Raw genomic sequence first — 72,089 nt, forward strand, 5'->3', positions numbered from 1 at the left:
ATGTTACCAGCCCTTTATAAACAAGCACAAACCGTTTCCACCACTTATCCATGGCACTTTTTGTTCAGTAAAAGATTCCATTTCATGTACGAAAGGCGTTATATAAATAAAGCTTTACTTACTTACTTACTTATAAGTTATATATATATATATATATATATATATATATATATATATATATATATATATATATATATATATACACTATATATTTTAAATGTAACAATACAAACTAATCTATTCAAATCTGTAATCTCTTACCTTTCATTTGCTATTTTCATTTCGTCTGCACTCTTATCCTGTGGCCTGTAAATGGTATTTGGAAATCATGGCATATTCAGCCTACACCTCGTTCCAAATTATTATGCAAATTATATTTTTCTCAGATTTTCCTAAATAGTCGATGCAAATGACAATCAGTATAATTTTCAAGTCATCAACCGTTAGAGTATAATTCAAATTTTATTGAACAAACCTCCCAATGATAACAGTATTATTTTTTTTAATAAAAAACTCAAAATGCACTGTTCCAAATTATTATGCACAACAGAGTTTCAAAACATTTTATAGGTTGTAAAGAACTAAAAATGGTAATTTGATGAATTTAGGGTTAGGAGGTCATATTAGGAGGTCATATTTACTGAAATCAAAAGCTATTTCAAACAAAAACATCTTAACAGGTCAAGTTACATGTTAACATAGGACCCCTTCTTTGATATCACCTTCACAATTCTTGCATCCATTGAACTTGTGAGTTTTTGGACAGTTTCTGCTTGAATTTCTTTGCAGGATGCCAGAATAGCCTCCCAGAGCTGCTGTTTTGATGTGAACTGCCTCCCACCCTCATATATATTTTGCTTGAGGATGCTCCAAAGGTTCTCAATAGGGTTGAGGTCAGGGGAAGATGCGGGCCACACTAGGGCTGCAACTAACGATTATTTTGATAATCGATTAATCTGACGATTATCTTATCGATTAATCGATAAATCGGATACACAAAAAGCGGGGGGAAAAGATTTTTAAAAAAACGTTTTCTTTTTTTTTAATATTTATTTTGCTAATTGTATTTTATGTTTTCTAAATCAGCCAGGCCTATACATATACATGTGCAAAATGAATAAGTATTAATAAAAAATAAAAAATAATATAAATAAAAAAGGCTTTGCTACATCAAATAGGTTTAACAACAGGCCATGGACTATGGCGGTAGATTGTTTCAATAAAGTAGTTGAACTCTAGCTCAATACATGCATTGTTTTAGGTAATAACTTTGCTTAATGTAAAGGTCAGTAACCCAAAGTGCAATATAGGCTACAGACAAGACACTAATGTTTTTATATAACAGATATGCTCCAAAACAATGCAATGTGTCCTCTCACTCCATACAATAGGCTAGGCGACAGTCAGTGCCTCACTCTGCATTTGCATGGAGAGCAGGAGACCATGGAAGGGCTGAGCCCAGCAGGACTTATATAATAAAACAATAGGAAGTTAGCTGTAACCCTCCTCTATAGAAACATAGTTAGTGTAACCCTCCTCTATAGAAACATAGTTAGTGCTCTGGTTCTCAGCACAGCTACGCAGACTACAGCTGGACGAGCAGCGTAGTGACAGTCAGCTAGCGGCAGCAGCGAGCTAACCCTGCTAGCTAACTCACTAGCATGTCCTGACAGCAGACAGTCATAGGACAGTCATAGGTTCTACCCTTTCCGGCCATAGGTAGCGCTATGATTCGCTATGATTCGCGATGCCTACACCGGCCGCAAGACAGCGTGGCGTGCGTCAACAGGAAGTAGGTTTGTTATGGAAACAAAACCCGAAAAAAAAAAGAAAAAAACGGCGAATCGATAATGGCATTCGTCGCCAACGAATTTCGTTATCGGTTTAATCGATTCGTTGTTGCAGCCCTAGGCCACACCATGAGTTTCTCTCCTTTTATGCCACAGAGGTATTCTTTGCAGCATGACAGTGGGCTCAGAAATACATGAAGACTAATTTCCACACAGTCTTGTTTACTGATGAGTGCCGTGCAACCCTGGATGGTCCAGATTAGGGTTGGGCATCAATGATCGACGATCGATAATTGATCGATAAGGATTTTGGTCGATCACAAACTATTTTGCTCGATAATCGATAATATATATATATATTTTCCCATTTTTTTTAAGGACACTAACGTTTTCAGTCATCCTCCTATTTGTGATTAACTGTTTTTTTACTGCTCCTATGGTGAGTTACTTATTTTCTATATTTTTATTTATAACGTAAAATGTGTTTTAAAGTTAAACAATTTAGGCTACTCACTGCCTTGTTTAAGAGGATTGTTATCTGACTGTAGTGTCTAGTTTGAATGTGAATGAATGTGTGCAATAGCAACACAAATGAAGTTTTCCCCAAGGAAAACATGCTTGTTATTTCTGCCCTATTTTATTTTTTGCTTTTTTTTAAATTATTTTTTTTTAATGAAAAAAAAGCTAATCGATAATTGATCGTTAATTCTTGCGATTATCGAAAAAGAAATGTTGATCGTTTGCCCAGCCCTACCCGCTACGCCACCTAAGCGCCCCAAGTAGTAGTTCCCTGACCGGGAACCGAACCCGGGCCGCGGCGGTGAGGCAAATGCCACACTTGGAATTAACTCAGATCTTTTACCTGATTAATTGATAAAGAAATAATGAAGGAATAGCCCACACTGGCCCATGAAACAGCTTTTGAGTCAATTGTCCAACTACTTTTGGTCCCTTGAAAAAGAGGGAGCTACATATTAAAGAGCTGTAATTCCTAAACCCTTCCTTCAATTTGGATGTGCATACCCTTACCCTAAAGCTGAGAGTCTGAACTTTAAGCTGATACTCATTATATAACTGTAACTTGAAGATGTTTTGGTAAACAGCTCAAATAACAAAAGTTCTGTCCAAATATATATGGACCTAACTCTACATGTATGATGGTACTCGCTAGTAAAGGCCTTATCCTCCTTTCACAATACATAGAAATACAGTTTCGCCTGTCTCTTGTCCGCCAGACCAGGAGGGCTTGTATTGATTGATTGATTGATTGGCGGTGGTTAACAGTCGTCAGCAGCGGTTGGTTGGCTGTCGTAGGCCACGGTGAGGAGCGTGTGGTCTGTGTGTTGTGGCCTGCCACGGTTCTCCTCCTAATCAGCTGTGTGGAATGGGATTGTTCACGGAGAGATCATCCCCTTTAGCTATGCTGCACAGAGGGGAAGAATGGAGCCTCTCTATGCGCAGATTTTTTACAACTCAGTATATATCATAGCACTGTCAGTGTACGTTCTCGGATTGTCTCATTGGCATTATTTGTTGGTGAGAACTTGTTGGTCTAGTGAGGGGGGTCTGTGGTGGTTGGCGGGATCAGATGCATACAGGTCGGCTCACGCCTTGAGGCGGCTGTGGCGCAGGAGGTAGAGCCGGCGTCTAATGATCGCAAGGACGGCAGATCGGCGATTCGAACCCCGACTGGTCACATTTCGAGGTGTCCTTGGGCAAGACACTGAACCCCTAATTGCTCCCAATGAGCGGGCCGGCGCCTTGCATGGTAGCTTGCCGCCATTGGTGGGTGAATGTGTGTGAGAATGAGAGGCCATTGTAAAGCGCTTGGGAATAAGCTGCTATATGTCAGTCCATTTACCAGTCTCTGTGGTATAGGTGTATGTCTCTGTGGTATAGGTGTATGTCTCTGTGGTATAGGTATGTCTCTGTGGTATAGGTGTATGTCTCTGTGGTATAGGTGTATGTCTCTGTGGTATAGGTGTATCCGCTTGTTAAGTCGTGACGTGTTTCCGGGTCCCAACGTTGGCTGAGGCGCTGTCTTCGAAATGGAGAAATAATAATAATAATTAATTATATTTATATAGTGTTTTTCCAAGGCTCAAATACCCTGACAATATGGAGAAAACGGGAAAGTGCTGTGTCCCTTGTTGAATGAATAGATCCGAGTCTAAAAAACGATTAAACTGTCATTCTACCGCTGTAGTTCAGAGGTACTCTGGTGCGGAGAATTTCTGATTTAGACCCGGAAATAGTTAAACGTCACTTTTGACGTCAGACTTAACAAGCGGATAGGTTTATGTCTCTGTGGTATAGGTGTATAGGTTTATGTCTCTGTGGTATAGGTGTATGTCTCTGTGGTATAGGTGTATGTCTCTGTGGTATATGTGTATAGGTGTATGTCTCTGTGGTATAGGTTAGGGCTGCACGATTTGGGGGAAAAAAATCGAATTGCGATTATTTGGACAGATATCGCGATTGCGATTAATTTGCGATTTTTTTTTTTTTAAATACCAAAAAAAAAAAAAAAAAAAAAAACGTTTTTGTAAAGTGTGGCCATATCTCCGGCTAGGAAGGTCGTATCAACGTGCAGTTTGTTTGTACGTCTTCAGGGGACTTAGAGGCTCCCTCCTCTAGCACCCCCACAGCCCGAGCTACGAGTGAAAGAACTAAACTTACATTGGGTTGCTTTAAAGTTGGGTTGCTTTAAAATCAAGCTTCAGATTAAAACATGTGATGGAGCATTACTAACCTGACTCAGGTGGTTTGTTTCACACAACCATCTAGGAAAGCTTAATTGGAAGCTGTTTGGAAAAGGGCAGGTACTTTCAAAAAATACTTGGCAGGTGATTGGATGAATCTGTCTATCACCTTCTATCATGGGCTAATTTCAGAGAGCATTACCACATGATGCCATCAAACTGTTAACTGCTCTTATGCCATCAAACTGTTCTAATGCAAGGATGAGAACTTAAAAGATATGAATTGGAACAACATATTTATGTATGTTTTTTTTAAACAGCTGCCATTTTGTTTCTCTCAAGTGTCCATTTCTTTTGAACAATTCCAATATGAAAATAAAATAGGACCTTTCTACAAACAAGGTTACCGTATTTAATTATGGCTCAGGAGCAGCATCTAAATATTGCACATACTGCAATCAAGTTAAATAAAGTGCTAATAAAAATGTCCAGTAAAAAAGAATAGGTCCTTTCTGTAAACATTGAAATAGATAAAGCTCTTCAACTCGTCGTAATGTAGGCCTATGTAAGTGCACGGCTCGACCGCAGATCGGTTGTTGTTGCATAGTACTCCACATGTTTCAGCTCCGTACGTGCGGGATGGAATCACATTATCTTTTATCCAGCGTTTGGATTAGTTTTTTAAACTCTTCGTTGCTCACAGTGTTAATAGACACCATGTCTTTAGCGAGGTAATGCGTGATGGAATTGGTTATTTCACGGTGCCTTCGTGAGCCCTTTTCATACGGGGTAACAGCCGCAAACGACTCTAAAACTCTAGTTTGCTTGTGATCGGAAGGTTGTGAGTTCAAATCCCGCCTGAAACCACACCACTACTAGTGTGCCCTTGAGTAAGGCACTTAGCCCTCAGTTACTCCAGGGGCAATGTCCCTGTAATTCGTAATTGTAAATCGCTTTGGATTAAAAGCGTCTGCTAAATGGCAAAGCAAAAAAAAAAAAAAAAAAAAAAAATCGCAGGCAAATCGCAGGCTTTGCGATTAGCTAATCGCATCATTTCAAATCGCGATTTCGATTTAAAATCGATTAATCGTGCAGCCCTAGTATAGGTGTATAGGTGTATGTCTCTGTGGTATAGGTGTATAGGTGTATGTCTCTGTTGTATAGGTGTATGTCTCTGTGGTATAGGTGTATGTCTCTGTGGTATATGTGTATAGGTGTATGTCTCTGTGGTATAGGTGTATAGGTGTATGTCTCTGTTGTATAGGTGTATGTCTCTGTGGTATAGGTGTATGTCTCTGTGGTATAGGTGTATAGGTGTATGTCTCTGTGGTATAGGTGTATAGGTGTATGTCTCTGTGGTATAGGTGTATAGGTGTATGTCTCTGTGGTATAGGTTTATGTCTCTGTGGTATATGTGTATAGGTGTATGTCTCTGTGGTATAGGTTTATGTCTCTGTGGTATATGTGTATAGGTGTATGTCTCTGTGGTATAGGTGTATAGGTGTATGTCTCTGTGGTATAGGTGTATAGGTGTATGTCTCTGTGGTATAGGTGTATAGGTGTATGTCTCTGTGGTATAGGTGTATGTCTCTGTGGTATAGGTGTATAGGTGTATGTCTCTGTTGTATAGGTGTATGTCTCTGTTGTATAGGTGTATGTCTCTGTGGTATAGGTGTATAGGTGTATGTCTCTGTTGTATAGGTGTATGTCTCTGTGGTATAGGTGTATAGGTGTATGTCTCTGTGGTATAGGTGTATAGGTGCATGTTGTCTGTTGTCTGTTTCTGAATGTGTGGGAAAGTAGGATTACTTGTGGCCGGTGTGTAGTTTCCCCTGGCACTGATGGAGACCATCATGTGCATTAGATTTCCACGGTAACCTGGTTATGGTCATTTGCCGCTGTGTCGCGTCAGCAATGGCATTTACATGACTTCCTAGCTGTCCTATTGAGCCTGTGGAACACACACACACACACACACACACACACACACACACACACACACACACACACACACACTCTCTTTCTCTTTCACACACACACGGACCATCTCATAGCAGGTGTGACCCACACTTTTGTTGTTTCTGCTTCTGCAGACTCTCTGAGGGCAGTATTTTGGATTAGTTAGCATTTGGCTGGTGTGTGAACCTCCTCTGTGTGTGTGTGTGTGTGTGTTTCTGAGAGTGTGTCTGCCTCAGGACTCATGTGACTTGAGTGCTGTGAGTCTGGGGAGGGTGCGAGCCCACTCCGGATGACTGACGGCAGGATTGTCCAGTCCTAGGTGTCGGACGGGGCAGAGTGCTGTGCCGAGGGGAGCGGTAAGGAACTCTGTCACTTCCCGCCACAGATACAATGGGAATCGTTCATCGGTCTGGAGCTCTAAAACTTAGCCGGTTCATCGATTAATATCTGGTGTTGTGGTGTGGAGGAGGCTGGGAGAGTCACAGTATGACATAGAGCTGACCAGCTGACCAGGAGCCAAGATGAACCAGGAGTTGGATTATATGTTTGTCGAAGTAAGTTCGTCTTCATCTTAGGTTTTGCCGTTCATAACTCCCCGCCCCTTGTTTTCGAGTTGATGAAAGTATAGGCTAGGCTAGGCTAACGGTTGGAGGAGGGAAGGTTGGACCTGTGTGGCTCCTTTGTGAATCCAGGGCTGGGTGCTGGATGAACAGGGCTGGGTGCTGGATGAAGCAGGGCTGGGTGCTGGATGAAGCAGGGCTGGGTGCTGGGTTCCCTCCCTTTCCACCAACGGAAACCTAGTTCTGGGCTGGTGCTAGTGCCGGTTCATAGTTAACCAAAAACCTGTTTGCTTTTCCACGGGCTTGAGAGCCACGTCTGTCTTAGACTGTATACGTCTGTCTGTCTCAGACTGTATACGTCTGTCTTAGACTGTATACGCCTGTCTTAGACTGTATACTAGGGGTGGGCATCGATGATCGATTAATTGATCGATAAGGTCTTGGTCGATCACTTTTTTATTTTATTTTATTTTTTTCGGGAAAAAAAAATAGGGCAGAAATAACAAGCATGTTTTCCTTGGGGAAAAAACTTTATTTGTGTTGCTATTGCACACATTCATTCATTCACATCCAAACTAGACACTACAGTCAGATAACAAGCCACAAGGCAGTGAGTAGCCTAAATTGTTTAACTTAAAAACACATTTTACGTTATAAATAAAAATATAGAAAATAAGTACCTCACCATAGGAGCAGTAAAAAAACAGTTACTCACAAATAGGAGGATGACTGAAAACGTTAGTGTCCTTAAGAGCGTCCAGCTTAACTTAAATTTAAACTCCAGCGAGAGACTGTAGGCGGCAGGCCTACTGGTTCTTGTTCAGAAAGATGATCATGTTAACATGTTCAGGGGTGAGAGACGAACGCAATCTGGTGACACGTGGACAAACTAATTTCCATTATTATTATTAAAAAAAAAAAAGAAAAAAAAAAGTGATCGACCAAGACCTTATCGATCAATTAATCGATCATCGATGCCCACCCCTACTGTATACGTCTGTCTTAGACTGTATACGTCTGTCTTAGACTGTGTACGTCTGTCTTAGACTGTATATGTCTGTCTTAGACTGTATACGTCTGTCTTAGATAGGGATGCTCCGATCTGGATTTTTGGGGCCGATACCGATCACCGATGTTTTTCCTCAAGATCAACCGATACCGATACCGATTTTTTTTTAAATACATAACTAGGCCTACTGACTGGATAGCCTACATATTTTTTGCTTTTTAGACAAAAGTTTTGATCCATTAGGCACCAAGCAAACGCAGACCCATTTTTATGGCATAGTAAAGGTCTGGCCTATCACCCAGTTAGGGCCTGAAGCCCAAGTCAGTCGATATGGCTGTATAAAAGACATCATAAACGTGGCCTTCATGGTTTACATACTGTTACGTCCTCCTATGTTTTCTGTTCAGTTATCTGTCTTCCCCAGGAAAAGAAAAAAAAAAAAAAAAGATCGGTTTCTGCGATCGGCCATTTTTGCCGATCACCGATCGAGTCATTTGGAGTGAAATCGGCCGATTTAAATCGGTGGCCGATAATCGGAGCATCCCTAGTCTTAGACTGTGTACGTCTGTCTTAGACCGTGTACGTCTGTCTGAGAAGGTTTGCAAGGTTTGAACCAACTGCGAACTGGCACTAGCACGAGCCCAGAACTAGAACTAGGTTTGTGTTGGTGGAAAGGGACTAGGTGCTGGGTTCTAGGTGAGCAAGGCCGTGGGAGAGAGCTGAGTTCCAGCAGTAGTGGTGGAAGTTAGACGACTTCTCTCTCCTTTCTCTGTCTGAGGGAGCGGGGAGCCACGGCCCTGACACACACGTCAGCCTCACAGAGAGATGGAACAAGCTGAGCGGAGGAGACTCAATAGCATTATCAATTACTCAATTGTTGGACCAAAGGCGGTTATTGTCTTTTAGGAGACTCATTGGCATTATTTGTTGGTGAGAGCTGTTGGTCTAGTGAGGGGGGGGGGGGGTCTGTGGTTGTTGGCGAGATCAGAAGCGTTCAAGTCGGCTCACGCCTTGGAGAGCTGTGTGGTTGAGAGGCAGGTTAGACTGAGCTTAAGTCTAGAGGGACTTGGCTGAAAATGAACTGCTGTTTGAACTCTTACTGTGCTGCGCTTTGTTGCTTGTTGCCGACTAATGTGATTAGTGCCAGTTTAGAGCTGACCTGTCGGAATTAGTAAGAGTCTCTGATCTGCTTTGGCACACTATAAGGGGGCAGGGCTCGACAGTGCGACTGTTTTGGTCGCATTTGCGAGTGAATATATTTCTGTGCGACTTGGAAATACATTCAATAGCACCAGTGCGACTAAAAGACTGCTGAACTACTGTCATGCGCAGTCAAACGTATGTGTATAAGCGATGAGGGAATGAAAACAGTGAACAGAAACGCGTGTCGCAGAAATGCTTCACGCGCGTCCTATATGCGCTTAAAATGCGCATTATGGGTATATGGGATACAGCTCTCATAGTTCGTAGCGCTGTGTTTTGTTAGCCGCTAGCTGCTAGCTGCTAGCAGCGTTTGCTTCCGGTTTCATTACAAAGAGGTTAACCCTATATGTGCCTGACGTCTAACAACATTCAAATGACTAACTTCATATTTTTTCGGATTTCAATGTATGACACATCATTTGAAAGCTTATGATCCGTAGTGCCAATCCACAACACGTCACATTTGAAAGTGTTTATGTAATTTTTTTACATTTGAAAGTGTTTTTTGTTTATATATATTTATATTATACAATATACCAGTCATATTCTGGAATGTGTCTAAATGATAAAGTTCCATAAGTATAAGCAAAATAAAGTAACAGTTAGTACTTTATAGTAGTAGCATAAAAATAAAAAAAAACACGAACCGTAAACCGTGACCTAAAAACCGAGGTTCATACCGAACCGTGGGCCAACTGAAATTAATATTCTTACTTCCCCTTTACATTGTGTGAGTCTCCATTTTTATTACGGCCAAGAGCCGGTTATGGTAATTTTGATATGTTATGATTATGATAATTTGTTGTCGTTGACGAAAATTGCGCAATTTTCATTGTGCTACTGAAATTCTTGGTGTGCTACTAAATGTTTCAACATGGTAGCACAGTGCTACCTGGGGAAAAGGTAAGCGTCAAGCCCTGGGGGGGCTGTTCATCAGGTAGTTAGCGAAGGGACTTCCCTCTCAACGATGCCCACTGGCATCTGCCAACCCAACCCTAGTAATACCCCTCTCATCTTTCTCCAAGACCCGGGTGGTGGGGAGGGGGAAGGAAGAGAGGGGGGGGGGGAAGAGGGAGAGAGATAGAGAGAATTCTCACATGAGCCCTGGTCATGTGATGACCTCTGTCATGTGACGGGTGGTCTGGCCTTAAAGGGAGAGCTACAGCACCAGGAGGCAGGCACACACACACACACACACACACACACACAAACACATACGGACAGATAGAGTTGCATTTATAGGAGAGGCCTGACTCTTGGAATGAAAGCTCAGAGCTCAGTCTTAGAAGGTTAAGTCTCTCTAATCTTCTGTGAGCAGATTTATAAACACTTCCGATGACTGGCTGTCATTTCCCTGCTGTGCACCTGTACAGCTGCTGCCACGAACGCACACACTCACACACACACACACACACACACACACACACACACACACACACACACACACACACACACTGGGACCCAATCATTCACTGAGCTAGCTAACTTCAATGAAATTCTGTATAAACTCTCAATATTCTGCTCCAGAGAGGAACAGTAGCAATGAATCCTGCACCTCCTAACCTGCTTCCTTGCAGGCAAACTAAATGATATCCTAAATAAATAAAATTAAAGTCTTGGTTGGTTCTGACATAATACCCTCATCTTGTTTTCTCTGTCTTCAGCTCTCACTCTCATCAGCTGTACTAGGTCAAGTTAGGCAGGCAGAGGTCACAAGAGTGTGTGTGAGTGTGTGTGTGTGTGTGTGTGTGTGTGTGTGTGTATATCAGGGCTTAAAGTACTCCGGCACAGTGCCGGATTTCCGGCGCGGGAGAATAAAAAAATAAAATAAAACACTGCAATTGCGGCATTGCGCCGACGTGGTGGCGGGGGCGCTGTTTCACAAATAACTTAGCTTTCGTGTTTGCTAGCGAAACAGCTGATAGTTGATGTTGACTGCTCAAGGAGAATACATATTTGAAAGTACAGAATGCCTGAGAGCCTTATATTGCATTATATTACATTATATTTTGAATGGCCATCTGGTGCCTGAATATTGTTTTTTCCTTTACATATATAATATACATAAATTGATGGCGAAAGGGCACAAATTGGTGCATATCAATTCACCAGAATGCAAGAAATTAAGTGTTTGATGCTCATTTAAGGACCCCCAGACAGCCCTGCTTCATGGGTCCCCCCCGATGTCAAACACCACTGGTACCACCTCCGCCTCATTGTGAGCCAGGAAAAACCCTGAGTAGTGACGGGAAGCCTTATGGGACGTGGTGCCAAGAAAAGTATTAAACAGTATTATGAATGAATGAATGAATGGTCTTTATTGTCATTACAGTTTTTCCCAATTGCTGAAACACAAAAGCCAATTCTCTAAACCAAATGACCAGTTCTCTAAACACATTTAATAAAACTAGCTCCCATTTGCCAAAACCATAAACACATTTCACATGAAGACACAATTCACAAAACACAATCCTCCTTTTCTCATAAATCTAAACACATTTTGTCTTGCTAAAACACAAGTTGCAAAAAACTCTGCTCAAAATGTCAAATTCTCAAATTAAAGCTCATGTGATGCAAAATGCTTGCCACAGTCAGCAACATTTTAACACAATGAACACACCTGGCTTCATTCATTAAACATAACGACTCAAAATTTAAGACACTTGTTGCAAATGATTGTGGTGTGTGTGTGTGTGTGTGTGTGTGTGTGTGGTATAGTTCCATAAATAAATAAAAAAACATCACACCCTGAACATTGTTTTCAGTGAGTATTGTTGTGTGTAATGGATCCTCTGTAGTGTTTGCATTGAGTTGTGATACAGTACAGTATTGTACATGTTACGGTGCATGTGGGAATACGGTAACATTTTTCAAACCTTTATTTACGTAAAACTCGATAGGACAACAGTGCAACAACTTCGCGGCTGAACTTTAGTAACATTTCGGACATCATATGCCATTTAAAGGGGGGAAATAGATATCTAAAAATGCATGACTATCATGCAAAATCAGCCTTACTGTAATGTAAAATATGTAATGTTAGATATAAGGTTAGACAGGGAGCGCAGATTTATTTTTATGCATGACTATCATACATGTGGGAAAACTAGGGTTAGGGTTAGGTGCTAGGGTTACAGTAAGGTTAGGGTTAGGATTAGGGGTAGGGTTTGAGTTTGAGTTTTGAAGAGAGAAGGTGTGGTTTTGCTTATGTAGCTTTAGAAAAGTGTGTTGTGTTTAGAGTTTTGGGAAAATGGAGGAAAGTTTTGTGAAATGTGTTTTAGCAATTGAGAAAAACTGTAATACAGTACAGGTACCATACAACGAAATTTAGGAGGGGGGGCTCCCCTGGTGCTTGGAAAAAGACTAAAAACACGAGGGCCAAGGGTAAAATAAAAAAGGGAAAAGAGCTGGTTTACATAAATAAAGGCTATGTACACTATCTACTATACTACTAGACTATACAATAAAACACTGTGCTGTACTCTATGCTATGCTATAAATATCCTAACTTTTCCTATATCTGAACCTTATGTACACAAGGGTTGTCATATTGCACATAGTATTGTTTCACATTCATTTAAAGTATTAATGCATTTTAACATTGAGACATATATTTTGTATTGACTATAAAATAGTATTAATGCATTTAAACATTGAGACAAGAAGCTGTCTTCTGTACCCGCTCTCCCAATATCTCAAACTGTGACCCCCCTCCCCAAGAAAAAGTTTCAGGCACAGGATTTTTTCCCACTTTAAGCCCTGGGATATGTTTGTGTGTGTTGAGAGCGGACTGTGGAGGCCTCTGAGTCATGAGTTCTGATGTCACAAGGGGGATAATCTCTCTCTTCTCCCCATCCTCAGTCTCCCCCTAACATGGACAAGTCAGCCATGTGGCAGACTGGGCGCGTCCCTCTGACTCATCACATTCTCTCTGTGTATTCTACTGCTTGAGGTGTGTGCGTGCGTGTGTGTGTGTGGTTGAGTTTTACCCTTCATCTCTCCTCTACTCTCTGACCCTGGGGATTCTGTGGTCTATAAATATGACTGCAATTCCACTGCAGCTCTGCCGTATATCTCACTCTCTGTCTCCATTGTCTCTTTCTGGTGTTTTCGCTCCTAATCCCACTCCGTCCTGCTTCAGTCGTTAGAGAGAAGGACGTGATGAGAAGTTGATTACCCTCATAGTTTTACACTCCAGCTCCTGTTAATTCAGTCAACAAAGGTTCTACCTCTCCACTCGAGGAGATTTACACGCCGGTGTGTGTGTGTGTGTGTGTGTGTGTGTGTGTGTGTGTGTGTGTGTGTGTGTGAGTGAAGGTAGGATCAGGAAGTGTGCTCAGCAGTGTGCGGCTGTGCCTCGCTGGGTGTGATGCTGCTCGGTGCACGCTGTGCTATTTTTACCTCCACCCTCCTCCTTTTTCTCTCGCTCTCCCTCCCTCTCTCGGTTGCTAGGAGCCTGGGTTCTGGGCCGCTATCTTCTCCTCTCCTCTCCTCTCCTCCGGGGAGGAACAGGTGAAACGCTTTCGAGAGAGAGGGAGGGAGAGGTGGAGGGCTGTAGAATCAGAATCAGAATTATTTTTATTGCAGTATAAGTATTAGTGATGCTCCGATCTGATCGGCGCCGATCGGTATCGGCCGATATGGCCTTGATCGGTTTTGATCGGAGTTCTCAAAACGGCCGATCAAACATGACCGATCAGTTTACAAAAGGGCGTCGCCAGTCTGGAAATATTACACAGTGTCGGAAAGAGACAACAAATATGCCGTTTGTAATGTCTGCTCAAAAGAAATACCTTGCGGAGGAACGCACGCAAGGTCTTTCAATACCACGAATATCATACGGCATTTGCTGCGTTCGTCGATTCGCTCAGAGAGCGCCGAAGCGCACACTGGGCTCGACGTCATAAAGGGACCGAGTGCTTTGATTGGACGAGAGGCGTTCCACGAGTGCTGGTCAGAGTTCCAGCGCGACTTCACGAGCGTAGTGTAGGTAGTGTTCACCGACGTCATGTGACCCCGCGAGCAGGAAGTCACTTGGCCCATAGCAACAACAACTATTAGCGCGTGAGTTTTAGGTCTTCCTCTGTGCACCTTGCACAAGTGTAGATAGCGAGCGACTTTTCAGCAGCAGGACATATTTTAGATGATAAGAGGAACAGGCTGAGTGCCAAAAACGCTGAGATGCTTGTATTTCTCAAGGCTAATCTGCCAGTGATGCTGCTTAATCAGAAGTAAGGGTTGAGTCTGAAATCTCCTTAGGTGCAATGTTTTGTTTTTTTGTTTTATTGATTATTGCTGACTTGCTGTCTTATCTCCTCCTAAATATGACTTGAAACTGACTGACTTGAAACAGTATTTTATATTTGGCTATAGCCTGTTTATGTTGCAGTTTAGTTTGGGTATGTTTATTGTTCCTCAGGAAAGCTACAGTTACAGTATAAGCTCCAAGTTCTCTAAGAGCCCCTAGTTCCTCTCATTCGAGTGGAATGTTGCACATTTGATGTGACAGTGTACATTTTATTTATTATGATTTTTATTTTCACATTTTATTTGTTTTTCCTGAAGTAAGCTACAGGTGGTTGTGAATTCAATAAAACAGATGGTCGTCAATTCATGATACTTTCTCATCTCCTAATTTCATTTAAATACTTAATATACAATGTCAATGGTGTTAAGAATAATTTAAAACATAAATAATGCTACACAATAAATAGAATGCTTCAATTGCCATTTTCGACGCTGTGATCGGTGATCGGTGATATCGGATCGGCAGATCACTGATTCCAGTGATCGGTGATCGGCACCAAAAACCCTGATCGGAGCATCTCTAATAAGTATATTTGGGTTAACCCTGTTATGATGTGTTTTCAAGTGTGCATAGATAAATTGTAGACACTACGCATGAAATCATTAGTAGGGATGCACGATATGCATTTTTTCCAACCGATACCGATATTTACCCGCTTCTCGTGGCCGATAACCGATATGAGAACCGATATGAGAACAGATATAATTTCACAGTTGATAACCTGTAGTTCATGCACACCTGAAGGTAAGAAAGGCTATGTAGTGAGCAAAGATTGATGATTTAATATTCCATAGTGATCTCACTAAATCTAACTTACATCACTTACAACAAAGAGAACACTTCTGACTCTTCAAATGTTCATTTATTATTTCCTCTAACAAACAGAATCTGTTATAGACAGTGCACAATGCTTTTTTTAGCCAAGATCTGGCCTCCTTTTATGAAAACAAAAAAGGCTCACCTAAAAGTAATTAGATCAAAAAAATGATCAAAAATATCAAAAAATAAATAAATAAAGTGCATCAGTCAATACAAAAATAAAGACTTTTAAAGAACCAAAAGTTTTATAGAACTTTTACAGAAACTAGTGCCAAATGGCTGCTTAGTCTGCAGATAAACAGAATGACACAAGGCACATAGTAGGCTACACTAGTATGCTTAATAAAGCAACTGAAAAGGGCTGGGCTACTTTTAGTGCATGAGGATGAGGTAGGTTGTGATAAAGCCCATCAAACGTTTTGCATAAGAATTCAAAATATATTGCACTGACATGGAAAAACAAAAAGTGCATGTTTTCCTTGTAAACAACTTGTCTTGTATAGCCTACATTGACATTCTCACCTAAATAATAGACACGTTTTCCATTGGTGTTCCCTAATATACAAACTGAATACAATTCAAATGCGTGTTCAATAGGCACAGCAGGCTAGGCTACCTTCTGCTTGATATTCCTTCCATACAGCGTGCTGCTTGCAATGGAGAATCTTAAGGTGACTTATGAGATTCGTTGTGTTGTAACTCGTGGACCTCTGCCCTCCTCTCCGAACTTTTGTCGAACATGTGTTGCAAATTGCAAACGCACTATTATATATATATCTGCCTCAGAAACTCTGAAGAATGTCTATTATATATCTGCCTCAGAAACTCTGCAGAATGTCCACACCGGGGAAGACATGTTTCGCTGTCGTCTGTACACTGCGTGCCTGTACGCAGGCGCAGCAGCATGAGCGCGGAAACCGGAAGCAGAAATATTTCCGGCTTCATATTATGAATGAATGAATGAATGGACTTTATTGTCATTGCTACAGTACAGGTACCAAACAACGAAATGTAGGAGGGGTGGCTCCCCTGGTGTTAGGAAAGAAAAAAAAAATCGGCTCAATGTCGGCTAAAATTTAATGAAACCGATAAAAACCGATAAACATTAATTTCCCATTATCGGGCCGATAAATATCGGTGCCGATAATATCGTGCATCCCTAATCATTAGTAAACATAATTAAGCTATAATGTTGTGAAACTGCCAGCCAGTCTGTCCCTGTGCGTCATGGACCTTGTTGACTTGGGCCAGCGAGGAGACTGGGTCAGGGGGTCAGTATATTTAGGGACTGACAGGAATCGGGTGGCTGGGTAGCCATGACGACCAACCCGTTATGGGATAAAGGGGAGGCAAACGGAACTCTCAGGTTATTAAGTTGACAGCTGAATAATGATTGACACTGTACAGCTGATGGCTAGATCAGCAATAATTTGTGCTATAAGAATTATGTACTGGAGGGAGAACTCACTCACACTTGGAGCATGAACAATGTGAGCCCTGATCAGCTGAAATAAATGATATCTTCAAACTGTCCATCTGAGCCGACCTTGGTGATTTCAATTGATTCATTCTGGGGAGAAACCATCATCATATCAAACCCTAACCCACATACATGAAATTTACTTGGTGAGGTTGGTGCATAGGGCATAAACAACAACAATATAAGCACACATAATTTAAAAATACAATGGCAAAAAGACCAATATAACAATAATTATGTAGGCTGTAAATTAGAATAAATAGATAAAGAGAGTGGCAGAGCGGAGGGATAGAGGATGGAGCAACATAGAGAGGGACACAAAGGGAGGGAGGATGGAGAGATGGAGAAGGAGGGATACAGACACACAGAGAGAGAGATGAAGGGACAGGGCAGACAATTGCTGTGTTGTGTGCTGCTGTCCTGAGGTGAGCAAATGTTTTCTCCTGACCTCTGACCTGCAGATGGACACAGTCAGATGGTCCTTCTGAGTATGAACCACCTTCACTGACTTGTGAAAACAGCTCTCTTTCTCTCTATCTCCACCCCCCCCCCCCCCTTCCTGTAGTGAGTGAGTGAGAGAGATCAGCGCATTCAGACCTGCTTTAAGACCAGTCCTCTGGCTCCACATGCATGAGTCAGAGCCTGGCCAGTTGACTGCTGTCTGCTCTGTTCTCTCAGCGTTAGTCTCTAACCTCCAGACAACGTTACACAGAACCAACCCAGCTCCTCCTCTAGCCTTCTCCGTAGTCTCTTTCTACAGCAGCTATGACTTATTTAGCTGGTACGTGACACACACACACACACACACACACACACTTCTTCAGCTCGTTGGAAGAACATTTTCAGGATTCTTCGTTCAGCAGCCATGACATCATGATTCGGATGACCCACGTTGATCATGACAATGTTGTCTAACCTCTGCTCCAGCGTACTGTTCACAATGAGGCTTCTCTGTGAGGCAGCATGACCTCAGTGGTGCAGTGTTTCCTCCAGGAATTTTTACATTAGTGGCGGAGAGCCCTATGCGATTTTTTTTCCGCGTGCATGCGCATGAAACGCGCACGTGCGCTCAAAACAACGACCTAATTTCAACCAAAACTAGAGGTAGGATGGCAAAAAAAAAAAAAAAAAAACTGAATATAAACTTGTGATACCGGTTTCCATCCATCAGCTCTGAAGGTTTACGTTACTCACGGATCCAATGTCCTTCCAAACGAGCAGTCTTGGCTCCGTCTCAAACACAACAGGAAAAGTATGTCCAACTTGGCGAAAGTTTCCCAGTGTTTCCAACTTGCGCGAGTTCTTCAATTTGCGACAGTTTTTCAGCAGGGATGGTTGAGTCTGCACGGTTCTCATGCCGGTTCACATTTAGACCAATCAGGAGTAGCCCTTGTGTCACGTCGTCAACTGAATGTTTAATGTCATTAATCTGATTTTGGATCAGCGGTTAGAGAGAGATGGGCGTGGATTTAGGTGCACTTATAGTCAACATCCATTATAGCGCTGATCAGATCTATTTTCAGCCAAAATGTTCAGAGGTGGATTTTTTTGTGTTTTGTTTTGTTTTGTGGACTGAATCAATTTGTGGCGGAGGAAATTCATTCGTGGCGGCCCGCCACCAATAAATGCATATAGAGGAAACACTGGTGGTGGTTTGTGTTCCACCGGGAGTGTAGCTGAATGTTCCTGGAAGGTGAACAGAATGTTTCTCTCACAGGCCTGTCTCTCATTCGTGTTTGCGCCATGTTGCACCTGCACCTGATAGCTAACTCGGATGTCAAGTCCCTAGCAAGATATGACCATGTGATCACTCAAATTAAAACTAACAAACACATTTTTACATTTATTACAAAAAACACATTTATTTTTATTCCCAAAAGCAACAATATTTATTATATTGTTTTAAATTATTGTTTGAATAATATATTTATTTATATTTAAATTCAGGCAGGAGGAGCTCCTTCTGCCTGCCGCTAGGGGGTGCTGCAGCACCCTCAGCACCCCCCTTCCCGCGTCCCTGCCTGCCGCCTACAGTCTCTTGCTGGAGTTTAAATTTAAGTTAAGCTGGACGCTCTTAAGGACACTAACGTTTTCAGTCATCCTCCTATTTGTGAGTAACTGTTTTTTTACTGCTCCGATGGTGAGTTACTTATTTTCTATATTTTTATTTATAACGTAAAATGTGTTTTTAAGTTAAACAATTTAAGCTACTCACTGCCTTGTTTAAGAGGATTGTTATCTGACTGTAGTGTCTAGTTTGAATGTGTGCAATAGCAACACAAATAACGTTTTTTCCCCAAGGAAAACATGCTTGTTATTTCTGCCCTAGTTTTTTTTTTTTTTTTGGAAAAAAAAGCTTATCGATTAATCGATAATTGATCGTTAATTCTTGCGATTATCGAAAAAGAAATTTTGATCGTTTGCCCAGCCCTAGTCCAGATGGATGGAGTAGTGCAGGGGTAGGCAACCTTTTTGATATGAAGTGCCATTTTTAAATGTTCTTGTTAGTCAGTGTGCCAACCACAATATCAACATTAATTATGACTCGACATTAAACCAAACCAAACAGACCAACAGATCTGCAAAAAAAAAATCCCCCCCTCGGTGGATTTTTTTTTCAAAACAGTTGTGCAATAGTCAATTTTGATGAGTTGTTTCTATACAATTGACTTATGTGACATTAAGGTAATGAACAAATGAGACAACTACAGTATGCAGGTAGTAGCCTACATCTTTCCTAGCAGGCAGACTGGTTCAATCTCCTTAGAAACCAAACATTACAGATTTAGCTATTCTCAACTCTAAATTAACTGCACTGTTAAAACGCTAGATTAGACCTCACCTGTGTCCCTGTCACCTGTTTAGACCTCACCTGTGTCCCTGTCACCTGTTTAGACCTCACCTGTGTCCCTGTACTTGTCTCTGCTGCCCTTTGACCAAAAGAGGTCTTTATGTCCATTTTCCTTTTTTCCCCTGGTATATTTGTTTTACCAGCTCAACTAGTAAAAGTGAGACGATTGATAATATCAAAAACATGCTTGCACACACATATAACTTACTCACACACAAGTCAGTGTTACTGGCCCCAATTTGGTACAATTATTACTGAAATTATTGAGAATAGAGACATTGTTGACATACGTAAACTAGCTCTTGTAATCTTTAATGTTCGCTAACTAGCGAACTCACTAAAATAACATTAGAACATGTTTGTACTGACAAAACATGACATGAACTTGTTCATTACTATGTTACATTTGAACCAACAGTATGTAAATGGCATTTATACAGTTTGTTTAACCCACCTGAATGAACGAGAATCGTGGACAAGGTTTTAACATGAACGTTACTCATGGCTTGTTTATTGAGGAACCGATGTCCCGCTCCAGTGTTGCCAGATAGGCCTACTTTTGGTCACACTGGACGGGTGAATTTGGCAGCTTTTAGACTGGTTGGGCTGGAAATTGTCAAATCCCGTCTGGCAACCCTGCGCTACACTACAGCGCTTGGCTGGTGGGGTGAGATGGAGCCGGGAGGTTTTGAGTTACCGTTGTGTGGAGTGGATAAAATCACCAACATGACTAAACGTGTTTCAGATTTTAAAAAATGTTAAGCCAGGTATGGCGAGTGCCATGAATTGCCATACCAAAACGACTTCTATTGAGACACAGAGAGCGAGCCACGCACTTTTAATGAATGGATTAAAGAGCCGCACAGAGACAGGCAAAGAGCCGGGTTGGCCACCCCTGGACTGGGGCTGCATTCGTAAATTCGCCCTGAGAGCGCCGGAGCGTCCCTGAGACTGCCTCTAGTCCAATCAAATGACTTGGTCCCATTGTGATGTTGAACCCAGTGTGCGCGAATTTACGAACGCGGCCAACATAAAAATAAAAATAAAACATTCTCCCATTCTCGCACTTATTGCTTGCGTGCCACTGTTTAAGCTGTCGCGTGCCACTGCTGGCACGCGTGCCATAGGTTGCCGACCCCTGGAGTAGTGGATGGTTGGTGGATGGCCACCATGTCCCAACAAGGCTGCGACGTCAGCAAGGAGGTGGCGGAGTCATGTTTTGGGCCGGAATCATGGGGAGAGAGCTGGTAGGCCCTTTTAAGGTCCCTGAAGGTGTGAAAATGACCTCGGCAAAGTATGTAGAGTTTCTGACTGACTACTTTCTTCCGTGGTACTAGGGGTGTAACGGATCACCTAACTCACGGATCGGATCGTGTCACGGTTTTTGAGTCACGGATCGGATAATTTTTCGGATCAACACAAAACATTTTTGTTTTTATAAAAACTGCTTTTTCCTTGAATTCTGTAAAAACACCACTTTTACTATGTGACAAAAACCAACAACATTCAAGATGTCAAAACTGGTAATATATATATATATATATATATATAATCAGGGCTCTATGCTAACCTTTTTCACTAGGAGCACATGTGCTCCTAAATGAAAAATGTTAGGGGCACACAAAGAAATTTAGGAGCACAGTGAAAAATGTAATTATAACACATTTTTATTAGTGATTTTGCAATTTTTGCACCAAAATCACACATTGGCCCATGCCTACAGCCCTACTAGACGCAGAGTTGATGGCATTGTATTATGGTAACTAGCTGTGTCAAGTTCTCCTGGTTAGCAGCATGTTCATTCATTCATCCATGTCATGCCTGTCAGCTAGCAGCTAGCAGCCCAGCCAGGCTTTAGGGCTAGGTCTGTCAGCTAGCAGCCCAGCCAGGCCATGCAGAGGTCTGTCTCCATGCTGCCCACCTCCCTGCTGCTGGGTCAGGCTACATCAGTCACACACGGTGGCCAGACAACTCCACATCTAGGGGTATTAAACTACCCCACATCCAGATGACCAGTCCCCAGCCCCATGCTGCCCGGGGTGGTGACATGTGGAGGTGGCCAGCCCAGCACGGTGCCTCTGCGGCGGCTAGCTGTTAGCACACCACCATCCCCGGGGGTCCCACCTCTCTGCCACACTCAAGTACAACATGTTGCATTTTCATGCCATTAGGCAACTTGCTTCCTAGGGATTAGATTAGGATTAGATTAGATTAGATTAGGATTAGGATTAGAGATGCATTTGGACTTCTGGAGTACCTCCACTACTTTCAATGGGTTCTGAAGGTCTGAGAGCTTTCTACTTTCTACCCTGGGTAGTTAACCCTGGTTGTAACCTTGGGTTCAAATCTGGAGTGTGTGGGACCAAATCTGTAGATGTGGTGAGCTAATGAAGCTAATGAAGCTTGAGATGAGAAAAGGGCGCTTGTCTCTTTAAGGCCCAGGAGGGAGTTAGCGATTAGCGATGTTAGCTTAGCGCCAGTTTAACAGAAGTAACTTCACTTTTAACATGACTTCCCGTGGTCGTAGCGGGCTGGCTGACGGCTTAAAATGTGGCCACACGGTTCGCACAGATTTATTTTTAGAAAAAATAAAAAATAAAAAAACTACTCGCACATGTGCTCGTGAATTTATTTCTCTAGTCGCACAGATGTATTTTTAGTCGCAAATGCGAGTGAAATGGTCGCACTGTAGAGCCCTGATAATATATATAACATATTCTACACTCACAGTGGTGCAAACTTGTCACCTTTAGGTGAAATTCGCCGTTTTTACCTCGAAATAGGTGACCTACGTGAATCATGCAGATCTGCAAAAAAATATTTGGGGAGGGGGGGGGGGTCTACATCTCATCTCATCCAAGTCACATGATGCCCAAGCTAACATCTTCCTGTCTGCTAAACTCTGCTGCAGTTGAAATAAAACGTCTTAAAAAGTTCTTTAGATGGAAGTAGAAACATAAGAAGTAATCAAATAAAATAACATCGAAGTTATTTCTATGTTGCGATAACTTCTCAACAGGAATTTACAGGGTTCGTAATTCTTGAACTATATGTGCAATCGAAAAAAATCCAACAGTTTCTGAAAGCACAGAAGTTGCACTCTCTAGCCATTTAGGGTTATTACGGTAGTTCACCAAAAAAACAAATGCACTGACCTCAAAGTGTCATGGAGTGATTTGAAGAGAAGCAGTATTTTAGCGGTGTTTTATACTTTAGTGAGTTTCTGTACATATATGTTTGTGATTGTGAAATGTCACAAAGACCATCTAGGCTAGGGTAACCAATCCACCTAAAAGTTTCATCGAGGACGACGATGTAAGTGACGAAGGACTGATTTCTTCTTCTGAACCAGGGTATGGAGGTTAGTTCTAGCGAATTTACCTGATAGAACATCGACATTCTAGAAACACATAACTACACATAATTAGATGATCATTATAAGTATTTAGTGATTGTTGAACTGTTGTTAGACCACTGTTAATCATTGTTAGACCACTGTTAATGATAGAGCTAACCGTCTACGGGCAAAAAAAAAGTGTCACCTTTTTGGACCATCGCCAGTTTGCACCCCTGACTCAAACATTACATAATTATACTGAAATACACTCAATTTAAATGATAGGAGAGAGGGAGGAGGCGCCTGGTTGCAGCAGTGAATCACTGGGCTCTTTAAAGCAGATGAATAAACATGTTTTAACTAAATAATAAAGTGAACCCTTATTTTGAACATGGTATGAAAAAAATGCCTACATTATCAGAAGTTGTCGAGCTACCTTTTTCGTGCCTCCCGTCATAGTTGACAGAGAAGCCAAAGTGCTCCCATACATCATTTAAATGACGAGGGAGGCATTTTGAGTTCTTCTCCGCCGAACAACGTAACATGATACACTTGGGCCGCGTTCGTAAATTCGCTTTGAGAGCGCCGGAGCGCACACTGGGTCCGACGTCATAAAGGGACCAAGTAATTTGATTGGACAAGAGGCGTTCCTTGAACGCTGATCAGATTCCAGAGCGGATTTACGAACGCAGCCTTGTTGTTGTGGATTCCCAGCTTCACGTGTAGTGAGCAAACAACGGATTATTTTTCTTTCGCATTATCAACCTATCATTGCGCTTTAGAGTAAAACAAAGCCCGCAACTGCCGCGTCTATCTTTTCATGGCAACTCTACATTGTGATTTACAAGAGATATTAAGTAATATTATTACTTGTTAACATTTTGCAATTGATCCGCGGTACACATGCGTTCCGAACCGTGGAGGGCGATCCGAACGGATCACGGAATTTCCGTGATCCGTTACACCCCTACGTGGTACAAAAAGAAGAACCGTGCCTTCCGTAGCAAAATCATCTTCATGCATGACAATGCACCATGTCATGCTGCAAAGAATACCTCTGTGTCATTGGCTGCTATAGGCATAAAAGGAGAGAAACTCATGGTGTGGCCCCCATCTTCCCCTGACCTCAACCCTATTGAGAACCTTTGGAGCATCCTCAAGCAAAATATATATGAGGGTGGGAGGCAGTTCACATCAAAACAGCAGCTCTGGGAGGCTATTCTGGCATCCTGCAAAGAAATTCAAGCAGAAACTGTCCAAAAACTCACAAGTTCAATGGATGCAAGAATTGTGAAGGTGATATCAAAGAAGGGGTCCTATGTTAACATGTAACTTGACCTGTTAAGATGTTTTTGTTTGAAATAGCTTTTGATTTCAGTAAATATGACCTCCTAATATGACCTCCTAACCCTAAATTCATCAAATTACCATTTATAGTTCTTTACAACCTATAAAATGTTTTGAAACTCTGTTGTGCATAATCATTTGGAACAGTGCATTTTGAGTTTTTTATTTTTAAAAAATATACTGTTATCATTGGGAGGTTTGTTCAATAAGAATAGAATTATACTCTAACGGTTGATGACTTGAAAATTATACTGATTGTCATTTGCATCGACTATTTAGGAAAATCTGAGAAAAATATAATTTGCTTAATAATTTAGAACGAGGTGTATTTGCTGTGTTGTCAACACAGAAAAATCTAAACTTTTGGTTTTCCCTTGAAAAAGAGGGGGCCACATATTAAAGAGCTGTAATTCCTAGACCCTTCCTCCAATCTGGATCTGGATACCCTCAAATTAAAGAGGGTATTTAGTCTGCACTTTAAGGCCATATTCATTCTATAACTGTAACTTGAATATGTTTTGGTAAACAGCTAAAATAACAACAATTCTGTCAGTGTCCAAAATGCATATATATATATATATATATATATGGACCTACATATAGCTTGGCTACTGTTTTCCACTTCTGGTAAAAAAAAATATGTTTTGATTAAATGTCTTCACTCTTGTTTTAATATTTTGATCATCTTTATTCGTAGGATTCCCTGCACTGTGAACTCCCCATCTGGGCAATGATGGATGCTTCTGCTTGTTCTGGTCATGACGACATGCGCCAGTGCTACGTCCAGTGTGGGAAGAAACTAAACATGGAGGATATTGTGAAAATACGGCAGCGAATTAGAAAAGGAGGACAACATCATTGTGGTACAACTGATCAGTAAGTCATACACATGCTGTGAATCCTGTCCACAAGTAGCCTATTGTGTTCACAGGGTTCCACAGTAACGCTTGTCCGGAGCAAGTAAAACATTCGCCGGGTTTGTTTGCGCGAGCCCGATGACGCTGCTGGATCCTGGATACTTTTAACTGTGTGCAGGAAGAACAGACGGAATAATAATAATATTATTATAATAATAATATCTAGGGATGCACGATATGCATTTTTTCCTACCGATACCGATATTTACCCGCTTCTCGTGGCCGATAACCGATATGATAACCGCTTTTTTTTTTTTTTTTTTTTTCTTTCCTAGCACCAGGGGAGCCCCCCCCCTCCCAAATTTCGTTGTTTGGTACCTGTACTATATCAATGACAATAAAGACCATTCAGATATAATTTCACAGTTGATAACCTGTAGTTCATGCACATCTGAAGGTAAGAAAGGCTATGTAGTGAGCAAAGATTGATGATTTAATATTCCATAGTGATCTCACTATTGTTAACACAACAAAGAGAACACTTCTGACTCTTCAAATGTTCATTTATTATTTCCTCTAACAAACAGAATCTGTTATAGACAGTGCACAATGCTTTTTTTAGCCAAGATCTGGCCTCCTTTTATGAAAACAAAAAAGGCTCACCTAAGAGTAATTTATTACCGCGGATGGCTGTCGCAGTATGCGAACCGGAGAACTCCTGCGCATGCAGTCCTCATCCAGCCACTGGACCGTCAAACTAAGCATACTGACTGGACTAACGTCAGAAGTCCATATGTCTGTGGTAAAACTTATCTGGCTTACGCTAGTATCGATCAGACTATGGATGTGTGTGGCGACTGTATCATACAGAGCCGGCAGGCACAAGTCTGCAAAATAGCGGCGACTTGGGAGTGTATACCGGGGCTCTAAATGTGAAATTAGCTGGCGAAATCCTTTATCTTCTACTACAGAGAAAGGCTGGTCGTCGAGGGCCATCAACTCCATAATTTTTTCATTGATTGCTTGAGCCTTTGAGCTGTCTCGAGTGAACTTCCTGCAGTTTTCAAATGCGTGTTCAATAGGCACAGCAGCTTTTTTTTTTCGCGGCTAGGCTACTAGGCTACTAGTGTTGATATTCCTTCCATACAGCGTGCTTGCAATGGTGAATCTTAAGGTGACTTATGAGATTCGTTGTGTTGTAACTCGTAGACCTTTGCCCTCCTCTCCGAACTTTTGTCGAACATGTGTTGCAAATTGCAAACGCACTATCTGCCTCAGAAACTCTGCAGAATGTCAGACACACCGGGGAAGCTCATGTTTCGCTGTCGTCTATACACTGCGTGCCTGTACGCATGCGCAGCAGCATGAGCTCATGCATGCTCATGCATGCTGCGCATGCGTACAGGCACGCAGTGTATAGACGACAGCGAAACATGAGAGCTTCCCCGGTGTGTCTGACATTCTGCAGAGTTCATATTATCGGCTCTATATCGGCTACAATTTTATAAAACCGATAAACATTAATTTCCCATTATCGGGCCGATAAATATCGGTGCCGATAATATCGTGCATCCCTAATAATATCTTCACTCCACGATCATCTAGTCTGGTCTGGCGCCTGCGCCGTCTGTTGTTCTTCCTGCACACAGGTAAAAATAATTAGGGATGCTCCGATCTGGATTTTTGGGGCCGATACCGATCACCGATTTTTTTCCTCAAGATCTACCGATACCGATCTTTTTAAAAATACATAACTGTAGGCCTACTGACTGGATAATAGCCTACATATATTTTGCTTTTTAGACAAAAGTCTTGATCCATTAGGCACCAAGCAAACACAGACCCAAGTCAGTCGATATGGCTGTATAAAAGACATCATAAACGTGGCCTTCATGGTTTACATACGCAGGGGTGCAAACTGGCGATGGACCAAAAAGGTGACACTTTTTTTTGTCCATAGATGGTTAGCTCTATCATTAACAGTGGTCTAACAATGATGCGTGTGTAAGTAGCGATGGCCCTGACCGTAACACCCGCATAATTAATGTAAGCAACCTGTTCCTAAATTAATTATGCGGGTTCCTGCAGGTTTCAACAAGTTACATTTAAGACCTTTATAAGAACACTTTTAATAGATTTTAAGACCTATTGAGCAAATATTGGTATTAGACTCACATTCATTGATTCTTTTCATTAGCAATGCTGGGTGATCTGTTCTGTTGCATATAGAACAATGATAATGTAAGTTAGCCTACTTTATCAATTCTTGATTCATTTCCATTGTTCTCAACACAATACTAGATATAATAGCATAAATAACAGAATAAACTCACACACTTACTTACACTGCATAGCCTACATACTGAGATATGGCACACACACACACCTCTCACAGGAGGGCCACACACACACACACGTACAGCTACACACACACGCTATATTTACTAAAACACACACACCGTTGCTACCACTGCAAGTTTGAAGAAATTCTAACTTCACATGCCTACAGTCGAATCGCCTCCTATGGCGATTATCATATCGTGGCCTCTTGTCTTATCATTTCACATGGCAACATATCAGGGTTTTGGGCGCAGCTTAACGTTGTAAATTTATTTTTATTAGAATGCTCGTCCATTAACCAATGTCACACAAGCAATAAGTGCAAGTTTTGATGTTGTCTCTCATCCGCACGCGTCGTATTCCCACGCAGTGGGTCTGGCGACAATAATACATTTTCCGGTCTGACTTTTTAAATAAAAATAAAATCGATTCTACGCAAGTCTAAAGCACACAGAAGCCATTAAAAAAGTTTATTTTTGAAAGTCTCGCCCTGTGTCTGATCCTGATGTTATAGAAGCAGCGTAGCAGCATGGTAGAAGCGAGGTAAAGGGGTACGCGAGACAGTCTAGGGCTGCGTTCGTAATATCGCTCTGAGAGCGCCGGAGGGCACACTGGGCTCAACGTCATAAAGGGACCAAGTAATTTGATTGGACGAGGCATTCCATGACTGCTGGTCAGATTTCCAGAGCGAATTTACGAACGCAGCCTAGAACTACACCACTCACCGACTCGTTGTTTTTTTGTTGTAAAATACCCACTCAATATAATAAACAACAGTTTAACGATCACTAAATACTTTATGGATTGGATTCACCATTCTCGTTTGCCATAGACTACTGTTTGGTAAGGCTTTTGTAAATACTTTTGTTTTGGGACGTGTTTGTGTTTGGGGCTGTATGATAAAAAAATACCGCTTCTCTTGAAATCACTCTCCAGCTCCTATGACGCTTTGAGGTCAATGCATTATTTTTGGGGGGTGAACTACCGTAATAACCCTAAATGGTTAGAGAGTGCAACGAATCTGCTTTCAGAAACTGTTGGATTTTTTTCGATTGCACATATAGTTCAAGAATTACGATAGTTTGAACGAACCCTGCAAAATCCTGTTGAGAAGTTATCGCAACATAGAAATAAAGATTTCCCACAATAAAATAACTTAAAAGATCGGCTTTTGCGACCGGCCATTTTTGCCGATCACCGATCGAGTCATATGGAGTGAAATCGGCCGATTTAAATCGGTGGCCGATAAATCGGAGCATCCCTAAAAAATATCCAGGATCCAGCAGCGTTGTCGGGCTCGCGCAAACAAATCCGTTGAATTTTTTACTTGCTCCGGGCAAGCGTTACTGTCGAACCTTGGTTCAATAATTCACCATAGGGTGCCAGGTGTACAGTATGCTAATGGTGGTCATTGAATTGATATGATGAATTATACTGCCAGGTGCATAACTATAATCTTAGCCAAGTCATTGTATTAGCTCAGTACATTTCAGCAGCAGCTAAACAGTTGGTAATTAAAGGGCAGAACTATAAGCACATCTAATAGATGAATGTCATGTATGATAACTCAGCAAGCTTGCTTGAAAGGGAGCTGCCAGTCAAGCATGCAAAGTCCACGCTAGGGCTGCAACAACGAATCGATGAAATCGATACAAATCGATAATGAAATTTGTTGGCGACGAATTCCATTATCGATTCGTCGGGTCTTGTTCCATAACAAACCTACTTCCTGTTGACGCACGTCTTGCGGAGCCGGTGTAGGCATCGCGAATCATAGCGAATCATAGCGCTACCTATGGCCGGAAAGGGCAGAACCTATGACCGGAACCGGAAAAGTGTGAAAATCTGGTAGGGTGGGAAAATCCGGTACCTACACCGGTGCGCGGCTACATTTAAATCACTTGTGAGTTCTGGCGAAGCGTCAGCTAAATGGCTGTAATGTAATGCGATAGCCAGTGAGTGTTTGCTCGCATTCATGAATTCAATATTGCATGACAAGTGTATTTAGCTAGCTGGCTAACGTCAGTGGTAGAGCAGAGGTGATAAGCTAAAGGCTAGCTAGTGGTAGCCTACGAAGCTACCCGTGAGTTAGAGTGAGACACTGACTGTAGCCTAGCCTATTGTATGGAGTGAGAGGACACATTGCATTGTTTTGGAGCATATCTGTTATATAAAAACATTAGTGTCTTGTCTGTAGCCTATATTGCACTTTGGGTTACTGACCTTTACATTAAGCATAGTTACTTATTAGTCACGTGAGTGGTTGACGAGAATGGCGGCGTGAGGAAGAGCTGCGCCTATCCCTGCTCAAAATTAGTTGTAAAACTCGACAAAGAGCCCACTTTTTTACGTTGTTATTTTGTTAAACATCCAGTGCAATAATGCACAAACTAAGAAGTGGCATGGTTGCGCCTAAAGATGACTCCGGCCGAGACGAAGCGAACGAGAGTACTAGTCAAACTCACGACCCAGCTAGTACAGCCACACGTGAAGCCACTGTCCCTGGGGATGTACTCAGAGAGCTGGCCAAAATCACCGCACTAATCATGACCCACGATAAGAAGCTGGAGGCTATTCGGGTAACAACAAGTGCCACTGATAATAAATTGACTGAAATCGTCAACCGCATTTCTCAAGTTGAGAGCCGTCTATCCTTCCTGGAGGAGGCTAACGACCGCCAGCAGGCTAACCCCCCAGCGACAGCCACAGAAGTGGAGACCCTTCGGCAAAAAGTGGATGACATCGAGAACAGGGAGCGGAGGAATAACTTAGGGATGCTCCGATCTGGATTTTTGGGGCCGATACCGATCACCGATATTTTTCCTCAAGATCAACCGATACCGATACCTATACCGATTTTTAAAAAAATACATAACTGTAGGCCTACTGACTGGATAGCCTACATATTTTTTGCTTTTTAGACAAAAGTTTTGATCCATTAGGCACCAAGCAAACGCAGACCCATTTTTATGGCATAGTAAAAGTCTGGCCTATCACCCAGTTAGGGCCTGAAGCCCAAGTCAGTGATATGGCTGTATAAAAGACATCATAAACGTGGCCTTCATGGTTTACATACTGTTACATCCTCCTATGTTTTCTGTTCAGTTATCTGTCTTCCCCAGGGGAAAAAAAAAAAAAAAGATCGGTTTTTGCGATCGGCCATTTTTGCCGATCACCGATCGAGTCATTTGGAGTGAAATCGGCCGATTTAAATCGGTGGCCGATAAATCGGAGCATCCCTAGAATAACTTACGTTTCATCGGGTTCCCGGAGGGCTGCGAGGACGGGGACACCCTCTCCTTCCTTGTTAAGTGCCTACCGGAGATTCTGAACATCAACTTCCCCGGGGGACTGGAGGTCGACAGAGCACACAGGCTTGGGGTACTGCGCAAGAGTCCGGATAACCGACAGCTACCAGCGCGACCCATCATCGCCAAACTCCTGAGATTCCAGGATCGGAACCGCATCGCCGAGGCTGCACGCAAGATGGGGAGAGTCACCTGGAGGGACCATCGCGTTATGGTCTTTGCCGACTACTCCAAGCTGCTGATCGAGAAGCGCATGAAGTTCAACCAATGCAAGAAGATGCTTCATGATAAACGCATCAAATTCTCTCCGGATTATCCAGCAATCCTCACTGTGAGGTCGGAGCAAGGAAAGCGCCGATTTGACGACCATAAAGGGGCAATGGACTACATTCAATCCCTGAGATGACTGTCGCAGCGATTGTGCTCCTTTTCCCCTGGGTTTACGAGTAACAACCTACCTCAGAGAAATCACGGGGGTGAGGTTAGTAAACTCTTTATATGAGGCGATGTTTAGCTGATATCGTTACGGATTTACACTGTTAAATGTTAAAGGTTAAATTCTGGATGTGAAACTTATCAACGTGTTTTATTTTACTTTATTTTTCATTTTTTCTTCTCTTTCTTTTTATATACTATACATATAGGCCCAATGCATAGAGTTATATAGCCCATACTTTGCATACACAACAGGGTTGTGTGGGTTACCGTCTATGGATGTTAAACTTTGGATGTGAAGTTTGTTTATGTATAGCGTTATAGCCAGGGGTGCACATAACTGGTGCGCCAGTGCGCATGCGTCGCCAAAATGCATGCTGCGCGGCAGATCAGCCGCATGAACGCGCTCTTGCGCACCAACAGCTGGAAGTTTGTTTTTTTTTTCTTTCCTAGCACCAGGGGAGCCACCCCTCCCAAATTTCGTTGTTTGGTACCTGTACTATAGCAATGACAATAAAGACCATTCATTCATTCATTCATTCATTCATTCATGATGATTAAGCTTGTAGCATAAATAAATGCTTAGGCTGTAACTTTTTGTTGAAAAGTTGATTTCAGTGTTTACAGAACAGAGCAGTGCTTAAAGAGATGTCTGTTTATTTCAGTGTGTTTAAAGAACAGACATTCAGTTAGTGCTTAAAGAGATGTCAGTTGATTTCATTGTGTTTAAAGGAGTCTCAGTGTTTCCTCCAGGAATGTTTACAATGGTGGCGGGTAGCGTTGACCGCGCACGCGCAGCGCGCGCCCGCGATTTTTTTCGCGTGCACGCGCATGAAACGCGCACGCGCGCTCAAAACAACGACGTAATTTCAGCCAAAACTCGAGGATGGCCAAAAAAAATAAAATGTTTTCCCGCACTTCTCCCGTGTGTCTCTTATTGTCTGTGTCTGCATGTTTTTCCAGCATGTAATTCCGTTGTCAATAAAAAATTCGTCTCCCCTTCTTTTCATTATCATTATGGAGGCTTTATGGTTGTTGTAACTATTATGGGAAGCGGTTGACACAGTAGCCGCTTTTCGTGTACGCTGCAGTGGATCCCTTCACAACGCAGAAGAAAGAGGAGAGAGAAAACATTGTCAATGTGCAGGGAAGAATCATGTATCAGCAGGGTTCAACAGTAACGCTTGCCTGGGGCAAGTAAAAAAATTCGCCCGGTTTGTTTGCGCGAGCCCGAAGACGCTGCTGGATCCTGGATCTGTTTACCTGTGTGCAGGAAGAAAAACAGACGGAGCAGGCGCCAGACCAGACTAGATGATTGTGGAGTGAAGAGATTATTAAAGCGTACGTGATGCGACGGGTGATCGACAAGCACGTACACTTTCATAATATCTTCACTCCACGATCATCTAGTCTGGTCTGGCGCCTGCTCCGTGTTCTTCCTGCACACCGATGCACAGATCCAGGATCCAGCACCGTCGTCGCGCATATTGTAACATTTGAAGTAGTTTGTAGACTACACGCAGCCTAGATGTATTCGACCAATCACAAAACAGTTTTGCAAGCGCGTCGCTTCGCGCTTGTGGGTGTGTCTAGCGATGTGAAGGTCTGAAAAGCGGCCTAAATTTTTTTTTTTTTTTTTTTTTGAGAAATCTGAATGGTGGCGGAGGAAATTCCATCGTGGCGGCCCGCCACGATGAAATGCATGTAGAGGAAACACTGGAGTCTGATAGACTTTCATGCTTAAAGAGCAGTCATTTGATTTTGCATTTGTTTATTTTGTTTTGCACACAATCATTTGATCGTTCATCTTTATTTATGAATAAATGTCGTTTTGCTAATATAAGTTATCCATGTATCCCTTTTTTATCCATCCTGTGGGACGGGTCGTGACTCGCGAGCTCGGGGAGCACCAAACAGCATCCCTAGGTGCTCCTCTGAGCACTGGCCCCAAAAAGTTATGTGCACCCCTGGTTATAGCCTATAACGGCGGCTCGCCCATCATGCTGACTCCTGAGCATGGGTGTTTTAGTTGCAGCAATTAGTTTTCTTCACATACCAGACCGTGTCAATGTTTAAAACCACCGCTAGACAGTTTAAGAGGTGTGTACTTTGTTATTATTGTGATGTGTGATTGGGTTAGACAGGTAGAGAGGAGATAGGCTCGGCCACGAGCTTTGAAGCGGGGAGGGGCGGGGCATTCTGCGCAGCTGTTAGTTAGAGTCACGGACCAAAATGAGGGTGGGTTATGTGTCTGTCTATAGACACATATTTGCAGTGTTAATTGTATGTATGTGTAGTTGTATTCTGTTTGTTGTCTCTTATAATTTGGTGATGTCAGGAATAGAGAGGACATTAAAAAATATATATTATGGAAATTACAGCAGGACTTGTGTAACATGAACTTTTCATCATATCAGTTAGTAGGAAAAACGGTTTGAAGTTCATGAGCTGGAATGTCAGAGGCCTTCATAATGCAGTCAAGAAAAAGAAAGTATTAACTTTTATTAAAGCAAAGAAATGTGACATAGTATTTATGCAGGAGACCCACCTACTAGTACAAGAATCTCTGAGACTTTGTTGTGACTGGGTGGGCTATGTGGGGGCGGCTTGTGGCAGTAGTAACAGCAGAGGGGTGGCAATATTAATTAATAAGCAACTACAATTCAAATGTCTAAGAGAGAGTACGGATGAGGCAGGGAGAATTCTACTGATGCTATGTGAGATTCAGGGTAACTATATTATACTAGCAAATGTGTACGGCCCAAATATAGATGACCCTGCATTTTTTGGACTACTTGAAAAGAAATTGAATGACATGGGAGACTATCCCATTATTATGGGTGCCGATTTTAATGAAGTAATGGACCCGGTGTTGGATCGTAGCTCTTCATTAACCCGCACTTCTAGAGCGCATATGGTGCTCAAAGATTTGTCCAGGGCGTCTGGTCTGGTGGACGTCTGGCGGCTACAAAACCTGTCTTCAAGGGATTATACATTCTTCTCTTCCCCCCACAGTTCTTTCTCTAGGATAGACTTCTTTCTGGTTTCTCAGTCATTGTTGTCCGCTGTAGCATCGAGTGACATCGGCAATATAATCTTGTCGGATCATAGTCCAATATTTCTCCATATACTGTCCGTTAATAGGCAGAATAGGTCGACTAGATGGAGACTAAATTCTAGTCTTTTACTGGATGAGACTTTTAAGGAATCACTTAGATCACAAATCGAGCTCTATATAGAAACAAATTTACCAACAGCCCCATCTGCAGGGATAGCCTGGGAAGCCTTGAAAGCTGTTTCGAGAGGTCATATAATTCAACATTCTTCGTTTAAAAAGAAGGAACACTATGCTAAACTACAGGAACGAGAGAAACAGATCAAAGTCGCAGAGTCAGAGTTTTAAAAAAATACATCATCTGTCAATCTTACCAGGTTGACTAAACTAAAATTTGAATTTAATTCAATTATGACCAAAAAGGCTGAATTCTGTCTCTTTCGGGCTAGACACAAATATTTTGAGGAGGGAGATAAGGCCGGTAGACTACTCGCCAGATATATTAAACAAAGAGAAGCACGGAGCACTATTCCAGCCATTAGGGGGGGCGATGGGCATCTTCTTTATGACCCCAAAGAAATAAATGGTGCATTCCGAGACTTCTATGTAAACCTATACACCTCTGAGTCAAAGGTGAACAAAACAGACATCACTTCTTTTTTATCAACTCTCAATCTTCCGTCGTTATCTGAGGACCAGCTCGAGAGTCTTGACTCACATATTACCATTGAGGAGATAGTTGACGTTATTAAGCACCTACCTTCAAGTAAAGCGCCAGGTGTAGATGGCTTCACGGCCGAGTTCTACAAGGCCTACTCCAAAGAACTTGCTCCATTACTACTAAACACCTATAATGAAGCCCTGGAAAAGGGAAAACTTCCTCCTACTCTATCGGAGGCCATTATTACCCTTATTTTGAAGGAAGGGAAGGACCCTTTAGATTGTAAGAATTTCAGACCTATCAGTTTAACCTCCTGCGATAGTAAGATATTATCAACAATTCTGGCTAACCGCCTTGACAAGGTGATAAACTCTCTGATTCACCCCGACCAGGTCGGTTTTATACGCTCCCGTTCCTCTGCAGACAATGTTAGGAGATTTGTTGATATTATGTGGGCCACTCGGGACAATGCCTCTCCCATGGCCGCCATCTCGTTGGACGCTGAGAAGGCGTTCGACAGGGTGGAGTGGCAATACTTGCTCTCCGCCCTGGAATGCTTTGGTTTCAGCAAGAAGTTTATAGAGTGGATTAGTCTTATATATACTAACCCTACGGCATCAGTGCTTACCAATGGCATTATGTAGGGATGCACGATATGCATTTTTTCCAACCGATACCGATATTTACCCGCTTCTCGTGGCCGATATGATATTATTATTATTATTTTATTTTTTTCTTTCCTAGCACCAGGGGAGCCCCCCCCTCCCAAATTTCGTTGTTTGGTACCTGTACTATATCAATGACAATAAAGACCATTCAGATATAATTTCACAGTTGATAACCTGTAGTTCATGCACACCTGAAGGTAAGAAAGGCTATGTAGTGAGCAAAGATTGATGATTTAATATTCCATAGTGATCTCACCAAATCTAACTTACATCACTATTGTTAACACAACAAAGAGAACACTTCTGACTCTTCAAATGTTCATTTATTATTTCCTCTAACAAACAGAATCTGTTATAGACAGTGCACAATGCTTTTTTTAGCCAAGATCTGGCCTCCTTTTATGAAAACAAAAAAGGCTCACCTAAGAGTAATTATCTTATTACCTCAGCACAACGTGCACCCGCTCCTTAGTTATCTTCCACTGTCCAAACATGGTTTCAAAAACCCTGCATGGTCCAGCTTCAGAACGTTATTACGGTGTCACGCATGGTCCAGCTTCAGAACGTTATTACGGTGTCACGCATGGTCCAGCTTCAGAACGTTATTACGGTGTCACGCATGGTCCAGCTTCAGAACGTTATTACGGTGTCACGCATGGTCCAGCTTCAGAACGTTATTACGGTGTCACGCATGGTCCAGCTTCAGAACGTTGTTACGGTGTCACACATGGTCCAGCTTCAGAACGTTATTACGGTGTCACGCATGGTCCAGCTTCAGAACGTTATTACGGTGTCACGCATGGTCCAGCTTCAGAACGTTTGTTATTACGGTGTCACGCATGGTCCTGCTTCAGAACGTTATTACGGTGTCACGCATGGTCCAGCTTCAGAACGGGTTATTACGGTGTCACGCATGGTCCAGCTTCCGAACGTTATTACGGTGTCACGCATGGTCCAGCTTCAGAACGTTATTACGGTGTCACGCAGCACTATCTGCCTCAGAAACTGTGAAGAATGTCAGACACACCGGGGAAGGCATGTTTCGCTCTCGTCTCGTCTATACACTGCGTGCCGAGCGCGGAAACCGGAAGCAGAAATATTTCCGGCTTCATATTATCTGCAAAATATCGGCTAAAATTTTATAAAACCGATAAATACCGATAAACATTAATTTCCCATTATCGGGTATGCCGATAATATTGTGCATCCCTAGCATTATGTCATCTCCCTTTGAGCTGGGTAGGGGTACGAGACAGGGAGACCCCCTCTCCCCCCTGCTCTTCGCTGTTGCTCTCGAACCGTTAGCAATGGCTATCCGGAGAGAACCCACGTTTCCAGGTATTCAAATCGGTGATAGATGTCATAAACTGATGCTATATGCGGATGACATTCTTTTATTTGTCTCAGATCCAGAACGCTCTCTTTCCTCCCTATTTAGAATCATTGACAAGTTATCATCTATTTCAGGTTATAAAGTGAACTGGACAAAGTCGGAGGCTCTTCCTCTTTCGCCATATTGTCCCAAATCCCTCTTTCAAGCAGGCACCTTTTCTTGGCCTAAGAAAGGCATTAGATATCTTGGCCTAACATTCCCCCCCTTACTGGCTGATTTAGTTCAAATAAACTTTGTTCCCCTATTGGATAAACTGCGGGCAGATGTAGAGCGGTGGTCTCCACTATTTCTCTCCATGTGGGGCAAAGTAAATATAATAAAGATGACCTGTGTTCCTAAATTTAACTACCTGTTACAAGCTCTCCCAGTCCGAATCCCACTACACTATTTTAAACAATTTGATCAAATTTGTAATAAATTCTTATGGAACAACAAACGTCCTAGAATGAGCCTGCGGAAACTGCAGAGGCCTGTAGACCGAGGAGGTCTTGGTGTTCCTAACCTGTTATATTACCATTATGCTTTCACTCTCAGGCACATGGCACACTGGACTCTGCCTCCAGAGAGAGCCCCCCCGTGGTTCCATATTGAAAGTGCCATCTGCACCCCTCTGGCACTCAGGTGCTGTATTACGGCCAGACTAGCCCAAGAGAATCGATCGCACCCTATTTTGTCCCATATACAATGGGTTTGGAAGAGAGTTGCTTACATCTTTAAATTTGACCCCTATCTTCACCAGTCTGCTGGGATCTGGCTGAACCCCAAGCTGTGTATAGATAAATCACCTTTCTTTTGGAAGCCCTGGTTGGATCAGGATGGAACGCTAAAATCTTTTGAGGCTCTTAGAAGGGAATTTGATTTACCATACAATCTATTTTGGAAGTATTTACAGCTAAGACACTTAATGGTGCAAACATTTGGCTCCCCCACAATTGCCCCACCTAGTGGTGATACACTTGAATGTTTTTTGAAAAATGTTGGACTAGGTCATGAAGCCTCTGCTTACTACTCGAGGATCCTAGTGGCCTCAGACCCAAACATATGGTCCCTTAAACTAGCATGGGAAACAGATTTAAATGTATCATTTACAGAGGCAGAATGGGGAAGAATTCTCAAGAATGGGAAAAAAATGTCAAGGGAACTCCGAACGAGATTGATCCAATTCAAGATTATTAATAGAATCTACTGGACACCATCCAGGCTACATAGAGTGGGTCTGGTTGACAGTTCGGAGTGCTGGAGGTGTAGTGACAGGAATGGTACTCTAGTGCATATGCTTTGGGGATGTCCAAAAACCCAGGAGTTTTGGCTAGCCATACATGGTTTTCTGGAAAAAATTGTTGGCCTTGACGTTCCGTTCACCCCCAGTCTTTTTATTTTGGGTGACCCCAAAGCATTAAGTGAGGTGACTCCACCACTCGCCAATTGGATCCAGACTGCGTTAATGCTAGGACGGAAACTATTGGTTAAAGAGTGGAAGGCCTCATCAGCACCAGCACCGTCTCTGTGGCACATTTCTCTTGGGCAGCTGGCAGCTCTAGAACAATTATCATATAGGCTGCTAGATAAGGTGGAGGATTACCGCTTGAAATGGGGGCAGTATCACTCATATATTGAGAAATAATGGCAACTCCAGCTCATGTAAATAGCAATATTTTTATTTTTTATTTACTTTTATTTATTTATAAATAGCAATATCCCAAATGTAAAACGTAAAAGTAAACTGCTATAAGTATGATTGTTAGACAATGCTGTAGATTTACATTGCTGTACATCACCTTTATGTTTTGTTGTGTCTATTTTTTGTCTTTTTAGTTTATTGTCCAACGTCAACTGTTACTTATGTATGTCTGTTCATTGTCTGTGTATTGAAAATAATAAAAACTATAAATCATAAAAAAAAGCAAAGTTATTACCTAAAACAATGCATGTATTGAGCTAGAGTTCAACTACTTTATTGAAACAATCTACCGCCATAGTCCATGGCCTGTTGTTAAACCTATTTGATGTAGCAAAGCCTTTTTTATTTATATTATTTATTATTTTTTATTAATACTTATTCATTTTGCACATGTATACGTATAGGCCTGGCTGATTTAGAAAACATAAAATAAAATGTGCAAAATGTAAAAAAAAAAAATGTATCCGATTAATCGAAAAAAGAATCGGCAGATTAATCGATTATCAAAATAATCGTTAGTTGCAGCCCTAGTCCACACCCATACAGCCCTCTGTCTGACCAGGACGTTGAGCCTAACTAGAAGATTATTGTCATTTTTTCTTGGACACAAAATACAATCGGAACCGTTTAATGTCTACTTTCCAGACCCTTTAATTACAAAGAAATGCAATCAGTAATCCATAGATTATTGCACTTGCAGGACATGTCCTGTCAGTCTAAATGGGCTTTCAGTGAACTGGTTGGCTGTCATTTATAATTGACTCTGCACTGTTTGTGCCTCCATTGTTTCTAGCTGCAGGTCCTCTTCAGCTCACGTAACCATGTATGAACCAGAGTCCACAGAGTCCCCCGGATGTGACTGTGGTTTTCCAGCCCTGAAAATCAAATGGTGGGGTCCAGAGATGGTGGCAGTGAAGTTGGAGGAAGAAGATGTAGAGGAGAATGGTGTGATGGTGAAAGAAGAAGTGGAGGAGAAGAGAGTGATGGTGAAAGAAGAAGTGGAGGAGAAGAGAGTGATGGTGAAAGAAGAAGATGGAGGTGCAGCTGTAATGCAAAAAGGTTTGATGGTGAAAGAAGAAGATGGAGGAGAAGAAATGAGGGAGGAGGGAGGGATGGTGAAAGAAGAGGACAGAGGAGAAGTGGAGATGGAAGACAGTGAGATAGTTGGTAAGTCTTTGTTGTATAGTGGTGAGGGTCATTGCTCTTTTGTAAAATCAATGCTGCCAGTGGCAAGGCAAGTTTATTTGTATGGCACATTTCATACAACAGGGGCAATTCAAAGTGCTTTACATACATTATTTAAAAATACAGCAAGAGGAGCATAGCAAGAAAATAAAAACGACTGAATAAAAGCAAATATAAGAGGTAAATTGATAAAACATTTAACAAGACAGTAGTTCATGGATAAAAGACATTGATAGAAGTGTTTAATCATAACTGCTGCAAAACATGAAGGTTTTCAGCCTAGATTTAAATATGTTGAGGGTTTGCGCCTGTTGATTTCTTCAGGGAGTTTGTTCCAGGAGCATGCAGCAGCGTGACTGAAAGCTGCTGCACCGTGTTTTGTTTTTACTCTTGGAATTATTAGCTGATTAGTCTCAGCTGACCTTAGGGGCCTTGCGGGAATATAGGGTGGGAGGAGATCTGATATGTATTTTGGTCCAAGACCATTTTCTGTGAGAGACTGGTAGCCAGTGTAGGGATCTCAGGATTTGTGTAATGTGTTCAAACGTATTCATTTTTGTTAGGACCCTAGCAGTTGCGTTTTGGATGAGCTGCAGCTTACGAACAGCCCCTTTAGATAGGCCTGTTAGTAGACCATTACAATAATCAAGTCTACTCGAAACAAATGCATGGATGAGTTTTTTTTCAAGGTCTTATTTGGACATGAAACCTCTCATTCTTGTTATGTTTTTCAGGTGATAGTAGGCTGATTTAGTTATCGAGTTCATGTGGCTGTTGAAGTTTAGAGTCTAGAATTACACTAAGATTTCTGACCTGTTTTTTAGTTTAGAGAGAGAATCAAGTTTAGCACTGACTTTCGATCTTTTGTCAGGTGCACCGAATACAATTATCTCTGTTTTGTCCTTGTTTAATGAAGAATGGACAGACTCTCACATGTTCATTCTTCCCACGGGCAGTTCAGTTGAAACCCCGTATGTCTGATATGTGTGGAGACCATGGCGATTATTAAAAGCGGTAATGTAAAGCGTTACGAGACTAAACCCATCTTTTGAGCAGAAACATACACACTCAAATCTGAACAGAGGACAGAGAAAATACACAATACAGAGTCCAATATGATCGATCCACCAGAATTCAAACACATTCATTCACTCCCCAACAACGTGCTAATGAATGTTCCCTTAAAGTTGCTTGCGTTTTGCGTCGGCATAAAACACATTTACTGACGGTCAAGGAGTGCATGAGTGGTAGCTGAAACCTTCCTTGAGGGGTTTCGTGAAAAGATCAAGCAGATACCGATGTACCTATTTATTTATTTATTTTATTACATTTTTAAATGTAGGCTAACCTTTATTTATACAGGTAAAAAACACATTTAGCCCCAAGGGCTCATTTTCAAGTGTGACCTGTTCACAGGCATACAACATCCACCACAAACAAATACAATACAAAACCTGGCCTACATAGTCTAAAACTAAACTAAAACTACATAGTCTAAAACTTAAACTAGTAAAACAGTCTAAGATAATCTAAACTTTCCGTCAATATAGTCTAAAACTAAACTAAAACTACATCGTCTAAAACTAAAACTAGTCTAAAACAGTCTAAGATAATCTAAACTTTCCGTCAATATAGTCTAAAACTAAACTAAAACTACAAAGTCTAAAACTTAAACTAGTCTAAAACAGCTAAAAAGCTAGGTACTGGGAGGGGTCAGTAATGGGCAAAAGGGAGGGTAAACTTAATTGCAAGAACAAATTTATTTTGTTTTTTTAATTTATTTTTCAAAAATTAAGCACTTTATTTTTAAGACGCACATTTTTCAAAAGCTCTGTTATGTATCTTTATATTTAAATGCAGCCCTTATTTTACATGAGAAAATAACATTTATTAGTACTTATAATCTCTCCACTTCAAAGTGAAAATCTACAATATTGTTGAAATATTATTGAATTGTACTTTAATATGTATATGTACAGTATATCTCAAAAGTGAGTACACCCTTTCAATTTTTGCAAATATTTTGTTATATCCTTTCAGGGGATAACATTATCCTTCTGAAACTTTGATATAACTTAAAGTAGTCAGTGTGCTGCTTGAATAACAGTATAGATTTATTGTCCTTTGAAAATTACTCAGTACACAGCTGTTAATGTCTAAACAGCTGGCAACAAAAGTGAGTACACCCCATAGTGAACATGTCCTAATTGTGCCCAATGATGTTGTTTTCCCGCCCTGGTGTCATGTGATACGTTAGTGTTACAAGGATTCAGGTGTAAGTGATAAGCAGGGCTGTTAAATGTGGTGTTTTGGGCACAATTCTCTGAGCGGCTGAAAAAAATGATTTTTGCGCTTCACAAAGATGGCCTTGGCTATAAGAAGATTGCCAACACCCTGAAAATGAGTTGCAGCACAGTGGCTAAGATCATACAGCGGTTTTCCAGGACAGGTTCCACTCGGAACAGGCCTCGCCAGGGTCGACCAAATAATGGCGCTTTTCCACTACGATGCAGACCTGGTACTGACCTGGTACTGACCTAGGTCTGCCCGCTTCGGTTCCCTTTTCCATTCGTCGGTCCGGGTCGCTTCAGTCCTAGGTCCCAGGTACCACATCCGAGCTGGGACCTGGGACGCACGCAGTGACGTGTGACGCTGCACACCGTTGATTGGTCAATGGACAATCGTCATCCGATGTCTCCGATGATCTCTAACCGCCATTTTTTAAAAACTCAGCCGGGAGCCGAACATACAACAGCGTACTAGATACTAGTTCTTTACTGTTAATTTGACTGTTTCTACTATTCTTTTTAGAATGTGTTCGAGTTGGGCACCAAACGAGGTCCAGGCCCTCATCTGTATTTGGTCTGAAGACCAAATCCAGCGAGATCTGTACTCTACCGTTCGTAATACGAAGATCTTCCAGGCAATTTCTAGCCGTTTGTTGGACATTGGCGTTCACAAGACACCCAAGCAGTGCAGAGAAAAACTGAAGAAACTCAAAGCGGATTACAAGAAAATCAAGGACCACAACGGCCTCAGCGGAGTTGAACCACGAACCTCGCATTGGTACGACGCAATAGATGCCGTGATAGGATTCCGACCGAATCACGCGAGCACAGAACAGACGGGGTCGATGGTCCCGGCAGTGTCGTTGCTGGAGGCCACCATGGACGATACTATCCAGGAGGAGCAAGGTATGATATGATACAATGGCGTATGATACCAATCTACTACTAACTAGCTACTATCTTAACTGTATTTGTTGTATTGTTTGGCAACGTGGCAACGTGCTATCTGCTAGCGAGCTAGCAACAGCATCCATTGGTAGTCAAGTCTTTGTTTGGCTAGCAGCTCGTCTTAACTCTATTGTCGTTGCTGGAGGCCACCATGATATGATACAATAGACGTATGATACCAATCTACTACTAGCTACTATCTTAACTGTATTTGTTGTATTGTTTGGCAACGTGCTATTTGCTAGCGAGCTAACAACAGCATCCATTGTTTGGCAAGTCTTTGTTTGGCTAGCAGCTCGTCTTAACTCTATTTTTCCTGCTTAACGGGATGTTTTATTAATTAGTGTTGATATAATGTGCTTTTCAGAGGACCCACATGTGGAGACGGACGACGAGTGCATCCCGAATACTCCGGGTACCTCTACCTCCACCCCCAGTCCCAGGCCCAGCCCCAGCCCCAGCACCCCCTGTCCTGTGACCCATAATCGCTCAGGTATGAATGGTCTTTATTGTCATTGATATAGTACAGATACCAAACAACGACATTTGGGAGGGGGGGCTCCCCTGGTGCTAGGAAAAAATAGTAATAAACTAAGGGAAAGGAGCTGGTGTACATAAATAAAGGCTATGTACACTATCCACTATACTATGCTACTATACTGTACAAATAAAACACTGTGCTGTACTTCATGTATTACGTGTGACCTTGCATGTACTTCTTATTTTAGCCAAAAGGAAAAGGAGCTGGCAATTTGAACACCTGGCCTTCATGAAGGAGTCGGAGCAGTGCAACAGGCAGCATCTCACTATGATGATGGAGAGGGAGGATGCCAAGGAGCAGGCCGCCCAGCAGCATCTCACTGCGCTGATGGAGAGGGAGGATGCCAAGGAGCAGGCCGCCCAGCAGAGGGAGGATGCCTGGCAGCAGGCCGCCATGGAGAGGGAGGATGCCAGGGATAAATCGGCTGCAGCCTTCCAGAGCGGTTTTTTGGGCGTCTTTGGAGACTTTGTCAATGTCATGGCAGGACGCCCAAGGAAGTAGAAAGACTGACTTTTGACTTATGTCTGACAAATATTAGTAAATAGTTTGTGAGTGACTTTGCACGTTTGCTGTGTTTTAATTGTATTTCACTACACTTTGCACCTTAATAAATACCGTGATCTAATCTCTGTGTGTTGCTACAGTTCATAAAGCAGACAAGTGAAGGCAGTGGTTTTAAGGGTTCAAAAACATGACTTTATTATGTGTAGAACAACATCTGTGCAGAACAATGTCCACTAGCAATGATTCAAACAGGCAGACAATCACAATGATGCTACAGGGAGGTAAAGTAGCGCATCAGCCCCTGACGCACACCCAGTCCCTCAGTCTCAGCACTTTGTGGCTGCGCCCGCGCCACAAAGGATGGTTCTGGTGTGTCATGAACACTCCATTCCTGTCTGTAGTCCTCACCATGGGCTTCACAAAGGTTGTGTAGAGCGCAGCATGTAATCACCATTGATCTCACCAGGGCCAGATCACAGTCATTCCGCTTCATAAGGCAACGCCACCTGCCCTTGAGTCTACCAAAGGCATTCTCAACAGCAACCCTTGCTCTGCTTGTTTTCATGTTGTACTGTAGTTGTTCTTCAGTCAGTCGTCCGTTATCAGAAAATGGCTTCAAAAGCCAGCTTTGCAGGGGATATGCAGCATCCCCTAGAAGGTAGTAACCAATGTCACATCCACCAATGTTCCTTGTGCGACCTGAGAAAAGGTTTCTAGTGCTGGCTTGCTCCCACAGCCTGGACCGACGGAGAACACGGGCATCATGCATACTCCCTGTAAACCCTGTGCAGACATCCCAGAACAATCCCTTTCCATCTACAACGGCTTGCAGGATGATTGAGTGCCAGCCCTTACGGTTGAAATAGTCACAGTGGTATTCTCTTGGTGCCAAAATGGGGATGTGAGATCCGTCAATAGCACCAACACATTGTGGAACCCCCCATCTATGCTCGAAGTAGTCAGCCATTTCCTCAAACTTTGCCTGGGTTGGAACATGAATGAGTTCTGGTACTAGTATCGCTTGTACAGCAGCGCAGAAGTCTCTCACACACCGCCACACAGTTGTGATACTGACACCAAACAGATGTGATACACTTCTGTACTCGGAGTTGGTCGCCAATTTCCACAGTGCCATCGCTACTCTTTTGTTGAGGGGGACACACAAACGGAAGGCTGTGTCTCGTCTCTCCATGGCTGGTCGAAGTTTATGGCACAGATACAGGAATGTTCCCTCCGACATTCTGAAGTTCTGTACCCACAGAGCATCGGTGAAAGAAGGGACCACGAAATCCCACCACTGGTTAGCTCTGTTGATGGCCCACGCTGACGGGGCGCTGCGAAGATTTCGCCAAACATTAAGCATCTGGAATAGATCAGAGATAATGTGTTATATCATTTGGAAGCCATAACGCATTCATGCATGCATTTTTAAATGCAAATTTAAGGTTTTTAAGGAGCACTTAAAGTGCACTTAAAGTGCTATACAAATAAAAGTTATTATTATTATTATTATTATTATATTACCATAAGTTTTTATGTAATGTATTTTATAGTAATTTATTCATGCAAGTCAGAGACCCTATAAAAACCGATATTAATTCCAAAATTACAACTATTATCCTTGCATGAGGACTTGTTGAGGACATTAATTTTTAGCATGTGTATGTGTCCACACCTCTGACCTGAAATTTGTCTTAATAATAATAATAATTCATTACATTTATATAGCGCTTTTCCGAGGCTCAAAGACGCTGACAATATGGGAGAAACGGAAAGTTTAGAATGAAGATAGTAGTATTTTGTAAAGAATTGTGTGTTGGTAACAGTGGGCAATCATTTTAAATGTACTGTCTTCTATTTTTATTACAGCTTTGATGCCCAGATGGGATGGGAAGGAACTACACAAGTCCCACTAGATGCATTATGGACTATAATGATAAATGCACACACACCGACACAACATTATTATTATTTCCGCCATTTTCTCCATTGCCATTTTGTTTTCTCTCGCTGCTGCAGTGTCGACTGAAACTGAAGCCATACGAATGTTACTCTCTTGTACTTGTATAACCGGATGTATTCCGGTTATGTGTTTTGTCAATTCGGAATAAACCCAAACCAGTCATATACTAGAAATAGCCGTGAAGGATAACAAAACCCACCTGTGTTTGTTGTTTACGCCGACGATCAAAGCTCCTTACGACAGCCCACATCAGTTTCTTTCTCTTTTCAGCATTCCTCTTTAGAGCATCCTTCATTCGGTCTTCTCTCTTCTGTCTTCTGTAAAGTCTCTTCTGTCTTCTGGATTCCCTCTTCCGTCTTATCTCTTCTGTGTTCTGGATTCTCTCATCCAAAATACAATGTTTAATGATATACCACAGGCATAGGATAACTGCAACTTCCTCCATGCTGCTATTGTTGGCGCTGTGGTGTGTTGTGAAACTGTCTCGTGGAAATATACGTCACCACCATGGCGCGCTGTTATGACGCGTAACTCCGCCTACTATCGACGACTCCTCCTACTAGTCCTAGGTTCGGTTTGTGTAATGGAAACAGAACAGATCAAAAGTGACCCGACCTGACCCGACCCGACCCGACCTGACCCGACCCGGTCAATGGAAAAGCGGCTTAAGTTGAGTCCACGTGCTCACGTCATATCCAGAGGTTGGTTTCCAAAAATAGACGTGCGAGTACTTCCAGCATTGCTGCAGAGGTTGCAGAAGTGGGATGTCAGTGCCCAGACCATACGCCACACACTGCATCAAATCGGTTTGTATGGCCGTCGCCCCAGACAGAAGCCTCTTCTGAAACCGATGCATAAGAAAGCCCGCAAACAGTTTGCTGAAGACAATGAATCCAAGAACATGAGTTACTGGAACCATGTCCTGTGGTCTGATGAGACCAAAATAAACCTGTTTGGGTCAGATGGTGTCCGTCGTGTGTGGCGGCACCCTGGTGAGGAGTACCAAGACAAATGAATGAATGAATGAATGGTCTTTATTGTCATTGCTATAGTACAGGTACCAAACAACGAAATTTAGGAGGGGTGGCTCCCCTGGTGCTAGGAAAGAAAAAAAACTAATGCAGGGCTTAAAGTTCTGGCGCGGGGGAATTTTGAGCACAAAAAAAAAAAAAATCTGTCATTTCTAACTGCAATTGCGGCATTGCGCCGACGTGGTGGCGGGGGCGCTGTTTCGCAAATAAGTTAGCTTTCGTGTTTGCTAGAGAAACAGCTGATAGTTGATGTTGACTGCTCAAGGAGAATACATATTTGAAAGTACAGAATGCCTGAGAGCCTTATATTGCATTATATTACATTATATTTTGAATGGTCATCTGGTGCCTGAATATAGTTTTTTCCTTTACATATACACATTTCCACCATAAATTGATGGAGAAAGGGCACAAATTGGTGCATATCAGTTCACTAGAATGCAAGAAATTAAGTGTTTGTGTTTGATGCTCGTTTAAGGACCCCCAGACAGCCCTGCTTCATGGGTCCCCCCCAATGTCAAACACCACTGGTACCACCTCCGCCTCATTTTGAGCCAGGAAAAACCCTGAGTAGTGACGGGAAGCCTTATGGGACGTGGTGCCAAGAAGGAGAATATAAGTGATAGTGGCTTAATAAGTAATCAGTTTGTTCTTTTAAAGACATGTATATATTCTATTCTGTATTGTTATAGTGATAGTGGCTTAATAAGTGATGCAATCAGTTTGGCCTTTTAAAGACATCTAAATATATTATTTTATTTTGTATTGAGTATAAAACAGTATTATGAATGAATGGTCTTTATTGTCATTAATACAGTACAGGTACCATACAACGAAATTTAGGAGGGGGGGCTCCCCTGGTGCTTGGAAAAAGACTAAAAACACGAGGGCCAAGGGTAAAATAAAAAAGGGAAAAGAGCTGGTTTACATAAATAAAAGCTATGTACACTATCTACTATACTACTATACTATGCAATAAAACACTGTGCTGTACTCTATGCTATAAATATCCTAACTTTTCCTATATCTGAACCTTATGTACACAAGGGTTGTCATATTGCACATAGTATTGTTGCACATTCATTTAAAGTATTAATGCATTTTAACATTGAGACATGTATTTTGTATTGACTATAAAATAGTATTAATGCATTTAAACATTGAGACAAGAAGCGGTCTTCTGTACCCGCTCTCCCAATATCTCAAACTGTGACCCCCTCCCCAAGAAAAAGTTTCAGGCACAGGATTTTTTCCCACTTTAAGCCCTGCAAATGTGTTTTGCCTACAGTCAAGCATGGTGGTGGCAGCATCATGGTCTGGGGCTGCATGAGTGCTGCCGGCACTGGGGAGCTGCATTTAATTGAGGGACACATGAATTCCAATATATACTGTGACATCCTGCAGCAGAGCATGATCCCTTCTCTTCGGAAACTGGGCCGTAGGGCAGTTTTCCAACATGATAATGACCCTAAACACACCTCCAAGATGACAACGGCCTTGCTGAAGAAGCTGAAGGTTAAGGTGATGGACTGGCCAAGTATGTCTCCAGACCTAAACCCAATTGAGCACATGTGGGGCATCCTCAAGAGGCAGGTGGAGGAGTGCAAGGTGTCCAACATCCGTGCGCTCCGTGATGTCGTCATGGAGGAGTGGAAGAAGATTCCAGAAGCAACCTGTGCAGCTCTGGTGAATTCCATGCCCAGGAGGGTTAAAGCAGTGCTAGATAACAATGGTGGTCACACAAACTATTGACACTTTGGGCACAATTTAGACATGTTCACTATGGGGTGTACTCACTTTTGTTGCCAGCTGTTTAGACAGTAACAGCTGTGTACTGAGTAATTTTCAATGGACAATAAATCTATACTGTTATGACTACTTTAAGTTATATCAAAGTTTCATTAAGATAGTGTTATCCCCTGAAAGGATATGACAGAATATTTGCAAAAATCTAAAGGGTGTACTCACTTTTGAGATATACTGTATATATGTTACGGTATATGTTACGGTACATGTGGGAATACGGTACATGTGGGAAAACTAGGGTTAGGGTTAGGTGCTACATCGACTTGGTACATGCTGGCATGTCTAACCCTACCCCTTATCCTAACCCTAATCCTAACCGTAGCACCCTAGCACCTAACCCTAGTTTTCCCACATGTACCGTATTCCCACATGTACCGTAACATATATAAACCCCTCAAAAAAAGTTCGGAAACGTTATTTTGGTTGATTAATCCTCCCCTTTAATAATACCAATTGTATTGTATTTTATATCGTTGGAAAGCCTGATTAGTCACCTGTACAACGAGGTACACCTTTTAGGGATCATGCATTCAATGGAATGAACAACACAGCTAAACACACACCTGTGACTGACATACACCTGCCAGCACTTGAAGCTCAAAACGAGTGAATACCAACAGAAGAATATTGCAGGGGATTTTGCCACACGTTTAGCTGTGTTACTCATTCCACGAACGCATGATCCTTACAAGTTGTACCTCATTGTAAAGGTGACTAATAAGGCTTTCCAACGATATAAAATACAATACCCATTGGTATTATTAAAGGGGAGGAAGAATCGACTGAAATAACGTTTCCAAACTTTTATTGAGGAGTTAATATATATGGCACTGAATCATAACGCAATCTAGACATTATAATGTTCCAGACCTTTGCTTGAGGACATTTTCTCTAACTGGACCTTGTTTAATTTTTGCTGAATACCCCTGCTATAGTCGTTCGGTGAGAGGGCTATGTATGTCATCTGCATATTTGTGGTAGGCAATTTTGTTCTTTTTTATGATGTGTCCCAATGGAAGCATATAGAGATTGAATAGGAGGGGGGATTGACCCTTGGGGAACCCCATTTGTCATTTTAATGTGGTCGCACACAAAGTTGCCAATGGAGACATAATAGCTTCTGTCCTGTAGGTAGGATCTAAACCAGTCTAGTAGTACTAAAACTGAGATTTTTCTGGAGTCAGTGTTCACACGAATGTCATTAAGGACCTTCATTTGGGGTTGAGTGGTTTGGGGAGTTGGGGGCAGGGAGTGAGGGTGGGGGGAGAGAACAGGGGGCTGCACCATCGCTTTAGTGGCTCAAAAAGTTGGCTAACGATCTGTCTTGCCCTGGCAACTGAAGGACGCAGTTCAGCCAGCTGTGATGAGTTTGGAGGGCCCTTTACTGTAGGCTGTCGAGGCTGACGAGACGCGGTTGAAACGCCTCCTAGGATTACGGTGCTAGTTGTCCGTCTTCCATTCCATTTCAAAGCCTTCTAAATCATCTGAATCAGTTATAACATTGTCATAATAATAATAGTAATAACTTTTATTTGTATAGCGCTTTTCCTGCAAACGTTTGCAGCTCATCATCAATATCACTCCCTTCAGAACTAACTTCAGAAACTTCTCCGCTGTTGCCAAGATATCGTGAAAAAAATAATAATCTGCACGTTTGTAGATACTCCCACGTGTATATGTTGATGCATTCCATTGGCCAAGAGACCAGAAGAATGTGGAAAAAATACACATACTACAAAATGACGTATCCGCTTTCCCGGCTTGAAAGGTAGAACAACGCAACAGCGCCCCCGGTTTAAATGGGTTAACCATTGTGTTACTCCCCCAATCCACTTGGTCATACAATTTGACCTTTTGACCCTTGTATTATGTTTAGGGTTGGGTACCGAAAATCGGTACCGGTAGGTACCGGTTACTTTACATTCGGTATGTACCCGTACCGAATCGCAAAGGAGATTTCGGTACCTCATTTCGGTACTTTTCTATCTCGCCCCCTGGTGTCCGGTGTCAACTGGTGACTCGTGACGTCACATCGCCTGTTAAATTTCCACTCAGTGAAAGCAGCGAGTACGGAAGGATAACGAGAAGGTTGCTAATAGCAACTTCCGCTAGCGGGTTGGCATAACGCGACGCTCGACTTATGGGTGCGTTCCGTAAACTCGTTCTGGAATTCTGATCACCACTCGTGGAATGCCTTCTGTCCAATCAAATGACTTGCTCCCCTTATGACGTCAGGCCCAGTGTGCGCTGCGACGCTCTCAGAGCGAGTTTACGAACGCAAGCCTTTGATTGGACAGTGCACTCCAGGATTTGACGCATCTGTTGATGACGTAGTGCGGATGTGTGGCTGCGTCTCTGCGAGGTGGACAACATGATCGGGGATCTCCTGATATTCGGGTACTGTGTCAGATCATGTATATATCATGTAGATATATCCTTATCCTACTACTGTGTCTGAAAAATAGTAGTAGTAGCTGAGCGGCAACAGAGTTTGGATTTTGACGAGGTGGAGGGCTCCAGTTCATCAGTTATATTTCCTCTTGGTCTTCTTGGTTCTGGGGGCTATGCAGGCCTCTTCACTAGATCCCTTTTCTAAGAATATTGTGATGTCCTTGAGGGGCTGCCGAACAAGTGTGTACTCGTATTCGACATCAGTACCAACGATAGGCACCCCCAGCTTAATGGAGTCCCTAAGGCTCAGGAGTTTTATTTTCATTTATTTTAATTTGAGTGTAGGCCTATATTTAACTAATATATATTGTGCCTCAGCAATAAAAAAGTGAAAAGCTGTTTAATGTTGTCGACGTGTTATTATAATATATATATATATATATATGTCATTTTTAATCATTTTTGTCATTTAAAAATCAAAAGTACCGAATTAAGTACCGTTTTGGTACCGGTACCGTTTTTAAAGTATCGGTTAGGTACCGGTACCGGATAAAACCCAAACGGTACACAACCCTAATTATGTTGGGACAAACTCACACGTATATGACGTACAGGCATGTTTATATGATTTTATTTTATTACACCTTTTCTTTAACAATATATTTGAGAAACCAGAGAGACACCATCATGTTTTGCAGTATAAACTATAGTTATATATCTATTTAAAATAATATTCTTCTTTTTGACAACTTTGCTCAATATTTTGCACAAAATGTGTTTGTAACCCTGTATATGTTCATATTCTTACAGATGAGCAGAGCTCCAACCCAGGTTCAGACAGCGAGCCCAGCTCCACCACATCAGGAAACCATAAACAACACAGACACTCAGGAGAGAAAACACACCACTGCTCCCAGTGTGGCAAGAGTTTCAAGCAGGCAGGACACCTGAAGCGGCATCAGAGAATACACACTGGAGAGAAACCTTACCAGTGCTCCCAGTGTGGGAAGAGTTTCAATCAAGCAGGAGGCCTAAAGAGACACCAGAGAATACACACAGGAGAGAAACCTTACCAGTGCTCCCAGTGTGACAAGAGTTTCAATCGGGAACAAAACCTAAAGAGACACCAGAGAATACACACAGGAGAGAAACCATACCAGTGCTCCCAGTGTGGCAAGAGTTTCAATAGTGCAGGACACCTAAAGACACACCAGAGAATACACACAGGAGAGAAACCATGCCAGTGCTCTGAGTGTGGCAAGAGTTTCCGTTATGCAGGAGACCTAATTGTACACCAGAGAATACACACAGGAGAGAAACCATACCAGTGCTCCCAGTGTGGCAAGAGTTTCAATAGTGCAGGACACCTAAAGACACACCAGATAATACACACAGGAGAGAAACCATACCAGTGCTCCCAGTGTGGCAAGAGTTTCAATCATGCAGGACACCTAAAGACACACCAGAGAATACACACAGGAGAGAAACCATACCAGTGCTCCCAGTGTGGCAAGAGTTTCAATCAAGCAGGATACCTAAAGACACACCAGAGAATACACACAGGAGAGAAACCATACCAGTGCACACAGTGTGGCAAGAGTTTCAATAGTGCAGGACACCTAAAGACACACCAGATAATACACACAGGAAAGAAACCATACCAGTGCTCCCAGTGTGGCAAGAGTTTCAATCGTGCAGGACAACTAAAGACACACCAGAGAATACACACAGGAGAGAAACCATACCAGTGCACACAGTGTGGCAAGAGTTTCAGTCATGCAGAAAGCCTAAAAGCACACCAGAGAATACACACAGGAGAGAAACCATACCAGTGCACACAGTGTGGCAAGAGTTTCAATCAAGCAGGAGTCTTAAAGACACACCAGAGAATACACACAGGAGAGAAACCATATCAGTGCTCCGAGTGTGGGATGAGTTTCAGTCGGGCAGATACCCTAAGGACGCATCGGAGAGGAAGAATCTGCAGGAGTGTGTGATGTTCACCACACACACACAAGGTCATTTAAACACTACCAGAGGGCAACGATGAGCAGACCCCACCTCCGTCCGAGGAGGATCCAATGCCAGCATTGGGTCTGGACTTGAACTATGACATCGAGCTGTTCCACATGATTAACCTGGGTTTACCACCAATGACTCTGCAATGATGAATGTTTCTGCCATGATCTGCCAGACTGATTTGCTATGAAATGTAGACCTGCTTGCATAGGAATAGAATCAGCAAGTGAAACGTTGAACACATATACTCTGAGAGAAATCAACATATCCAAGATACCCACTAGAATGGGGTTGATTGTGTTGCAAGATGTATAAGAAATGTGAGATAGGACCAATGTGATGTAGCTGAGACTTGAGATAGGATGTGTGCGCTATCTTGTTGTTGATTAAAACAATGTCTTATGTTGAACTAGGGACAGAGCTTGAATACAAAGGAGTTCCCCTTTTACTAAAATAAGCTCACTAGGCGTAAGAGCAAGTAACTTTCCCCTTCTTGACCAGATGGTCTCCGGGAGAGAGAAAAAAAATTTGATTTAGAAGGGTGAATTCAATCCTATATCAGGGTGGATTGAAGAATCACCAGAGAGGGTTTAAGGGTTAGGGTTAGGGGGTTTAAGGTAGCCGTGACCCTCTGAGAGGGTTTAAGGTAGCCATGGTAACCCTCTGAGAGGGTTTAAGGTAGCCATGACCCTCTGAGAGGGTTGGTCAAGGCCGGGTTATGGTTTAGAGCAGTGGTTTTCAACCTTCTTATGATTTGTACTTGATTAGTTGAATCAGGTGTGCTGGTGGTGGAACAGATCAAATATGTGGAACGGCTGGTGGTCCCAGAGGAGAGGGTTGAAAACCACTGGTTTAGAGGCCTCTGATCCTATGAAAGGGTGGGTCAAAGCCTGTAAGGTATCCAGTTCTATAATGGGTAGATCAATCGTATGATCGGTTGGATTGACTTTATAATAGGTGAACTGGATATCAGGGTCTTTTTTTTGTGGACCTGAATGCAGGACACTGAGGCCGAGGCAGATGCAAGGTCAAACCCATGGATGGGGTACATTTATTGTTTTCTGAATTTTTATGTTTAAATATCAAATTATACATTATCTACTTAAAATAGGCATTTTCCCAGACTTTTCTAGGGATGTATAGGAATTTAAAAAGTATATATAATTTGTATTGTAATCTGTAAAATATACAGACTTTTCCAGAATAGAAATCTAATCAGTAAAAACTAATCTAAAACTAATCTAAGCAAGCCTTTAGAATATGGATAATAACACATACAATACATACAAATCTTACTTACTCCTCTTACTGTAGGCTATTGTCTTTATATAATGTGTGCATATAATGCACTTTGAATTGCCCTTGTATGAAATGTGCTATACAAATAAACTTGCCTTGCCTAAACCCTTTTGGAAGGTTTTGTTTATGTCCAGGTTTCACACATCTCTGTAGTTACATGTTCAGTGAGTGAGTCTAGTTGCTGGTGACCGCTAGGACCATAGGCAGATGCCTTGTTGGTAAGTAATTTGTTCAAAGCAAAAAAACTAATAAAGTGTGTGTTTACCCCCTCAAATAAATTAACTTAGCCCCAGTCAGATACATATTTAGAGGTAAGTTACCTCAGGTAACTTTAGCTAGCAAGCTAGTTTAGAGTTATTGGTAATGTTTATCTAGCTAGTTACTAAGCGTCCTTATTACATTTATTTTGAACTTATATTCTCAATTGACTTTCACATTGATCTAATTACAGTTTTTCCCAATTGCTAAAACACAAAAGCCAATTCTCTAAACCAAATGACCAGTTCTCTAAACACATTTAATAAAACTAGCTCCCATTTGCCAAAACCATAAACACATTTCACATGAAGACACAATTCACAAAACACAATCCTCCTTTTCTCGTAAGTCTAAACACATTTTGTCTTGCTAAAACACAAGTTGCAAAAAACTCTGCTCAAATTCTCAAATTAAAGCTCATGTGATGCAAAATGCTTGCCACAGTCAGCAAAATTTGAACACAATGAACACACCTAGCTTCATTCATTAAACATAACGACTCAACATTTAAGACACTTGTTGCAAATGATTGTGGTGTGTGTGTGTGTGTGTGTGTGTGTGTGTGTGTGTGTGTGTGGTATAGTTCCATAAATAAATTTTAAAAAACATCACACCCTGAACATTGTTTTCAGTGAGTATTGTTGTGTGTAATGGATCCTCTGTAGTGTTTGCATTGAGTTGTGATACAGTACAGTAGTGTACATGTTACGGTACATGGGAATACGTGGGAATACAGTACATGTGGGAAAACTAGGGTTAGGGTTAGGTGCTAGGGTGCTAGGGTTAAGGTTAGGGTTAGGATTAGGGGTAGGGTTAGGGTTAGGGTTAAGGTTAGGGTTAGACATGCCAGCATGTGTAACGATGGTCAAACAGCCAAACTTCTTTCATTCAATTCTTTTATTTGACCTGCAGAGAAGACATATAGAACACAGTTCTTCTCTGGTCTGCTTGTGAATCCATTAAGATGGCGGCCATGTTCTCGCACCACCGTCTATGTACATTTCACATCAGGACAATTTGTTCACAGAAAGAACACAAACTTCCCTCAAACATTACAAATAACAATTACAAACAACATGTGGAGCGACATACCTGCAGAGAAGACATATAGAACACAATTCTTCTCTGGTCTGCTTGTGAATCTGCACGTTCAAAACAACATACAATAAATGTTCTGTTTCACATCATCACAATACATCACATCATCACAATACATGTAAAAACAAACAGCACAGTACTACACCAACACCTTCACCCTACATTACAAGATTCTCCATACAAACAACAAAACACGAGGAGCATTTCACATCACGCACATACCCATTAAGATGGCGGCCATGTTCTGGCACCACCGCAAGTACGGCAACAAGAGAAGGACAAAAGAACGTGCAGACCTGCAGTACACCCAAACTCCAAAGGGGGGCTCCAACAACAACCAGGGCTGCTCAAAGCACGGCGAAACTCATCTACATTCACCACAACTAAACATACATTCCCAACTCTGTTACACCTGTACCAAGTCACCCTAGCACCTAACCCTAACCCTAGTTTTCCCACATGTACCGTAACATACATACTGTATTTTCTGTAGATTTACATATTGTTCATATGAAACACACACATCTATGAATGCCCAATACTCTACAGTGATATATTCTGAGAACAGATACTGTAAGGTTTCTAAAAATGTGCTTTGGCAGTTGTGAAAAAAAATAACATTCTCACACACTGAACATTGTGTTTTCAGTTGTTTTGTTGTAGTCTGTAATGATGCATATAGTGTTTAAATTTTTGCAGGCTTTGAGCAGCTGTTTTGGTGTGAAAGTTTGAGTTTTGAAGAGAGAAGGTGTGGTTTTGCTTATGTAGCTTTAGAAAAGTGTGTTGTGTTTAGAGTTTTGGGAAAATGGAAGGAAGTTTTGTGAAATGTGTTTTAGCAATTGAGAAAAACTGTATAATCAAAGCTGTAAAGAAAATACAGGTGATGAACAAGAATAGAAATGAAAGAACCAAACTAAGATTGTTTTTGCCAATAGCTATGAAATACATCTCTTAAAAATGTCTGCAAATGCTGAATCACAAAACACGAATGGAATGTACACTGTTTTCACTGTCGAAATACAGTATTATGTCTGAAAAATCTCAAATAATTCTGAAATAACACTGGCTACAATTGTGTGTGCATGGGTATGCCTGTCTACACAACACATGAAGCACAGAATGTGACAGTGTGTCTACCTCAAATTTACTTTTTGAAGTTGCTGCATACTTTCTGTACAGAGCAAGAACATTAAAAAATGGTCACATCTAATGTCTTCCCTGGCAATGCATCTAGTCTATTTCATTTCATTGTATATATTCTGCTAATATTTTCTAGACATGTCAATATGATTACTGCAAATAGTGAAAATACCACCGCTCATCCCTTATCAGACTTTGCTGAGGTGCTGGAACTGAAGAGTATCAATAGAGTGCAAAATAACAGTCACTCAAACACTGTGCAAAAAAACTGTTTATTGTGAGCTTTCTGTCATATATGATAGGAATATGATTACTGCAAAAATGCACCAAATCATTTTGTTTTGAACGTGTTCTTCACCGTTTTGAACACAGTATGTTAAAAATGAAAAAATGTCAACTTTGTCGCTTTTACCACGTCACGCGCGGTATCAACCAATGAAAATGCGTGGGGCATCAACCAATGAAAATGCGTGGGGCGAGGACAACATGCAAGACACGCCCCTATATTTGCATACATTACTGATAATCGGGGAAAGAATGAAAGCATGAATGTGGAAAAAAAAGAATGAATATGGAAAACAATGTGGAAAACAATGTGGAAAAGAAAGAATGAATGTGGAAAAGAAAGAATAAATGTGGAAAAGAATAAATACATATAGAAATGTATTGCGTTATACTGTGTGTATTCATTGATTTATTTGTTCATACATTCATTTGTGTCTATATATTTATTGTTAATTTTGGCAGACTTGGTCCTCCATAATGTAGAAGTCTGACCACCCCATGTTGGAGTCTTATCATTGTTGGGGGGGGGGGGGGGGTTCTGTTGTTGATCTCTTGGGTGCCAGCCCAGAACGCTTCACTCACGCTGATGTTCGGTGAGACAGCAGAACCGAGCCCTAGCCGGCAGTGTAGACGCTTTCGCGCATTACTGCCCTCTACAGTTCAGACCTCTATAAGAGGATATCCGCTTGTTAAGTCTGACGTCAAAAGTGACGTTTAACTATTTCCGGGTCTAAATCACAAATTCTCCGCACCAGAGTACCTCTGAACTACAGCGGTAGAATGACAGTTTAATCGTTTTTTAGACTCGGATCTATTCATACAACAAGGGACACAACACTTTCCCGTGTTCTCCATATTGTCAGGGTATTTGAGCCTCGGAAAAGCGCTATATAAATATAATTAATTATTATTATTATTTCTCCATTTCGAAGACAGCGCCTCAGCCAACGTTGGGACCCGGAAACATGTCACGACTTAACAAGCGGATAGAGTGCAGAGCGGACTTTCACTCTGAACTGTAGAGGGCAGTAATGCGCGAAAGCGTCTACACTGCCGGAAATTCGAACAGAAGAAGAACAGAAGAAGTAGACGTCAGCTATTCCGAGAAGGGTCCAGCTGCAGACATCAAATCCATCACCAGGTGTAAGTACCGGAATTTCCGACCCGCGAGGTTTTTCCGACCCTACCAGATCCGGTCATAGGTTCAGCCCTTTCCGGCCATAGGTAGCGCTATGATTCGCTATGATTCGCGATGACAACGAAGACCCGTTAGTAGATCTGAAACTGTGTGTTGTGTGTGTGTTTCGCGCGCATCGCGCGTGCGCGCGTGTGCCCGCGCGTGTGACCAATGTGTCACAGTGTGTGTGTTCAAGTAATCATGACACGGTAGACATTTCTAAGAATGTATTTCACTATTTCTGAGTATTTCACTACTCAGTTATACATTTTCCATAGTTTGCTTCAAATAGCTGTTATGTGATAATAAAGTAATAATAATAATAATAACAACATATATTTCAACCCTTTTTATATATACACATCTCTGCATTCTCTGTGCCATTATGCTTGTTAATCATTTTAATTCGTTAGAGTAAACTAATAGGTATGAAATGAAAAAAAGATTCATTACCTTTAGCTATGGTTAATGTAATAGGGTCAACCATTACATATCTTCTCCTATTATCTTTTATCACTTTCTCTTCAGAGAATGGTAGAGATGTATTAATTACTATGGCCACACCCCTCTTCTTACCATATGACGCATGAAATACTTGGTTTACCAAATCCTTTCTCAATGTTTTGTAGTCTTCCTCAATCAGATGTGTTTTTTGTAGTAAAGCAACAAGATTTAATGAAATGCAATGCATTTATTGTAAATCAATACAGCATGAAACCATATTTACATAAAAATTGATTGACCATACACAAACAAAAACGTATTCATTCACAAATTAGCTGGAATCAAGTAAAAACATTGTGTAGGTTAACCGAAATATAGCATGTGTACATATACATATATATCTTATTTGGGAAATGTTTGGGGCCTGTAGCCACATCTAACCCACGCCCATGGAGAGGATGGACTGACTCAGACAGCATGCACGTGTCAAAAGCCCCTCCCTCTGACATGACTCTAACTCTAGCTAGATCCAGACTCTAGCTGGAAGGAATAAGTGAATAAGGCCATCGGTCATCCACCGTTATCATTTGGGGTAATGTGACCAACATGTAGTTCACACTACTGTTCAGATTCAGTTTTATATTTGCGACTGCAAGCACACTAATTAATCAATCACTCTTCCGAACTGGGAGCCTTGAAACTTGCGCACACAGGGATGCCAAGATTGTCCTTGACCTCTAACAGAAATAAATCAATAGCAAACATACAAAAGATGATTGCGTATCAAGTAGACATTTATATCTACCAGCATGTCCTGGCTTGGGGTCATAGCGCACAGATACGGAGGGACGACTGGTGGCTCAGGCTCTCTGGACTCTGATGGAGAGGATACAGTATTATGCAAGTATCACATACATACAGTTACTGCACATACACACTTAGTGTATGTCCTTGTATTAACAATAATAATACCTCTCAAATTAGGCCTGATGAACGGCTTCAGCTGGGCAACGTTCACACCCTGCTTTAGCTGAGGCCCTTTGGTGCTGGACAGCATCACCACACCCTTGGGTGAGATGGAGGATATGATGTGCGGCCCAAACCAATTGGCCTCCAGTCGCCCTCCTTTCCGTCCCTCCTTCCGTTTGTTTGCCCGTAGGACCTCATCCCCAACTTTGAAGTCAAAGGATTTGACCCCCTTTTGTTTCTGGGCCTCGTAGGTCTTTTTCTGCCTTGCCTGGGCAATTTGGATGTTCTGGTAAATCTGAAAAATTGTTATCATTTAATTAATTTTCCCTTGAAACATATTCATATTTTATAGCATATATTGCCATTGTATGCATATTTGTTATTATTAGATATTATTATGCATAAATTGCAATTTTTACATCACCTTTGCATGTAGATCTGTAACTTCGACAGTCTTCGCCTGTACATCCTCCTCTGGCAAATCAACCACAACCACAGCTGAGTCGTCACCCTCCTCAGTCTGTGTTGTGTTGATGACACCTGGGCTGCGAGGGTGCCGTCCGAACAGTGCCATGTACGGGGTGATCGCTGTAAAACAAAACAAAAGTACAATCAATAGCATTTCACCATCTTTCTATATTGTTTAAATTGTTTTTTGTTTCTTTCTATGTTTGTTTGAATTGTTTACATATGCAGTTGTTACACAATAGTAGGCTACCTGCTTAGAGGTGTTGATGCTCATTATGATGCCCCTCAAATGGACATCCCAGTCGTTCTGTCCCTCCCCACAGTACTTGGCAAGCGCAGTCTTCACGGTGCGGTTTGTGCGCTCGTCCTGTCCATTGGCCTGGGGGTGGTAGGGTGACGTGATGCAGTGTTTGACACCCAGAGCCTCAAAAACACCACGGTTGACCTGCAGATGCATTAGTGTATGCAATTAAATTAGATTAAATTACAATTATCAAATGTCACACATCCCATACACTGTGTCTTATATAGATAACTGTACCTCATTCACAAATTCCCGTCCTTGGTCGGTAATGATCCTCTCTACCAGTCCAAAGTCAAGAAGAATGTTAACTATCTTCCTGGACACCTCTGTTTTGGTGTAGAGGGTTTTTGCCACAGCCAAGAGGTCGGTTGCAGTCAGAATGTATCTGCAATGAAAAATGCAGATTGTTCTCCATTAGCTACAGCATTGCAGCAGCTATTCCTCATGGGGTCCACCAAAAACTTGCTTCATAACTTTTATTGACTTATCCAATGCATGATGTCAGCTTATCTCACTAGCTTTAACCAAAAGGGGTTACACATACTTCTGCCCAACATTCAGTAGCTACCTTTTGCCCTTTGCAGTGGTGGGAAGTGGACCAATGAGATCAATCCCCAGGACACTCCATGCCTCTTTCACTTGGATGGGATGGAGTACAGGTGCAACTGTCTTTATTTTCTCATGATGTTGACAGCGGGGGCACTCATCAACCTTTAAAACAGTGACATTTCAGAGGAAATTATCTAGAGTCAGAGAATTCTTGATGTGGTTGAGGCGTCATGTTGGTGGTGGTGGTCAGCTGCTGGGCTTAGTGCCTTAGGTGCAGAACCGCTGTGGTTGAGGGGCCGCGGCCTGTATGATGGTCTGGGTGTTCCAGTGCAGAATCAGATTGTGGTCAGTATGAGAATTACACAAGAGTTGGAGATCTTTGAGTAAAAGATCATTGCTAATGGGCAGTGTATAAATTACAATGTTCACACACACCATGCACTAATAACATAAAAACTCACCCATTTTGCTCCCGCAAGGTGGACCAGAGGTAGGACGCCGTCACCTTCTCCAGCGTTCGGCGTCTCCCTGGATGACCCCAGTCCCATGGTTGTCGTGGCACTCCTTCAGATCAAATCAAACTTCATTTGTATAGCCCATTTCTCACAAAAATGTGACACAATGTGCTTCACAGAGAGCAAAGAAGACAAAACAACAATAGTACAGATGAAACAACAATAAAGACAGACATTTAAAAGGCGAGATTGAATAAGTAGGTTTTGAGGTCTCCAACAATGATAATCTTGTCATAATTGGGAAAGATGATGGACAAGAACTCAAGTCAGATAAGAAAGTTACCATCAGGACATCACGAACTCCATCTTCGTTGCACACCACCAAGTGATGTTTGTCCTTGTATTTGTCCTTGTTGTACCACTCCTCACCTGATGCAGCAGGAAAATACAGCATTCATTTAGAAGTGCAAATATAAAGCCACTGGAAACAGGTTTTATGCACACAATAGTTAGCAGATGCTTAATGAGACACTCAATTTTGATACAGGCCTATGCATTTTCGCCATTTTCGCCATTTCAAGCAGTGGCTTCAAGAGTGGATATAACATAGTTATTCACACTGACTTACCTTTCATCAAGTAATTCTTGGACGCCTTTAGAATCCTTGATTTAAGGTGTCCAACGTCGCGCGCGGGTGCGCGCGCAACATCCATGTATTTTAAGGTAGCTACAGAGATTAGATCTATAAACAGCCAAAATTACTGATGGGTAAAAATGGCGGTCATCATGTGATCGTAAATCATCGTCGTCAGCGAATCATAGCGCTACCTATGGCCGGAAAGGGCTGAACCTATGACCGGATCTGGTAGGGTCGGAAAAACCTCGCGGGTCGGAAATTCCGGTACTTACACCTGAAACGTGATGTACCATTTGGTTGGAGCGCGTCATCGTAAGCGCGTCGGTAAGTAACCGCGAGAAAAAACGCTGCGTTGTCTTCAACCACGTAATGTAATTTAAAAGTTCACATAATAGATACATTCTCAGATGTCTACCGATTACTTATCCCCCTATTTTTATTTATATCCCCATCTATTTATGTCTAATTCTTGTTATCTTATTATCTGGGGGGGAAGGTCAGTGTCTCGAACAAAGGGGTTTTCTCAGGTCTCTCAGGGGTCTCTCAGGTGGGGGAAGGTCAGTGCCTCAGGAACAAAGGGTCTCAGGTGGGGGGAAGGTGAGGGGAAGGGAATGGCTTTCACATGGTCATTTTTAAACATGGTCATTATTACAAGTAACACTAAGTTAAAGATGAACTATATGCTATTTTCGAACTTTGGTAGTGTATTCAAAAAGTTGTATGTAGGTTGCACATATAATATTTTTAGCTCAGGTCACATATTTTCAAGCAAGATGAATTAAAGGAATGAAATATTCAATTTAAAGGAAATGAAAGTTATTTGGAGTCACATTCGATACATTCACCTAATTATATTTTATTCTTCCATAGACCAACATGATGTTTCCAGATGGACAATATCCTGCGCTTAAGAGATTGGACTCGGACACATTCCAGTGTCCATGTTGTCACAAGGCAGGGAAGTACCCTGCTCTTCAATCTCATTTGCAGTTCCACCATAGTTCTGCTGTGAAATATGGAGGTAAGTCCACCTATATATTATCATGTCATCATTTGAATTTTGAATGGTGTTAATGTGTTATTTCTGTGCCCCAGGACATCCTTGGTGTAAATTATTTTTAGATCAGACATTGTGGGCTCATTTGATGTTTGTGTGAGCTTTCACATTCCACATTAGATTTATATTACGGTTCTGACCTGTTAGCAACTGTAGTATATTTTTACACATTAATGGCCTTCTTATATTCACGTATATTTTACACATATATTCACGTATATTTTACACATATTACACGTATATTTTTATTACCTCAAATACACTTTATTGAATACTTTATTATTTCATTTACAAACGATCTCAATTGTCGCACATGTGCTGACACACACACACGAGTTGTCGCACATGTGCTGACACACACACACGAATTGTTGCGCATGCGCAGTCACACACACACGCATATGCACGCCCCCGAGGGTCTAGGCCAATCAGAGGCCTAGGAGGAAAGCTATAAGACTTCTGTGCAGAGGCGCGAGCGGCCTGCTCTGCTGACTATCTCGACTGTGACTGTTTAGTGTGCCTGTAATCTGAAGACCCGACCTTTTTTGAATAAATACTTTTAAACCTGGGCCAGAAGTTTTCACCTCTTCTTTATCACTGAAACAGAGAAAATATTCGACATAAGTGGCAACCACGAAGGGACCCTTTTTAATAGCTCTGGATCGGTCGTTTTGCAGCTCTCCAGGGGAACAGTAAGTACAAGGCGAAGCTGTGCAAATTAGACTGTGTAAGCTATATTTTAAACGGATCTTCTTTAATATATAACTGGGTCGAGGATAGTCAGAGAGAGCCGGGTTATAAAGCCTGTATTGAGAAAAGTGTTTTAATTGTACGATTTTTATCGTGTGTGTGGTTATTATTGTGGTATAGCAGAGAACAGCTGCTGTAGTCTTGTTTTAAGAACAAGGTATTAGCATAAGCTAGGGGAAGACGTTTTTCTAAGCGGGCTAATAACTGTGATTTGTATCAGGCAATAGTCTGGTGGAGTGTAAAAGCTCAGGAGATAGCTCTGTTCAAATGGTATGGAATTGGAATTCCTAGTTTGAAAGAGCAGAGTCCGTGCTAGTGAGTAGAAAGGGCGCCATATTATTTCTTTGTCTGAAACGCATGTCAGACCTGCGAACAAGGCCGCTAGTTGGAAAGGGCGCTATTTTTCCTTTGTGTGGATGCATGTCTGAGTTGGCGCCAATTTCTTCCTTTGTGTGGATGGAGGCAGGCTTAGTGGACACACAGGGCCTAGTAAAAAGCATGTGCCATTTTAGAAGTATTTGAATAAGATTATCTTGAGAATTGCTGTGTCGTGGAGAATAATAATTATTGTGGAAAAGCAGTGTTGTGAAGATTAATCTTACAGTCTTGGCTTTTTTCCCCCTGACATTCATTTTTTTCAAATACACACGCGCGGGTTTTGATAAATGTCAGTACTCATCTCTTAAAAGATAACGATAAAACCATACACATAGACTGGGATTGTTAAAAGCAAAGATAGATTGTGACTTTAGGTTAGATTCAAAGCATATGTGGCATTTGTGCGTGAGTCTAGACAAGGCTGCTTTCCCTGAGCAGAATCACAGCAGGGTCACAGACCCCAATAAAACGGCCCTGCCTGCTTGCATAGAATGTTGACGAGAGATCTGTAGAGATCACTCATAGATTGATGTTTTTAATTGATTGTTCTATAGTAAATTACTTTAATTAATTTGATTAATTACTTATCAGTTGAATTAATTATTCAGAGTATTCATTTTCTGTTTCCCAGAACAATTGATTGATTCCATAAGTTTTAAATCAATGTATATGATGATATAGTGAATAATTCTAACGAATCATTCATTCATTTCACTTAACAATTGATTTAGGGATAGATTGTAAAAATAAAAAAGATAGATTGAGAGTTTTAGGTAAGATAGTCATTCTGTAAAACATCTTCGGTGTGGCGGCCTCTACTGGTCGAGACACGATAGGACGTTTTTAATTCTTTACTGCCATCTGGTGGATAGAACAAGATAGGACGTTTTTAATTGTGTACTGCCCTCTGGTGGATAGAACAAGATAGGACGTTTTTAATTGTGTACTGCCCTCTGGTGGATAAAACAAGATAGGGCGTTTTTAATTGTGTACTGCCCTCTGGTGGATAAAACAAGATAGGACGTTTTTAATTGTGTACTGCCCTCTAGTGGATGAAACAATATAAGACATTTTTAATTGTTTGCTGCTCTCCAGTGGACGGAATACGAATCACACTGGAACACTGGTTCTCCATCAGTGCATCAGCCTGAGGTCGACGATATAGTCTTTTACAATGATAAATGGAGGGTTACTTCAATTAATTTAAGTAATTACAAATTGATTTAATTAATTATTCAGATTATTTCATTTTCAGTTTTCACAAAACTTTGATCAATTGGTTTATAGTGGTCTAAGGATGACGTTTTCTTCCACAGGATTTCATCAATGAAGTGTAAATGACTAAGTCTAGTTGATTGTGCATTCCTTCCGAGTAGCAGGTCGATTTCCTTCCAGATTGTAATTGATAATTGATCATTTTGTTCCTTTCAAATAACAAATCGATTTCCTTACAGATTGTAATGAATAATTAATCATTTTATTCCTTCCCAATGACAAGTCGATTTCTTTACAGGTCGTGATTAATATTCGTGTTTTACATCTTTTTATTTGAAGTTAAGTTCTTTTTTCACAGTTCTTGATTAAAGAATAGCAGAACAGTTTCTATCTGAGGATTGATCAAGCAAGGGGTTGTGGATCAGAAAGACTTAAAGCGTGACCTGCTTTTTGTAATTTGATAATTGTGTTGAACAGCCTTTGTAGTTTAATAATTAAGTTGACCTGAACTATAATTAATATTGATTGAGCAATTAAGTGACACATTCATACATAATAAGGGAAAAAACCATTTAGATTAAAACGCATACACATAGATTACATTTAAGTCAATAATACACAATACCACTGAAACAATCCGTTGTTCCGGAGTTGTAGTGTTCTGTGTGGACAGTTGACACAGTTAAGAGTTGGACTAGCATCTGTTTAGCAGATACAGCAACAGAAGGTGGGTTGTAAGGAAAGTACACCTTATAGCATATTTTCAGCATATTAAGCAGTATAAATATTTCAAACATGGGAGCCAAACCCAGTAACATTGTGAGGGCTGTTAATACAGACAAGGGAATATTAGCAAATTCATCTCCTGTGGCTATAGTGGAAAAAATGAATCCTCTTGTTAAGGAGATTAGCGAGATATCAACGAAATGGAATATTCGTTGGGCAGACATTGAACAACCATGGCCAGCAGAGGGCACCTTTGATTTACAATTAATTGCAACATTGGAGATACTTATCAATGCACATAAGGCGCATCAAAAAGGAAAGATTAGATCAGAGAAACGCAGGTTAGAGTTAGCTATTTTAGACCTCTTCAAGGTAGAGGGGCAGAAAGTAGCATTAGCTTGGAAAGAGAAAACAGCTCACATGGATCCAGAAAAAAGAGATGAATTGGCCAAAGCAATGGAAGAGAAAGTGAACATTCCATTCTCACACACAGCTCCAATCTCCAGTCCTCCTCCCTATGCCAAGAGACTGGAGGACAATTCTCAGCGGATCTACCCTCAGGTCCCTGTCCTAAGTACGAGTGGAACCTTCACTATCAAAGATAAGGATGAAAATGTACTAGAGAGGGGAAGAGCGAAAGTGACCGTGGACTTCGAACCAGAGAACAGGTCAGGTGCCAAACAGAAAAAGAAGGAGGAGCCGAGGGGAAAAGGGGACGACAGGAGGGACAAGACGGATGACGGTGAAGATGGCAGTGGAGGAGATGGCAAAGATTCCAGTGATGACAGCAATGCACAAGGAGGCTACAGTTCTCCGATAAGAAAACTACTAGCCAGGGCCGAAAAGCAGGGAGGGAAAATACGCTATAAGAAGGGAAAAGAAGAAAATAGTTCTGAAGATGAGCAGAAGTCTCTGAAGGCAGGGAAGAGAAGAGAGAGCTTAAAGCAAAAGAAGATGAAGCTGCAGGAAGACAGGGATGAAGAGGAGGGAGAAAGGAGGGCAAGAAAACTCCGTGCGAAAATCCTAAGAAACGAAGAGGACTACAGACAACAGCTGCAGGACCTAGACGTAGAAAGAGAAACGTGTCGTCAATCTCAAGCGGCAGCATCACCTGCATCCCGGTTGAACTCCCCAAGGTCCGGAGCGACACCAAGGCGGGAAGCGACACCAAGGCGGGAAGCGACACCAAGGCGGGAAGCGACACCAAGGCGGGAAGTAAAAACGGAGCCACAAGAGCCACAAGTAAGCGATTATGAAACAGCATCGGAAGAAGAGGAAACTCAGGGGAACTTCCCAGTGCTGATTCGAGGTAACCAGATGGAATATCGTCCTTGGAATCATACGGATCTGTCAGAAGTGATCGAAAAACTCCCAGTCCTGGAAGATGGAGGCCACCCTTGGACGGCGCAAGTCGACGTGAGATTGACGGGGACGCACGCTGCTATGGGGGATTTGAAAAGACTCTTAGCTACCATTACAGGATTGGACACCATGCAGGAAATATTGATGAAGGCGGGACTTCATAGATATATCGATACATCCGTTTATGATCCAGAACTCTTCGCAGCAAACAGAGGCAAGCTGTGGAAGGCAATCAGAGAAACATACCCTACTCACATTCACCCAGACAATGTCATTGTGAAGCCACTGGGGGGAGATGAAAATCCCCGGGGGTACGTTGCCCGTGTGCACTCTCAATGGAGAAGTGTGACAGGGAAGGATGCCGAAGATAACCCGTTAGAAAAAGCCATAATCAGGGAAAAGATTCAACAAGGTCTCCCTACCCCAGTTAAGAACAAGTTAGCAGAAGTGGTGGGGCTACGACACATGAGCAAGGCTGTTTATATAGACAACATAGCACACCAAGTAGAATTATTTAGAAAGAAGATTCAGGCACAGAAGGCACAAGACGAGGACTCACTCAGAAAACTAACTCAAGTGCAATTGACAGAAGGCAAGAAAACCAAAGAGAGAGAGCAGACTATAGCCCTACAGGTCCCATCTCAGCCACAGCAACTGCAAATAGTCCCTCCCCAGTCATACCCACAGGGGCCACAAGGGGGGAATCCATACCCGCAGGGGCCACCAGGGGTGCAAGTGGTTCCATACAACCAGCCTGGCCAAGGACCACCACAAGAGGGATGGACCACAGCACCGAGGAGGGTACTAGGACCATGTTTCGTATGCGGCCAGTATGGACACTTAAAACGTACCTGCTTTAAGAAGAACCAGGGGGGCGCAGGGGGGAAACAGAAAGGAGGAGATAAGCCCCCTGCTGCACCGGCTCCAGGAGTGGTGAACCCCTATGGAGGCCCAGCAGCTGCGCTATAGGGGTGCCCAGAAGATCCGAAAGGGGGGTGCCAGCTGGTGGTGACAAACAGGCCTGAAGATGAACCTACAATATGGGTGTCGGTCAACCAACGTCCATTAGAATTGATGGTGGACAGTGGAGCAGCCTACACCTGTCTGAAGCCTGAAGACGCCACGCACCTTCCTATGTCTGGGAAATATGTGAAGACAATCGGATTCGAGGGAATTAAACAGCTGATCCCTACCACTGAGCTTGTAAGCTTAGAGTACAAAGGACAGAGAGCAAATCTGTCAATACTTGTATCAGAACACACGCCAATAGGGCTACTAGGGAGAGATGCACTATGCCAGTTAAATTGTACCGTGAAATGCACACCGGACGGCTGTCAGGTGACAGTGCCACAAGAGAACAGACAACTGTCTGTCATGATGGACAACAACGCATCTATGGTATATTGGGTGGGAGGGCTTAGCCCAGACCTAATGGAACCAGCAAGGATGTGGGACAATTATATCCTGGCACACATGGCAGAGGCCAGAAGGCCTACTGATCCATTGCATTGTACACTCCAGTATTTTAGAGAAGTTGCAGATGCAACCCCAGATGAGTGGCTGAAGCATCAGCCAAAACAGGTACAGCTTAGTGCAAGTTGTATAATCCTAGGCCCTCAGGGAGTGGCTATGAAGATAAACAGTGACACTTATCTAGATCAGGAGCATAAGATTGAGGGTAGCATCCCTCATGTGACACTTATGATATCGGAACACTATAAGCAGAAGCATTTAGGGGCAATGATGGCAGACTCAGAAAAAGCCAGATTTGTAACGACAAAAGAAAACCCTGCTATCTGGAGGAGCATTGATGGACAGTTCACAAAACTGATGATCTCTGCTCAAGGAATAGGACATCCGCAGACTGTGAAGCTAATGAACCAGCTAATCCTTCCTGTACAAGCTGACAGAGACCTCAGAGAAGAAATGATGCAGAACGTGCCAGCCGACCTGTGGGCAAAGAACAGTACAGACATTGGATTTGTGAAATCAGCTCGTCCATTGAGAGTTGAACTCATACCGGGTGCAGAACCCCCTTGGAAAAACCAATACCCATTGAAACAGGAAGCAATTGATGGAATTGAGCCACAGATCAAAGGACTGTTAGAGGCAGGAGTCCTGAAGATAACTCAATATCCGTTAAGCAATACACCTCTTCTGCCAGTGACGAAACCTGATGGTTCATATCGTCTGGTACATGACCTACGGGCTGTGAATGAGGTAGTCGTCAGCTATCCAGCTGAAGTTCCTGATCCTCATGTGCTGTTGACTCAGATTCCATCTACAGCCAAAGTATTTACAGTGATTGATTTATGCGGGGCTTTCTTTTCTATACCTCTTAGTGTAGAAAGTCAAGGGTTATTTGGGTTTACCTACAAAGGTCAGCATTATCAATATACCAGAATGCCACAGGGGTACAAACACAGTCCTCATGTTTTTAATCAGGTCTTAAGGGAGGACTTAGACGGGTTAGAACAGATGATAAGTAGTACTGCCATTCAGTACATGGATGACATACTCCTTTGTGCCCCAGATGAAGAAACATGTCACAGGGATTCCGTTAAACTGTTAAAGGTTTTGGCGGAGAAGGGACACAAGGTGTCTAAAAAGAAGCTACAGTATTGTCAGGAAAAGGTAACTTACTTAGGACAATCCATTACACAGGGACATCGCAGCGTCACAAATGAACATTTGGAAGCTATTCAGAGGGCTCCAAAACCACGAACGGTTAGGGAAATGATGATGTTTTTGGGCATTACTGGGTATAGTTCAGCATGGGTGGAGGATTACTCTAGACTAGTTGCTCCATTGAGGGGGATGATTAAGGAAACAGGTAGCGATAACCTCCAATCTTGCATTACTTGGACAAGGGAAGCTGATTTGGCGTTTGAGACAATTAAACACAAATTGCAAGAAGCGCCAGCTTTAGCGCTTCCAGATTATTCCAAAGAATTTGGATTGTATGTTTCTTCTTCAGCCGAGGGGAAGTATGCCTGCGCTGTTCTTACGCAACCAACAGGCATTGGACCTAGTCCACAGCCCATAGCCTATTACTCTGTCGCATATTCAGAGGTAGAAATGGGTTTCGCGCCATGTTACAGAGCAATGGCCGGGGCTTATCTTATGTACGAGAAGGCAACAGCCTTAACAATGGGGTACCCAATTACCATTCTCTGCCACCACAGTCTAAGGAACCTCTTGAATCAAGGCAAGTACACTTTGACGATGCCTAGGATTAGGGATTATTACAGGATGTTGGAAAGGGAAGATGTAACCTTACTAAGATGTAACACACTTAACCCAGCAGAGACCTTGCCAACCCCAGAAGATGGGGAACCACACGATTGTGTGAAGGAAGCTACGAGGTACTCTAAGCTTAGAGCAGATCTACTAGCTTTGCCTTTAAAGGAAGCTGACGTTGAGTATTGGACTGATGGATCTTGTTACCGGGTAGGAGAACATTTACGTGCCGGGTATGCCATAGTCCGATCCCAAAATTCGGGGTTCATTGTGGAACAAGCCGAGGCTGTTCCTCAGCCTTGTTCAGCTCAGTTGGCTGAATTGATTGCCCTCACAGAAGCATGCAATTTGGGAACCGGACAAAGAGTGACAGTATACACTGACTCTGCCTATGCCCACAATGTGTGTCATTTACATGGAGCTGTATGGAAGGGACGGGGTTTTAAGAAAACTGATGGTTCGCCTATTCAGCACCACGCTCAAATCATGAAGCTGTTACAAGCCATGATGAAACCAAGGGAATTAGCCATAGTGAAGTGTGCCGCACACAGATCTGACTCATCACATGTCACACAAGGTAACAGGGCTGCAGATGATGCAGCCAAAGCTATTACAGGAGCAGACAAAGCAGGTAAAGTTCTGCTGGTCACACATGAAGTACAGTTACAGGGCATGGTCACGCTTGAGGATTTGTTGATGTTACAGAGTGAGGCAAATGCGCTAGACAAAAACTTATGGTTAACAAGAGGAGCTAGTCAGGATGACACAGGTCTATGGAGAAATCATGAGGGGCTGGTTGTGGCACCCCCAGATTTATTAGGCGTACTGATACAGGAAGC

General features: G+C 42.1%; 1 protein-coding gene across 1 annotated transcript; it reads left to right on the forward strand.

Annotated features, from left to right (window-relative positions):
- The first annotated feature begins 39,854 nt into the window (after positions 1-39,854).
- LOC308164714 (uncharacterized protein) lies at positions 39,855-44,228 on the forward strand. The gene is made up of 4 exons (XM_080538729.1): positions 39,855-39,930; positions 42,760-43,142; positions 43,552-43,677; positions 43,913-44,228. Exons 2-4 carry the CDS (start codon positions 42,761-42,763, stop codon positions 44,224-44,226), a joined length of 822 nt encoding a protein of 273 aa, XP_080394855.1. The 5' UTR covers positions 39,855-39,930; position 42,760; the 3' UTR covers positions 44,227-44,228.
- Positions 44,229-72,089: the final 27,861 nt, after the last annotated feature.

Source organism: Nansenia antarctica (genome assembly GCF_963989245.1).
Source record: "Nansenia antarctica genome assembly, chromosome: 9".
Lineage (NCBI taxonomy): Eukaryota > Metazoa > Chordata > Actinopteri > Argentiniformes > Microstomatidae > Nansenia > Nansenia antarctica.

Coding starts and splice junctions, on each gene's coding strand:
- LOC308164714 (XM_080538729.1), top strand. CDS start 42,761: ATGTGTTCGAGTTGGGCACCAAACGAGGTCCAGGCCCTCATCTGTATT. Junction 43,143..43,551: donor TACTATCCAGGAGGAGCAAG/GTATGATATGAT, acceptor TGTGCTTTTCAG/AGGACCCACATGTGGAGACG. Junction 43,678..43,912: donor TGTGACCCATAATCGCTCAG/GTATGAATGGTC, acceptor TTCTTATTTTAG/CCAAAAGGAAAAGGAGCTGG.